The sequence below is a fragment of the Odontesthes bonariensis genome, chromosome 18, assembly GCF_027942865.1.
Source record: "Odontesthes bonariensis isolate fOdoBon6 chromosome 18, fOdoBon6.hap1, whole genome shotgun sequence".
Lineage (NCBI taxonomy): Eukaryota > Metazoa > Chordata > Actinopteri > Atheriniformes > Atherinopsidae > Odontesthes > Odontesthes bonariensis.
Genome location: NC_134523.1, coordinates 3,902,105 through 3,955,716, shown reverse-complemented (window position 1 = coordinate 3,955,716; position 53,612 = coordinate 3,902,105). Strand labels below are relative to the sequence as shown.

Sequence of the window (53,612 nt, the reverse complement as noted above, 5' to 3'; positions counted from 1 at the left end):
AATTATGCTGGCAAGAAAAACTAAAACTAAAGTATTTAGCAAAGCTTTAGTTAGGGCTGGGCAACGATTACATTTTTTTATCTAATTAATCACATGATTTCCCTGATAAATCACGATTAATCGCATTTGTACGCAAAATCCAAAAATGAATCCAAAAGTAGTGTATAGCTTTTAGCATTTAGTTTTATTTTAAATGTGCTGCCATATGAATGAAAGTGCCATAACATTTGTTGTGCAAACACACTTTTAACATCAGCATCTTTCTGTAGTTTTTATGTAGAAGCCTCGCTCCACTGTCTGTTTCCTTGAATGACTTGCTGCTATCAGTTGTGTGTTTTGCCTTTAAGTGATATTTTAGACTGGAACTACTACGCTGAGAAGACAATTCAACTTGGCAGTGTTTACAGATGACTTTGGTTCTGTCGACTCCGCCGTCTGGAAGAACTTTAAAATGAAAATGGCAGAGTAAAAGTTCCGTACCCTTCTCCATGTTTGGTGGATCCGCCAATTACTTTCGCAACAGACAGCAAGAGACTTTTACAAAATAAAAAGCCTGTGAGCAACAGACTTTTACCATAATAAAAAAAATAATAAAACAGGGGTGGTCCGTGGCATAGTGGGTTGAGCAGGCGCCCCGTGTACAAGCGGCTATAGTCCTCGCTGCAGTGGGCCCCGCTTCGAGTCCCGTATCGGACAGCTCTGTGCTGCGTGTCGTTCCCCCTCTCTCTGCCCCCTGCTTCCTGTCTCTCTGAACTTTCCTATCCATTAAAGGCACAAAAGCCCCCCAAAAAATTATTTATTGATGTTTTTTTTTAATTAATAAACAACAAAAAGAAAAAATCCTGCATTAATGTATAAATAAAATATTTATCGACGTTAAATAATTAATGCGTTAACGCGATAATAATGAGTTAACTCACCCAGCCCTACTTTTAGTATATCATCACTGCGCTTTTGTAGGATTCAAATCTGTCCTAAACAAGTGAAATCTCCCAGTTAGACCAAAGTAGTCTTTAATTCCATGTATGCTTGCAAACTAGAAAAGTTTCTAACAGCTAAACAGACTGATATGTCCATGTGAAGAAACAAAATCCACATAAAACAAGTGAAAGAACCAGCGGGGAGGGCCTGCCGGCTCTTTTTTCCCCCTCCTGCGGGGTTAGAGCTGCAGTGCAGCTAATGATGTGCGTACTGTACCCTGAGGGCCTCACACTCTCCTAATAGCATTACTGAGGCGATTGGGCTACTTGATGGCTGCTGGACACAATGTGTTTGGACCACTGTGTCAACATAATCAGCTTGCAGCTAACGAGATCAGAACAACCTGAAGGAGAACAGCTTCTACATATATGAGGCGTTAACAGAGAAAAATTCCTTCTTAGAAATCTTTTTTTATTTGACAGGATGGGATTGGGATTTGACAGGGTCTACCTCGCCTCTCGCCCATTGACTGCTGGGATAGGCTCCATCCGACCCGACCGACGGATTCAGCGGGTATAGAAAATGGATGGATGGATGGATTTAGTTATTATAATAATTTCAAGGAAAAAGCAGAGAATATTTTTTCCCCACATTATCTCATTATTTCAGAAATTGCCATAAACACAAAAGTACGTTTCCATGCATTTAAGTCTAACTATGGTCAACAGGCAACAAGGCCGTTTAATTGGGGCTCTGTCCTTTTATAACCAATTATAACCTAACCTGACTGTTTTTGGACAGTGGGGGGAAGCCAAAGGACCTGGAGAGAACCCACGCCTGTAAGCTCCACAAAGAAAGAACCCAGCTGGGTTTTGAACCAGGAAGCCTCTGGCTGTGAAGCAACAGTGCTAACGACCACACCACCGTGCTGCCCTAAAACAGTGTCAGTCTGGCTTAAGTGTGTGTATGTATTTCAAAAGTCCTCTATTGGCCAGAAAAAAAGAATTATTGGTTTCTTGTTCTTACATCACATAATGTACTGAATGAAACCAACAATAAACAAGTGTGCATATTTGAAGTTAGATGTTTTGTTTCCACTCCACATATACAATTGGACTCTTTGGGTTCCTTCATTAGCATTAACACACTCTGATACTGATATATGCTGTCCTGCTGCAGGAAATATTAGGGCACTTAATGTGGGGGCCATTTTTATTTATCCACAACGGTGTTGGCTGCTGCTTTTTCCTCGTGAACAATTGAAATTTCTTCAAATATAGGACAAACCTACACTTTTATTTGAGCTGATTTTGATTTACTTGTGAAGTTAAGTCAGCAGTTACATTTCTCTAACATCGTAATGATGTGCAGAAACACTTTTCTAGGCCTTTGTTTAACACCATCACTCTTTATTTACAGGTAAAATCAGTCATCTAATTTCAAATGTCATTTTTCTTATAATTTGATTCATGACGCCTTAGCCAAGGATAGTATGACATCATAAAGACAACGTTTGACTGACAAGAAATCTCTAATTTGTGGGACATACAGTGCAGACGTACCATAAAACAGATGCCACCCCAATTAAGTGCTTATAAATATGTCAGTTCATTTTTCTCACTTACTTTCTTGCTCCATAAAAGTGTTCTTTCCTTTATTCCTTACTTTTGAACTCACCTTGGAATTGTCTTCTTGTAAACACAGCTAAAGCTCCACAGTAATTAGAGCCGACTTTGGGAGGATTCGAGTCACTTCCTCCTTAGACACTTTGATTAAAGGCATGCCCATTAGAGCTAATTGGATTATTTCTACTCTGTTTACCTCTTAATTCCTCACATCTGTAGTTTGGGTAGCGGGTCTAGATGGGATGGAGGAGCTCATGATTCCACCAAGGGTTTATATGAGCATTCCCTTAGCGATATCTCATCCCTGCCCGTTTGGTCTCTGGGGGACCAGGACTGAATATGTGAAATTAAAACCAAGGCGACAAAAGAAAAAAGGCTCATCCATCCTCAGTTACACACAGCAAAGCGGGTTCAACAACATGCTTTATTGTGAACAATTTGATCCTTTTGACGAGACACAAATCTGGCATTATTATCGTCTGAAATAAAATTCTACATTTTCTTTTCTCAGATATTGTGCAGCAGATCAATAAAGTATATTGTGCAAAATGCAGACCAAAGCTATTGATCTTTCTCAGACTGACATTGATCTGACCGGCCCTAAATAGTTTTAGCACAACAGTTAAAATCCGTTCTTTCTTTTTCTCTCTGTTACACATTTATTTTTTCAGTGGCACCGTATGGGAAGAATATTTCTATTTTTCTTGACTGTGAGTTAGAGTTTTTCTGTACCTGCATTTTTAAGTCCTGAAGTGTATAGAATAATCCTCTTGAGCCCTGTAATCTCGTCACACGACTTGACCCTCTTTTTTGCTGCAGAGACAATTATGAAGTCAGACCTTGGCTGACAAACTGCAGCGACAAGACTTCCTCAAAAACGCACGCGCACTCTGCAGGTGTGATGTTCTCCTTTTTTTTCTCCTCCCCACTTCTTCACGATTTGGTTTAGTTGCGATTCGCTTTGTCTCATTAGTTGCAATATTCTGCTGTGCTCCAATGCAGCTGATTAATCATGCAAATAGACACAGCTGCACAGGCAGCCTTTTTCATCACACTAATGAATTAATTATCTGCATTCACAAGACTGTCACACGGGACCAACATCTTCTCGTGATTGCTGCATTCTGTTTGAAGCTCGTGAGAACAATTACTCTCCAAAATCTCTTCTTACAATAAAACTGATGCCTTGTGTGCGGAAGCCGTGGCGGCATTGCGCAGAGGAAACACTCAGCTTCAGGGCTTGTTCGCGAAATCCTTACAGACATTTACACACAAAAAAACCCTTTACACAACCTCAACATAAACAGTATTCTCTCCACCCCCAACCTGCTTTGCCTCTCCCTTCCATCCATTCCATTACTTAGCTCCATGTCATTGTCGCTTATAATAAAAATCTGTGCGCATCACAGACTGCTCCGGTGACCTTTTCCTCAAAGTGTGCGATGTGTGACAAATTCAATGCTGCGTGATTTTCTGCATGCAATGCTGAGCTGCCCATCTGTAATAGTGAAACAGGGGGGATTGCAAGGTTATACACATTGTCAGGAGTGACAAAGACAAGCGGGAGAGATCTCTTATATCTTCAACATCTTTTGCTTTCAACCTCGGGAGGCCTTGAAGTCCCATCCCTGCATGACTGGCAGCAAGAAAATAGTCTTTGGTTTGGAAAGACAGTCTCAAAGAGATGTGAAAGTGGGTGGGTGTTCTGTTCTCTGAGTTCTTGTCTGCACAGCGATATAAAGCCTTTTAAGTCAAAGAGAAAACACAGGACATGCCATGTTTATTCAAAGGGAAACTAAAGGAATTTTCCACAGAATTTCAAGCAAATCAGAAAAAGTTCAGACGATATGGAAAGTGCTTATTTAAAAAAACCTACTCTTAAACATGCTTTAATTTCTTTGCAGAGTATAAAACCAAGGCATATCGTGTTTTTTTTTTCTCTCATCAGCTTCTTTTCATACATCAGTTTTTGCATTTCAGGCCTGCAACAAATTCCCAAAAGGACGTTGGAATGGTAAAACTTTCACTGCTTGGTAATGTTGCCACTGACATTGACATTCTGGTATAGAGGATAACAAGTAATGAAGCATTTCATATTCTGTCTCATTCGTCCCATAAAAACATCTTAAGGTGAGCAAGGCTATGGGGTTGTCATTATGGCAAGTTTCCTTTTCAAATTCTCATCACATTCTCTTTAGAGGACAGATCAGGACAACCAACTTGCCAGTCAGCACCTGTACCCTCATCTTCCTCAGCCGAACCTTTGTTATATGTCCAGTGTGTTGAAAAAAACTGCAGAGATGTCCTTGGAAAGGATATTAATGTTGTTGTTCTGTCAAATGAGGTTTGCCAGGAGCACTGATGCAAACATATACCATCCCAGAGCCTGGCTCATGGACTAGTTGCTGCTAACAGTCTGGATGGTCCTTTTGGTCTCTGGTCAAGAGCAAGCAAGAGTCAATGTCTTTCAAACAAGATATGGAATACTGATAAGTCTGACCACAGACCAAATTTCCATTGTGCAATAGTCCATCCCAGGTGCCTCTGGGTCCGGAGAAGTTGACGCCTGCTCTGGCTAAGGTTAACATAAGGCTTCTTTTTGTACAATTAGGTTTTAAGCAGTATTTGTGAATGCCTTACTAGATGACTTGATACAGTTTTCGCCCAGTAATCCCTGGCAATAAGTCTCTATTTGCTTCCGATGAATCTCTTTGATGCAGAGCTGTCCAAGGGATCAGTAATAACGAGTGTCCAGCTAAGATCTGCTCCCTTGCCCTTCAAGCACTAAAATTCTTCGAGATTCCTTGAATCTGTCATGACAAGATTTAGGGTTCTGTTTTTCTGAGTTGTTCGATTTTTTGGGGGGAAGGTTATGGGATTTGGACCACCCTGATAGATGGTAGAGTTTGGGAAGGAATTGGTGGTATGCTATAAAACGCTGTCAGTTAATGCCAGTGGCTGCTGCTATGACCTCAAGCCTCCTGTTTAATCCAGCCGCTATGGGCCATCCTAGCAGTCATCAAAGACTTTACATGGATACTACTCTTGTACCAAATCATATGTAAACTTGCCCATTGGCATTACCCACATTTCATTTCATATTAAGTTTAAATAAAACTTTTTGACTTGACCTCATTATTAGCCCTAAATTGCCTCCATCCCAACTGTTTTGGAATGTGTGTCAGGCCTGAAATTAATTTTTCCATATGATCCCAACTTTTTCTGATTTGTGGTTATAAGTATATAACAGTATAAAGATAAAAAAAACCCAAAAACTATTTATTGCTTTACTTTTCTCCTCAGAGAAAACACAACTAGCGATTCAATCCAAAACTGTAACGGCATTCACACTTTTTATAAATAGCATCTTCATCGCTTCACCAGTCAACTGATTGCATGAATTACATTCCCAGGAGTAATAGTCATTTGCATTGCCCCGTTTTTAGACAGCCAAGAGAGACGTCCATTTCTTCCCTCCTGTCTTTATGCTGCCGCAGTAAAGACAGTAAACAGTTTTCCATCAGTCACAGCTCTGTCCTCCGGACCCAAAGTGGATGTTTGGCTGCTGTGATCAGTCTCCAAAGCCCCACCACATCTGATCTGATGTGTTGTTTTGGTTTTCCCATTTGCTCTTGAAATTGGTTTCACAAACAGAGAGTGTCAAGGTGCATCACCAAGCATCTTTGACTTTTAACTCCATAGTGATTCAGTGTCTGTGCTCGAGTAAATGTATGACTGCAGGCACAGGTGAGCCAGACACGAGAACTGTCAGCATATCCAGTTTGATGTATACTGCTTGTGGTTATGAATGAAATACATAATGCGGGGTACATATGATGATGGGCAGCCTCCTTTCATGCTTATAAATGAGATTCTTTTTCTTTAGTGCTGAAATATATTTACAGCTTCAAGCGTATCTGTGCATTTTAACATCCTAATGAAGGAATCCTTTCTCAACCTGCTTTCCTGATGTCGGAAAGCAGTCGCTCTGCTTCATGTTAATTATAGGGGATATATCCCTGAGCTGCGAGGGGAGAAAAATACAATTTGCTGCACCACAGGACAAGAAATTCATCCTTGGGTGCTGCGGTTTTCAGCCTTGTTTGTTCACGCAACGCGTGTCTTTCATTTTTTTTCCGAGAGAAAACTGGGAGGGAGGAGGACCTGAGATTCAATTTGCGGACAAGATGGAAAGCCAACACAGATGTCAGGAGTGAAAAATAGTTTCAATTGACAAGTGAGAGAAGTTTGCGGTGTTGGGCTCTGATGGTTCTGGCAGATGTGTTTCTGTCCTTGCCACCTCTCCACAGTGTACATGCAAGATTGGCTGCTGGTGAATTCCTGTATCTCCTTTCATTTAATTAATCCATGTTCTTCTTTTTTTTGTGGCAGAGGGGGGGGGGGGGTTGGCGTGGGAGGTAATTCATTTCAGGGACAAAAATAATTGTATATTGTATGAGCGTGATTTATTTTGCAGCAGTCATGATCAAAAGCTGCCAGTGCCATCTTACTGCTCTGTTAGGCAATGATTGTCATACCTGTAACAGCACATTCAGTGACTTAAGGAACAGCTCTTATCAATGCCTAGAAATCATCTGGAATTCACTGGTATTCAAGCATATTGCATAATCAGTGATCGTTCAGCAGAAATTAGCTTTTGTTTTTGAGAAGACCTTGAAAGATGTCAATAAATAAAACAAACATTCCCATGCATTCAGTCCTCTGCGCAGAATTTTATATTCTGCTCCATCAAGGTTTGTTTGTTTTTAATCTCCTCTGTTATCCATCTTTTTTTTTTTTTTAAATGTCCCCTCTTTGGGTGGAGGTGCTGCAGACCTAATAACTCATTCGCTCACCTGAGAATACAAAGAAGTGGCAGGAAGCATCGGACGCCAGCTGCAAGTAATACATAAAGATGAAGCAAAGGGGTGCGCCTTTTGAAGAGAAAACCAATTACTGCAGCAATTTTTGAGTCCGACAATGGACACGGGTCATTTCATATCATTTCACGCCAATTTTTCAGGAAATATACCATATAATATACTGTATATTTTAACTATATTTGAGTGTATGCACTCACCTAACATCTGAGTCTTGTGGATAAACAAGGGCAGAGAGAGCAGAAAGATCACGTGAATGCAACATAGGCCAAATACCTTTGCATCATTAATACAGCTCATGGTGCCAGGAACACCCTGGATAAAAAAAAAAAAATTGATAAAATGCAATAACCCAATATGAGGAAGTTAGTTCAAGCTGGTCAAGATGGAACTAAATAGAAGAAAATGTAAACTTAAAAAACTGGAATATTTTTACAACTGAGAATGATTTACACAACAAAAAAATAAGACAAAACGATTAAGCTCTGCAGAACTGAGAGAACCTACAGAGTCAGGTTATTATTATTCGTCAGATTTCTCACCTCAAGAAACAATTTTCACCTAAAACACGGTTATTTGACCTACAATATTGTCAACACAGGAAATACTGTTGTGGGACACGTTTCTTCCTGGTAAAAGAAAAATCTAATTACTGATGAGTATTTTTTAAAGTATAAATCTCGTAATGCCACATAGATCTTCATGCTCACACTTAGTAGGAGTCATTGCATTTGCATTGATATTGCAATCTACTTTATTGGGCTCTGCCCTTCACTGTCTTCAGTGATAGAGTCACTATGTAGATGGCCTCATTGTGGCAAAGCCAGGCAGCTGAACATTAATCATCTATCTGAGGGCCTTGGCTGTTAAATAAAAACCCAGCCAAAGCCAACGCAGGCCTGAATGGCCACAGGGTAAAATAAACCCTGTGTTTTAAATGCATAGTCGAGTAAAGAGCAGATAAGTGCTTCTAGGACTGACTACAGTAGTGTTTTTTTGCCATTATGTGAGAGGGATGCTGTATTTTGGTGTTATCCTGTGATATGCTGTGCTGCTCTAACTACCGCTGCTGTTATAATTCTATTCAAAATATACATATTTGCAGCTTATCGCTGCAGGAGCAAATATTCAATTAAACACACCATAGTCTGGAGGATTTCACAATTAATTGAGAATTTGTCACAGGAACTGTAATTTACTGCAGAGATGGCTGGATATGTTCTGTCACCGTTAAGCTTAGTTCAAATAATTAAAATAACCTGCTTCACTTAAACTAATATGTTAGTAGGATGTTAATGTATATCTGTCCTTGAAATATCATGCTTGCATTCATATTGTATTTTTTAACGATTTATGTATCTTTTTTCTCCACTCAGTCTGCTGCAGGATCAGACAGAAAGCTGCCTACAGGGAGAGAAATAGCCTCTTGGATAAAATAAATCCATGTAATGTCACAGTGAGCTCAATGAAATATGAAGATCCAGCACTAAGGTGAAAAGTCACCCTTACATATCACCTGATATGTAATGTTGGAAGATACGTGATTGTTAATTACAGTTATAAAAAAATGGGTTAGAGGGTTTTTTTGGAATTAAACTTGCTCTCTTAATAACCTGACGTTTAACACATCCATAAGGCCTGACTGCAGGCTCCTCTCAGCCCTGTGGCGCAGTCATTGATACTGATTTATGACTCGAGTCTGTCTCATCATTAATGAAATGATTATTTGTGACGGACCATAGAACAATGTGTCAAAACTGTTTGTGAAAGAGTAAAGGTCCTCCTGTTACTTCACCCCCCCCCAGAGAAGGCAAAGCCGAAAGATGAAATTTTGTTTTTTGTTGAGACATGCATTTCTTTTTCTATCACCTGCTTCTCTGACTGCATGTGTGTTCTTCAGTGAAAAGAGGATCATGTAGGTTTCACTTTGCCCTCCCTTATCGTGCGCCAACAGTGAATTAATTAACACTGTGATCAATTTGTATTGGTTTTCAATTTCTATCGCTCACTGAAAGCTGAGTTGACTAATAAAAGAAAACAGGCATTCCGCTCCAAGACTGCAGGTAGTAGCTACAAGCTACTGTCACATGTAGTCCAAAAGCAAATTACATACAGTACATTAGGCATGTAAATTTTTCATTTGAAGTTTAAACATCCATTTGAATTTCGGGAAAGTTCATATGCCTCTTAGAAAAAGATGCTAATCTCGCTGATGTAATGTTTTGTACGTAAATGACAAAAGGATGGCCAGCTTGCCACCCTCCAAGTGAGTCAACAATGGGCACAGTTAGCCACTGCAGGTCCATTGCCAGAGACTAAAAAATACCATCACTGACAACAGTTAAATATATATGCAAAGATATGTGACCCACTGGTGTTGTTTCAAGAGAGGGGTTCCAGGAAATTATAATAGAACTGGAGTCACGGTAAAGTTGACAGTTACATTATGTATAGTGAGGAGTTAAGTGGAAGCTCCTGCATTCTAAAACATTCAAATAATAGCATGTTCTTTTTTTTCTTTCAGTTTAGTTTCAACTTGATTTTTGGAGAAAGTGAACATCCTCCAGCATATAGTATTTTCTTTGTTTCCTACAAAAGATGTGACCTGCACTTCTCAACAAAGAGATTTTAAAGTAGCTCCTTGACATGGTGAAATACTGAAGAAGCTCTTTTTGTATAAAACCGTTGATATAACAGTCACTGTGTCCCTGGCTCTGACCTCGCATCTAGTGTCTCTCAGCTTCACAGTTATTTAAATCTTGGCTTTTTTCTGCCTTTTCAGCTCCAATAACCTTCATGTGCAAATAATGAGCAGCACACACAGCATTCAGTGGAATTAGTCAAAGCTGACTCATTATCCTTCCCTTAGTTACATTATCACAAAAACGTCTTTGCTATTATTATACCCACGTAGGTCTGTTTAGGAGCTTGGAGGTATTGGATATCAGAAAAATTTGAAAAATTTAACATGAGTACTTCAACAAAATATTGCAGAAATATTTGATTGTTATGACACTTGAACCATCTTTTAATTCCTGAGTCAGGGACACTTTTTTGGTGCTCATCAAATACTATGTTTGGCAGCCAACTGAGTAATTTATCCAGCAAAGAAACTGGTAACACCACAAATCACGCAATTTAGTGCTGTGCAAGATTTACCAATTAATTTCACATATGTTGTACAGCCCTGTGATACATGCCTAAAACTTGAAACAGGTTGTTTTTACATTATGTGTTCTCTATTTTCACGACATGATTGGGTAAAATGTTGGAAGCCTGAGTGGAGCCTCCTCCAACAGTATGGGAAAGAAGGAAAAATCACTTTTTTTTTTTCTCAGGCCGCTCCTACAATTTTTACTACGTGTGTAGTAAATGCTTCATAATGACCTATTACATCTTCTGTCAGCATTCAATATTGCCCCAGTTGGTGTGTCAGAGCACAGACAGAAACATCACTGCCATGGACAAAATTGCAGTATTAATTAGAAATGAGAAAGGTTTGGATTGGAACATTGGTGAGAGAAGGTTTGCTGATTCACCGTGTCACAAGTAGGCAATGATCTGAAAATCTGAAAAATGTAATATTCTTTGCCCAGACAAATTTAAAAGGTTCACATTCTGGCACCCTCTGGCAGCCAGACTCCAATGACTCCCACAGGGTGCCAGCGTCTTTTTAATGAATTTGTTTTTATTTTCTTTGAGTATTGACTGTCTGTGATGCTTCGTGTGTGTGTTTGGTTATGACGGGTATGTGATTGGATGAGAAAGTGAGCAGGGCAGGGTCGAGTGTGAGGGACAGAGGCCTGTGAGAGTGTGGAGTAGTGAGAGTGCAGAGGGTCAGGCACAGGCACAGTCTTAAAAAGTCTAAAATCCTATCATTTGAAATTTCATAAAATGTCATAGGCTACGTTCAGACAGCACACTGAAGTGACCCAAATCCGATTTTTTTTGGCCCTATGCGACCTGTATCTGATCTTTTTATGACAGTCTGAACAGCACAGATTGGATTTTTTCAAATCAGATCCAGGCCACTTGGATATGTGGTCCTAATTACGATACGTATCTGATCTTTTGCCATGCGACTGCAGTCTGAACGGCCAGGGCGCATTTATCCGACCTACACGTCTGAAAAGCCGCTCACATCACAGTCCCACCACTCCTGGCTACGGCGACGCACCCGAACGTGTCTTTGGATAGACGATGCCACTGCCCCACAAAAGGCCGGGGCCAAAAGCCTAGCTCTTTTTCTTTTTAACATCCTCTTTAATTATGCCGTGATTAATGTGCTGGCTCCGGCTGCACAACAACTTTAAAATGTAAATGTAAAATGCTTGTAGATGGCCAAGTCCTGCACCCAGCCACAGCAGAAAGTCTCGTAAGATTCAAAAGATTTGTGACTTTTAAACTCCTGCATAGTGTAGTAACTTACACCAAAGACAAGATAATTGACTATGTCCATATATGTGCACGCAGGTAACTGGTCCAGGTCTCTGTGCCATTCTGCTGCAGGGAGCTCGTAAGGATCAATATTTTGGATGCTCGAGAGCGTCTCCAAATACCGCTGCTTTGCGCTTGTAATAAGCTTGTCCCTGTAAGGTCCCTTTTCTTTCTGCATTGCTTTGCTTTCTTTCTTTTTTTTATTGTATTCGTCTCTGTCCTGCCGAAATGATAAATGCGGGAAATTTAAAGATATCTGGAATATATTGGCGCGCCTCCGTTAAGTTCTGATGGCGTTGCCCCTGGCAGCCAATAGCGTCTCCTGCCAACATGGCCGACCGGCTCACGTGACTCCTCATTCTCAATATGCATTCCTACTCTTGCCATCCATGTTTACTTCCGCAAACACTGGGCACGCTCGGTGCGTATGAGTCACCGTACGCTCTTCTGCGCATGCGGGATAGTATGGGGCGGTAAGCCGTTCACACAGCAGGCCACATACAGGTCGCATTTAATTGCAATGTGAACGACCTCACAAAAAAATCGGAATTGAGCATCAAGGCCTGCAGTCTGAACGTTTGAAAGGTCTTAAAAATGTATTGATGTGAGTTTTATTTAAAACAAATGTATACACTTCAGTCTCACTTTTAAATGTTTTGATTTTTGAGGACGCTATAACGGAACTAAAGTACCAGTGCAGCCCGGTCAAAATATATCGAGCACAACCTGCTATAGTATGCTGTTCGTGGTTGCTAGCAGCGCCATGACTGAGGAGCGATTAATCAGTTAACGCTTTGTTTAAGATGGGTAAATGCAAATTTGACAATTTGTGGCTTCAGAACAAACAATTTACCTCATAGTTGAAGCTGGTTGATGGAAATATTCATGAAAAGTTTGAAACTTGGCACATTGGGCATCAAGCCGTTGGAGTCCCATGCCAAATTGCAAAAGCATAAAGCGGTCTTAAAATGCCAGCAGCAAATGCTTTCCATCAGCCAGTATTATTCCACATCAGGATCTGGAGCGTCGAGGTCCAGCGCGACCCAGTCTGCTACAACTCCAGTTGACCTCCGGACAGCGTTTGGGTCTACGTCCACACTAAAAGAGGAGGTGCTCTGTCTGGATTCTTCACACAGTAGCTAAGCACCAGTCATATACTGGCAATGAGAACATTGATGAGCTGTTCCAGACAATGTTCCCGGATTCTGAGATAGCGAAAACGTTTATGTGTGGAAAAGACAAGACGGCGTACATCGCGCGATTTGGATTAGCTGATTTCATCAAGAGAGACCTTATCTCCAAAGTTAACGGCCCTTTTGTGCTGATGTTCAACGAATAAATTCATATATTTTACAACTAAATTCCAAGCCTCTTTTTTGCCAGTATGGATGTGAAATGGGTCTTAAAGTGTATCAATTATGGTCCAAAAAAAGTTTTAAAAAGTCTTAAATTTGACTTTATGAAACCTGCAGAGACCCTGCAGGCAAGTTAACGTTTTAGTGTGTTTTTGGCGTGGTCATCCTATCGCTGTGTTGTTTCACACATCAAACTGGCTTCAGAGAAACAGCTGAGTGGAGGCAGCAGCGTTGGTAGGAATGGAGCCTTACTTAATGTGTAAAAGCACGCATGACGCAGGATTGTTTCGCCTCTGTTACCTTCCTGGCCAGCACAGAGGCGCAACAGCAGCAGATCAACTTCAGCTCCCATTTCACATATGTACTTTTTGCACACGACACTGAGGGCAACGAAGGTGTATCAGTCCCGGTTTGAAAAGACAGATGTGAAAAGGACTTTTGTCTCTCGTTACCCCTCTAGCATCCTCAAATTGTGCAAAAAACTTGGCTTAATCATGGACTAAACAAGCCTTTTCCATGTAAATTAGACATTTTAACAATGTTGCTAACTTGGACAACAGCTGGAAGGTGACTCAGATATTTACCATCTGCAGCGTGCGTTTGTGATTTTGCATCTAAGCATCATCTGGTTGCATCAAAATGAATTTAAGTTCTGTCCTGTTCATTTGAGCAGATCTGATAATCGCTGACTTCATATAAAACAGTTGTAAACAAAAGGGCTTTTCAGAAAATAAGAAAATGACCAAATGCAAAACTGATACAACCACAGAATAAAATAGAATTTGTAAAAGCAGGTACGGATATACTGATAGAATAGAAAAAAGTGACATGATTATAAAAGGTGAAAGGTAAAGAAAACACAAAAGTGAGCATTTGAAAACGAGCAGCCCACAAAAGATCAGTGAGTAACATAAGAGCCCTTTCAAAACTGATGTTTTCAGCTTTGTCTTAAAAAAAGAGAAGCTATCAGCTTTTCATACCCAAACAGAGAGCTGGTTCCACAAGAAAGGAGCCTGAAAGTTAAAAGCTTTTCCTCCCCATCATAGACCTGGAAACTCTGAGAACAACAAGCAGCCGGCATTCTAGGTTGATAGGGAATAATTAGATCTTTCATAAAAGATGGAAGAAAGATTTTGAATAATGCAAAATTTTAAAGGGAGCTAATGTGGAGAGGCAGGGCAAATGTGATCCCTGACTGCAGCATTTTAGATCAACTTAATGGGATTTTTTTTTTTACACCCAGCTGAAATGGCTTTTCAGTAGCCAAGCCAAAATGTGATAAATGCAAGAACAAGTTTTACAGCATCACTTTGGGAAAGGAGGCTCCTGCTTTAGGGAATGTTCTGCAAAAAATGAAAAAGGCCACTGTTGTGATCTGTTCTTTATGAATAAAAAGACAAATCCTGGTCAAAAATGTTTTCAAGGTCCCTCACATCAGTACTTGCAGCTTAGCAACACCATCAAAAATAATGATAAAGATAGATAATAAATCTCTGAGATTTTTAGGGCCTAATGACCTTAGTTTGGCATGAATAAAGGAGGAAAACGACATGTCATCACTGCCCTAATGTGTCAAGATATGACCTAAACCAGTCCAACGCCCTATCCTTAATCCCAATGTTATGTTCAAGTCTTTGTACTAAGATTTTGTTGAAAGTGTCAAATGTAGCTGCTACATGTCAGGATACTGCTGTTATGTGCTGACGTTTTGCAGTAAGACGTTTTACATCACTACCTCCAGTCCAGAGTCCAGACTAAACATGGAGAAGCAGCATTTAGCTGTTATGCTGCAAACAAGTGGAACAAACTGCCAGTGGAGATTAAACTTTCACCAAATGTAGACATTTTTAAATCCAGGTTAAAAACATTTCTGTTCTCATGTGTCTATGCATGAAATCTGCACGATATCTTTGAACTTATCTGGACTGTTGCTTGTTTTTAAATTCATTTAAATTATTTTATTTGTTTCTCTTTATATTCTTTTATGTATTTTAATGCTTCTTCCACTCCCTGCTGCAATGCTTTTATTTTATGTAAAGCACTTTGAATTGTTTGTACATGAAATGTGCTATATGAATAATGCTATATAAATAATAAATAAATAAATTTGATTTTGATACCTGTAACCTCATTTGTGTTCTGCGTAACTTCTTGCTCCTCTTGAATTATCATTCTTCAATTATTAAATATCCCTCAATTTCTTTTTATAAAAGACACAAGTTTGCATCATAAACCCTTTCACATACTATTTGTTCAATTCCAGCAGTCTTTGTAAAGCTAGAATTGCTTACTATTCAGCATTGATGGAAAAGAATAAGAACAATCCAAGGTTACTTTTCAGCACTGTAGCCAGGCTGAGCCATGTGTTCCTTTAACTCTCAGTAGTGATGATTTCCCTTTTCTTCTTTAATTAATGGAATCCTTCCCACTATTATCACTGATGTATCATCAAGTACAACAGCTTTAGAAGCATCTTTAGCACCTGATTTGTATTTAGACTTTTTTTTTTTTTAATCTTGTCGAACTCTCCCACCTTACAACAATAGTCTCCTCTAAACTACAGCTTTTAATTTAGACCTAACCCCAATTAAGGAGGTTTTCTCAATCATCACTCCCATATTGGATCAGTCTGTCTTTGACAGGCTATGTACTACAGAATTTTGAAAGGAACTGCATTAGGCTGGTTTAAGTCATATTCATCCGATAGATTCCAGTTTGTTCTGTTAAATGAAGAATCTTCCTCGCACAGAGTAAATCATGGAGTTCCTCAGGGTTTTGTGCTTAAACCAATTCTCATACGTACCACTCAGGTTAACACTCTGGCAGAGAAGTGTTGGCAGCAGGAACTCTTTAAGCCTCTCCAGATGAGGTTTAACTGGAAACATCTGTCAACCTCAGCCACTCAGAGAGCAGACACCATCTATGGGAGGAAAGAAGAAGCAGCAGCCAAAACAAAGGGAGAGAACTCCCACACCCCGCACAATATCCCACAGTTAAACTGCTACAGGCCTAGAGTGCTGGGGGGCCTCTTATGTCACACCTTTCCTCACTTTGCTCTAATACTAATCTAAATCTAAATCTAATACTCCTTTCCTCCATACTCCACAGCTCTTTCCAACTAAGCTTTTTCTTCTCTACACCTTCCCTATTCAACCACTGTCCCTGCTTAGCCTGAGCCACTGCCTTTGTACCCCTTAACATTTCTTCCTGTCTGTGAACCTGCTCAACAACTAGCTTTCTCTTCTCTTTGGGACCTGCTCTACTCCACACTGGTTTGCCTGGACCAAGCCCCAAGCCTCCCCGGCCTATTTGCACATTACCCACAATCTCTGCATGTCTAAGAGTTGCTTCTGCCTCCTGAGCTGCCGTTCTTGGATTCCATTTCCTCCCCTTGGTTGGGTTTGGAACCACCTTACTAACTACCACATCTTTACTCCCAGCTAACAGGAGCTCTGTCCTAACTTTAGTACATTTAAACTCCTCTACGAGACTAGATACTGGGAGCTGGAGTATGCCTTTCCCATACAGTGCCACAGTACTTAAGCATCTAGGAACACCTAGCCACTTCCTAATGTAAAAACGAACTAATCTTTCCATTTTTTCTGCAACAGATAATGGAATCTCATACACAGACAGTGGCCACATCAACCTAGGAAACAATCCAAACTGCAGACACCACAGCTTCAACTTTCCTGGAAGCCCTTATTTATTTATTCTATCCAGTCCCTCAGCAACATCTTTCCGAAACTGCACTGCCTGCTCTCCATCATTCATGTCTGCCTGGTACCACCTGCCTAAACTCTTTACTGCCTTTTCCCTAATTATTGGAATGTTTTCTTCATCCATTACAAACCTTCTATCACTTAATTTCCCTCTACTTATTGAGATACTTCTAGACTTAGTAGGTTTGATTTTCATACCAGCCCACTTTAGATTTTTATTGAGTCTCTCAAGTATTCTCTTCATACATGGCACTGTTGTAGTCACCAACGTCATATCATCCATGTATGCTCTAATAGGTGTAAGGTGCATGCCATCCTGACGTCTCTCTCTACCTACAACCCACTTGGATGCTCCAATAATAATCCCATCACCATTGTAAATGCTAATGGAGAAATCGTACACCCTGCCATAATGCCTATTTCTAGCCTCTGTCAACCTGTTGTGAAACCTGCTGTATTCAGGCACAGTCTGGAAGTCTTGATAACTTTCAATTAGGCTTCTGACTTCATCACAGCACCGAAATAGCTCTGGTCAAAGTGTTAAACGACATTAGGGAGATCTTCTTATACCTCTTGATATCATTCTGTGTGTATGTGGCCCAATCCTAATTTCTATCTGGCGCCTGCTGTCTGAGAATGCTACATCCCTTGTCATGTTGTCAAATGTTGTGAAGGTCCAGGGTTGCAAGTTCAAATCCCGCCATTACCTCTCCCTACACCTCTATCCATGGCTGAAGTGCCCTTGAGCAAGGCACCTAACCCCACATTGCTCCAGGGGCTGTAACCAATACCCTGTATCTAAATAGCTGTAAGTAACTTTGGATAAAAAGCGTCAGCTAAGTGTAATGTAATGAATGTGGCGCTAAAGTAACACGTCACTGTCGCAGACGGTTGCGTTGCACCAGTCTCTATTAGGTTCCGACTCATGTGCGAATGCAAACTGAAACAGTTCCCCTTGTTAGCCCGATTCTTTATATTGGAAGCCCAAGAACCAGTATGCCTGCCTCTTTTAGCTGTGTTACTGCATGTTCTTTACTTCCGGTTGCTTGTTTTAAGAAGATACTGATCTCTCTCAGCTTTGGCGAAGCCCCTTCCCAGCATCCTCCAAACATTCCTCTTTTTTGCATCTCTCTAGTCCAATCTACAAACCTATCAGTCCCCTTTTTTCCTTCTTCTTTTGGGACCTTTTTTTTTCCATCTCGTCAAGGTGTCAAATAGTACCGACCCCAAAGAGCCGGGTTCACATGTTTTCCACTCATTGATCATTGTTTGTGACATTTAGATATTATTACACGTGTTAGTCAGAATGGGTGAAGGGCTCAGTGCACGAGTGGTAGGACCTGTATCAAGAAGCTTCTACACAAGTTCTAAAACTCCTGTGCGCTTGATTCGCTCGGGGTGATTTCCCAGTCCACACACTCGTTTTACTTCACCAATTTCTGAAACACCCTATCTTACTTCCCCCCTTTTTCTATTCCAACCCCAATATGCACAAACCACTTGAGAGCTGTATTCTGTCACAGCAAAAATCTCTTCAAATGGCGAACCACCCCCACAGTTTCATTAAAAATAACAAACTCTTGCCCTGTGTCCTTTATGATTTATCAGTCTGACCACCACCGTGGATTAGTTTACCGACCCTTCCCATGAGGATAACACTTTATTTTTCTAGTCTAACTACTGAGCTGCGGACGTTTTTACGGACTCTGCCCATGAGAATACCAATTTAGAAGAAAACGTCTCACACGGTTTCTTTTATTTGTTCGAATTAAACTTTTTGCAGGACACTTATTTTCTTTCCCTATGTGAGACTATGTGTTTTTATACTTTTACGTGTGACCACTCAATAAACCAAACAAACAGTAAATTTATGCTTTGATTTTTACTGATCAGGGGACATCTTAATTCAGACAACTTAATTTAGCTTGTCCAATGTGCAGAAATTTCACATATATTCATATATAAGAGGTTTTTCTGCTCACCTTATTTCTCTGGCGCCTCGAATTGTCTGAACAAAGTGACCCCCTCAATCAGCTCCGGCAGTCCTTCCTCGGAGTCAGTCCAATTCACGGGGTCGCGGTACCAGCTGTTAGACCCGATTCTTTATATTGGAAGCCCAAGAACCAGTTGGAGCAGTCTTAAGTTAAACAAAGTATTTATTGGAGGTCACAGGTCAAGTATCAGCGCTGGACTTGGAGAGACAGAGTTCTCGCATGAAATCCGTCCGACCAAGTCCCGAGATCCGGAAACATTTCATATTTATGTTCACCCTTATCTCAGAGGTTGTACCTACACTTGACAACGCATCATTGAATATTTACTCATGATGTGAGCAGGCCATCCACCGTCTTCGTCATGTTCTTTGGATGTGATAAGCGATGTGTGAGTGTTGTTTCAGGCGTGCATCTACTGCACCAGACCTATCTGTCCTAAGAGACGCTTTATCTGACCCAGTTATTTTATCCCGCTACGTCATCTTAAAGTGTTGGACATACATTTGCGTTGTATGAGCAGAGTGTAACGTACAAACTAGGAAAATAGATTATCTAGAGAACTACAGAATATGAATACATAAAGTCTAAGAATAAAGCCAATTTATAACACCCTGGAGAAGGGCAGTTATCAGAACGAAATTCGAGGAGGACCGTTCTTAGAACTGCTCTGTCCGAATGCGGCTTTTATGTGGTTCAAGTCAAGGAGTACCCGTCCCTTTCCTGTACACGCCCCTATTTTAATATGCAAATCATATTTAAATGAGCCCTGCGATTCTCCTCGCTGCACGATCAGAAAATAAAGAAAAAAGAATGAGTAACACGGGAAAAAAGAACTTCACGGAAAGCGAGATGGTGCTATACTTTCTGAAGTAGAGGCCCACAAAAATGTGCGCTTTAGCACGCTGTCCTCCGGCATAAGCAGCAAACGTAAGAGGAGTGGGTGGGAGAGCATGTGCGAGGCTGTCAATGCTGTGGGGTCTGAGAAGCGCACACATGGCAAAGGTGAAGAAGAAGGGCTCTGACATTAAGGTGGATGTGAAGCGGAGACCGGCTGCCCACCGCCAAAGTGTGGCCAAAACAGGCGGGGAGACAGGAGAGGAGGGGCCCATCCAGTTTGAACAGAGAGTTGACGCAACTGTGGGTGACACTGCTCTCTCAGTGGTAGTGGGAGCACATGTGGGTGACTCTGATTACTCCCAAGGTAAATACCTATGTTTTTGTGTAACTCACAACAATGTGTTCATACAGTAACGTGCAGAAGTGCAACGGGGAAAAGGTGAGACTGATTAAGACATTTCACACTATACGCACTGGGTTATCAACATTTACCCACAGAGACAATCAGGTGCTTGTTAGAAAGATCTTAAAGGTGACATATTTTACCTCTTTTTAAACAAGTTAGAATTGGTCTATGGGCTATACAAAACATGTTCATGAAGTTCTTTGCACAAAATCACTCTCACATAAAGAGATTTCACCAGCTCTATTCTTGCCAGTTTCAGTCTCTCCCAAATTGAGCCGTTTAAAGGGCTCTGTCACTTTAATGCAAATAAGCTGTTGCTGGCGACGCCCGCCCATGAGAAGCCTCCGGCTGCGTGTACTGTTTACCCTTCTGTTTTGAGGGTCCAAAAGGTACATATATGTACTCAAGTGGTAAAAGGTACATATATGTACCTTTTTTTCTACATGCTAGGGTACAATAGACAGTCTGTGTTAAGGCTGATTCTTACTCGGCGCGACCTCGCTCATACTAGCTGGTCGCAAATGGCGCAAACGGTCACGTGTCCCAAAATTCCGCCACGCCCCCCGTCGCAAGCTTGAAAATCCTCGCGCGGCGCAAGGGCGCGCACACAACTTTTTTTCTGACTACGCGCGTGCTCCACCGGAAACAGCTGACCAAGAAAAAGAAAACATGAACACTGCAGAGACCGCGGTGACCGAGAGGGTGCGCCTCTACAAACATCTGTACGACACGTCTATGAAGTTACACTGGGACAAAGTTTGACAAAGTTCGTCTTGTTGCAAAGGACGAACAATCCACCTTCTCTTCTGTTTTTGCCGCAGCCGCTTAGCTCTGAGATACATATACAGTTCTACACCCAGAGTAAATTCATTCCGCATCAGATGTGCCAGCCTCTGCTGACGTGACACCACAGGTGGCATTGTGTATGCTTTCTTCGTATGCTTTTCAGCTTGTTTCCTCAACAGTGACGCCCGCTGGTCTGGAGAGAACTGCAAATGTGACGCATTCTCGGCGCAAACTGCGCTTATGAGCTGAAGGAACTGTGAAGGGGCTGGCGCTTTCGATGACGTCATTAATGGTTCTCGAGCCAGAACAGTTGCGCGTTTGCGCCGAGTATGAATCAGCCTTTAGGCTACTTCAGTATAAGGGTACAAAACTATACCTTCAGAGGGTACTGCCCCAGTGACAAGCCATCGTATCCCTAAACGTACAATTCTGTACTTTATTTTCTGAGAGTGTATTTTTAAACTGTTTTTTTTAATTCTTAGATTGTTTTTAAAGTGTTTATAATTGTATAAACATTTTTATTGCTTTATTATGTCTTGCTACCGGATGCTTGAATTTCCTTCGGGATCAATAAAGTATCTATCTATATATCTATCTATTCCCTATGAATTAAGGGTTCATTTGTTTTCAGTGCAGAGCCTCTGCAGTCTCCAGCCTGACTCACCTGTGGTGCGTTTCTGGAGACCCAGGTGTCCAGCAGCAGCTCCAGTCTCTGCCGGTGATACCTGGCCCGGGAGAGGAGAGCGGTGAGCGGCGCGGCGCGGAGGAGCGCTCCCCCTCGGCCGGTGGAGCAGCTCACACAGGCTGACCTGTACCTGGCTGTGAAAACCACCGGGAGGTATCACCGGCAGAGACTGGAGCTGCTGCTGGACACCTGGGTCTCCAGAAACGCACCGCAGGTGCAGCCAACAACACAACACTTCATGTGTGATTTTCCTTTCGTAGCCATTGCGCTCGTATGCTCGTATGCTCGTATGCTCGTTGCTCGATACAAGATAGCGGATTTTCAACTAATGTAGAGGGTGGGGAGTGGGTGAGGAGTGGGGGGGGGACTCGACAGGTATATGCAAATTCCCTTATTGTGACGTCACAATAAGGGAGCCATCCAAATGGCTCAGAGCAGCATTTTTTTCTTGACACCAAAGTCTTTCTACTGACCTACAGAAAATGGATGGATGGGTTTTTTTCGCGCTTGGAGTGTTTAAAGGAACAGTAGAGGCCCAAATATGAACAGAAAGACCCGCAAAAAGTGAGTTTTGCATAATATGTCCCCTTTAAGCAAAAAAAATAAAAATGTATGCCTTTAATGGACAGGACAGTTGAAGAGAGACAGGAAGCAGAGAGAGGGGGAATGACATGCAGCAAAGGGCCGTCCGATACGGGACTCGAACTGGGGCCAGCTGTAACGAGGACTGTAGCTTCTGTACATGGGGCGCCTGCTGTACCCACTACACCGACTGCCCCAGAAACTAACTTTAACCACCAACTAATGATGCTGTGAAGACGCTATAGGAATTGGGGACGCACATACTCAATGCATGTCATGGGGAATAATATTAGGACGATTACACGAATAAAATTACTCACCAAGAAGCCAACAATCGCGCACAGTGCCACCCTGTAGTCTGTTCCCAACAATGCTGTTACTCAGAATGTATGAATCATGCGTTGAACCAGGCCACATCGCCACAATGTTGGTTAATTGCATTTACGCATCACATATGATCTGTAGATCGATCGAATGAAAATGTTTCCTGTTGACATTAGGAGAACCGTCTCTCACTTCAAATTGCACTTTAATGTTGGCCCGTTCAACTGCATTGTATGGGAATTTGTTGTTGCGCTCTCTGTCTCTGAACACTTGCTCTCTTCGAATTTTACCATTTGCAAAGTCTTCTAATACTGCTAAAGCAGCCATTGTTTTTAATGGTATGCATTGCACCACTTTGCGCATGGTTTTATATCCACTCGGGTTATTGCAGACATATGGGTGTCTTAATTGTTTAGCAGTATCAATTGTTCATGGGTCTCAAATGTGCACATCACAGTCTGAGAACTAATTGTTTTCACATTTATTTATTTTAACAGTTTCCCAACATCCCCTCTAAGTGTCGCCAAAGAATCAACAGCTGTAGAAACGTGCGTACGCCAGCCCTGAAGTTGGCGTGAGGCACCGCACATTTCCACGATCATTTCGCTCTTGATACATCTGATCGTTGACGTGAAAAAGTATGTACGCCACTTTTTTGTGGGTACGCACCCTTTGTACATGAGGACCAGGAGAAACTCATCCATGCATTCATCTCCAGTAGACTCGATTACTGCAATGGTCTTTTAACTGGACTTCCCACAAAGAGCATTAAACATCTGCAGCTCATCCAGAACGCTGCTGCTAGAGCTTTAACCAGGACTAAGAGATCTGAACACATCACGCCACATCACAACCTAGCAGAGCTCTTAGATCCAAGGACTCAGGTCAAGTCAGGTCAAGTCAAGACATCTTTATTTATATAGCTTATTTCACACGGATGCAGACTTCAAAATAGAAAACGAGGTTTATTCACAGAAACAAAGTACAAACAAAAGGCGCGGCAGAGCTGGATTCAAAAACTTGACTGTGGAAAAAGCAAACAAACACTCTTGGCATAGCAATAAATAAATACTTATCTTGGGAAGGGACGAGGACCATGGAACAAACAAGGTTTCTTGGCATGGATAGCAAATAAAGATCCGGCAAACAGAGAGGGGAGACTGGAGACTAAATAGGGAGTGAGAGTGATTGGGGAGTGAGTGCAGCTGAGGGAAAAAACACAGGTGAAGTGAGTGAACTAATAAACAGAGTGCAGGGAAACTGAGGCATGGCTAAAGAAAAACTAAACATCGACTGAAAATCAAAACCTGGATCTAAACTGAATACAAAAACGCAACTAAAACATGAAACTAAAAACGTGAGTCCCATGGCGTGACATTTTCTGTGGAACAGAGTTCTGAAACTATCTGTTTTGGGGGGGTTGTAAGCTTATCAACCATAGCAAACAGAGCACGAGTGTTGTTGCTGTCTAGCCCGGAGTAACCCGTGGTTAAAATTACAAAGACTTTGTTTGTAGAGGTCATGGTGAATTTGAAGTTTAGTTTTTCTCCATTTACGCTCTGCTTTTCTGCATTCTGTTTTCAAGGCCTTTACCATAATAGTGTTCCTCCATGGTGTTCGCTTTCTGCTCAAGATCATCTTATCTTTAACAGGTGCAACAGTATCCATGACATTTGAGATTTTCAAGTTATCTAACAGTTCATCAACTGTCTCTGCACTCGCAGTTGATGACATGCCTATAACTTCCATAAACTTAGCACTGGTATTCTCATTTATGTACCTTTTTCTAACAGACACATGGGTTAACTGACTGTTTGGAGTTAACTGTAAGTCAGAGAACACACAGAAATGATCAGAGAGCGCCAAGTCCTTGATATCAACAGAAGAAATGTCAACGCCTTTAGAGATAACCAGATCCATTGTGTGGCCTCGAGTATGTGTGGGTCCATTCACATGTTGAAGGAGGCCAAAAGTGTCAAGTAGAGAGCAGAGTTCTTTGGCATTAGTGTCCATGTTATTGTCCATGTGAATGTTAAAATCCCCAGTCATGATAAAAAAGTTATAGTCAGTGCAGATAACTGACAGCAGTTCAGCAAACTCATCAAAGAAAGTCCCTGGGTATCTTGGTGGTCTATAAATGATTAGGAAGATAACTTTTGGATCCCCTTTTACTAAAAAACAGAGATATTCAAAAGAGCTAAAATCACCAAGTAAAATTTCTTTGCACTGACAGACTGATTTAAAAATGGCGGCAACTCCCCCGCCCTTCTTACCACTTCGACACTTATTGATAAAACTGAAATTTGTTGGTGCAGCCTCATTGAGAATGGTATCACAGCTACATTCAGTCAGCCATGTTTCACTAAGAAATAAAAAGTCTAGATTATAGGTCATGATCATGTCATTTACTAAGAGGGATTTGTTGGCTAGTGATCTGATTTTGAGTAGGGCTAATCTCGTGGAGACAACAGGTGATACATTGTGTCGCTGCATCGGACAGATCAGTGTGTGGATGCAAAACAATTTCCTCCAGCTAAACTCAGACAAAACTGAAATCATTGTCTGTGGCCCACAGAAACAAAGAGAAAGTGTTATCAGTCAGCTTGAGACTCTCTCTCTAAAACCTAATAATCAAGTTAGAAATCTCAGGGTAATATTGGACTCAGACCTGAACTTTAACAGCCACATTAAATCTGTAACATCAGCAGCTTTTTACCACCTAAAAAACATTGCCAGAATCAAAGGAATAGTGTCTAAAGCAGACTTGGAGAGACTGATCCATGCGTTTGTCTCCAGCAGGTTAGACTGCTGTAACGGCCTGCTCACTGGGCTCTAAACGGGCTGTAAGACAGCTGCAGTACATCCAGAACGCTGCTGCTCGAGTCCCGACTAGAACCAGGAAATACGACCATATTAGTCCAGTGCTCAGGTCTCTGCACTGGCTTCCTGTCGCTCAGAGAATAGACTTTAAAACAGCTCTGCTCGTGTACAAGTCTCTTCATGGTCAAGCGCCAAAGTACATCTCTGACATGTTAGAGCCATATGAACCAACTCGGGCTCTGAGAACCTCAGGGAGGGGTCTCCTGCTGGTGCCCAGAGTCAGGACTAAACAAGGTGAGGCTGCGTTTCAGTTTTATGCCCCTAACATCTGGACAGACCCGGCGGCAGAGACAAGCTATTGGACGGGCATTTAAATGAGTAGGGGGGGGCCCTAGCGGGGGGTCTGGGGGTCCTCCCCCAGAAAATTTGGTATTTCTTAGATGCAATTTTCTGCATTTTAACCGAATTGTGGGCCCCGTTTCAGCCCAATAAGGAACTGTCCTTTTGTTACTAAATACGTGACGATTTCATTATTTCAAGGGACGGTTGGCAACTCGTTTAGGCAGCCCTGGCAAACACATCACGCTTCCTTTAAAGTAGGCATTCAGAGACATCTCGAATAGCCTGCACAGTTTAATCCACTCTGTATAATCATCGGTGCATAAATTGAACGCAAAGCCCAGATCACGTTTGCCCCTTTCTAGTCGCCATTAATACTAATATACACACAACGAGCAAACAGGAGCGCAACAACAACAGCAACGCCCACGCACGGCCACAGTGAATTCAGACTGGCGTTGAGCCGACATCAGAACGCAACATGTAGTTCAGGGTAGGACTGGGAAAAAAAATCGGCCCTGGCAATTTTCCCCGGGACAAGCCCCCCCCTCAGTATTAATTAGTATCTCCAATCTAATTAAATAAAAATAAAAAACGAGCACAGACCGCTCAGTCAATGGCATGTACCCATAGAAAAATACACACCCAACACACAACCTGACTATCGGCTAACAACCATGATTAGTAACCCACACAAACCCAGACACATAATGGCTCGGCGGCCAGCAATCGGATAAACCAATGAAGTGAATCAATCCTGTGAAAGAATGAAAACAAGTGACTGAAACCTGCACTCACCCATTATGAAGTTAACTCTGCCAGCCCCATAATCTTGCCCCTGCTCAGCCAACTCCTTGACGTCGGGTATGGTTGGTAACGTTACGGCGGCTAGCATTAGCAACGAGGCTGCTAGGCTTGCTAAATCGGTAAGCATTAGGCTACTGAAGAAAGCTAGTCTTTTTAGTTACATTATATTTTCATCTTTCTTCTCGGCTATAACCTTTGTTTGCGGCCACTGGCCCTAACCTGACGCGCTAGCTTAGCTGTCAAATCACCGGAAGTTTTCACAGGAAGTACTGGCGCACACACAAAAGCTCTCTCCAGACATATCTTTCTTTCATTCCGCCCAGATGAAATTTAATGCCACTCTTTGAAAATCAGAGAAATTTAAGACATTTTAAGACCTTAAAAAAACGTATTTTTTATTTAAGACTTTTAGATCGTGTCCCCTCATGCACTGCAGTGTTTGAGGCAATCTCCGGTCAAACGTCAAAGTGAACCCAGGGGGGGCACACCAGCGTGGATGGGGGGGCAATGCCCGCGAGTGCCCCCCCGTGGCGCCGGCGCTGCATCTGGAACAGCCTTCCAGAAGATGTGAGACAGGCCTCAGCTCTGACAATGTTTAAATCCAGGCTGAAAACAGTTCTGTTTAGCTGTGCATATGACACCTGAAAGTATTTTATCTGCACTCTCCACTTTTAATTGAATTAATTAATGATTTTTTTTACGATTTATGGAATGATTTTATTGCCTTCTGGTGATTGTATGTAGCTGTAAAGCAATTTGAATTGTCTTGTGTATGAATTGTGCTCTACAAATAAACTTGCCTTGCTTAATAGGGCATTTGTTGAAAATTTAAAATTGCCTTGCCTTGATACTGGTGCGTTTCGGGGTTGACACACTATATTCAATAGATTGGTATATTTTTTTTATTTCTCACCAGTTTGACCACTTTTCTGTTACCTGTCATCACAGGGATTGAAAAGGCTGTCTGAACTCCATAGGGCCCTGACTTTATCTGGGGAAGAGCATTCTTGATATCAGTATTACAGCCTGGACCCGGCACATATCAGTCAGACTCACAGATATGATGATTCAGAGGAGGTGGGGGGGCTTGGTGACTTTTGTTTGAGGGTTGTTTCCAACGTGATGGACGTGGTGGAATGGGAGGGGCTGGATGAGGTGGGATGTTAGGGGGGAAGAATATGGGAAATTGTCAAAAAAGTTCATTGAATGAGCAGCACACATGTCTTTGAGCCATCTGTTTAGCATCATCAGTCTGCTGAATCTCTCATCTCCTTGCCAAACCAAATGCAGACATTTTTAAATCCAGGTTAAAAACATTTATTTTCTCATGTCTCATGTCTATGCACGGTATCTTATAGCTTGTCTAGACTGTTGCTTGTTTTTAATCATTTTAATTCATTTTAATTATCTTATTTATTTCTCTTTATATTATTTTATGTGTTTCTAATGCTTCTTCCACTCCCCGTTGTAATGTATTTATTTTATGTAAAGCACTTTGAGTTGTTTTGTACATGAAATGTGCTATACAAGTAAACTTGACGTGACTTGACTATATTTTAATCTAATTCAAAATTACTTCAGTGATATGTTTCCTTGTTTAATGTTTTACTTATGATCTGTAAAGTGAATGAGGAAATGAGCAGTCCCTGTAGCAGTTGGATAACACATCTCACAAGCCACACCTGGACACATCTTTAGCATGCCACTCCCTTTCAATCTACTGGGGGAATAAAACATTGTTACTGTTCGTGAGACAGTCAGTTGGTCATCATCTTCATCCTGTTTGGAGACATTTTGACAATTTGTTTCATGTCATTGAACCAGAAGTGGATTTACTCTGATATCAGGTTAGGGATGAATTCAATCCTCAAAACTATATTTTAAGTGATACTATTGAGAATGATTAACCATTGTTATCATTATCATTGTAATTAGGATTATTGTTATCTGTAGTAGTAACAGAAGTAGTCATAGTTGTAGATACTGTAATGTTTTCTACAGACTTTTCTGAAGTTAATTTGATGACTTTATATGAGGATATGTGCGTAATGAGATGCTTTGTTTATTTTGTTGAATGTAGTTCCAAATAAGCAAAAATAATGACACCTCTTTCCTTACTTATGAATTTAGACTTACTTTTGTATTTTACAACACATTTTACAGACTGAGATTGTCACAAATGAGACACGTCCAGCATGAAGTCCCAACTGCTGTTCATTTTTCTGCTTTCTACCACTACTATCATGATGCTTCTAGGACCATATCCCCTCATAAGTGATTTCCTGCAGCTTCAAAAGCAAAGTTTGTGTGCTTGTGACAAGTGTTTACTGGAAGATCCGCTGTTGCCCAAAAGTCGTTTTAACAGTTCTATTCAACCATTTTTGTCTGCAAAGCACAAACTCTCTGAGGATGCTTTCAACTGGTGGAAGGTAGGCTGTCTCGTGGTGATAAAAGACTCACATAAAAATTCTAATTCACATTTGCAAGGGAAAATAATCAAAAGGGATTAAGGGATAAAGATCATTTGAAAACGGGTGGGATGATAATCTCTGTTTTGTGTATTTGTCAGCACTTACAGAATGAAAAGCGTACCTTCGGTACCTATGAAGCAACAGTGGGCAAGCTGTTTGAAATATTCCCACCCAGTCCAGATCTTACAGAACCCAGCCCTGATCGCTGCAGGACTTGTGCAGTGGTGGGGAACTCTGTTAATTTGAAGGGATCACATTATGGAGCTCTGATAGATGTCCAAGATTTCATACTAAGGTAAGAGATCAGTAAAAAGAAGTTCTCCTTAATTTTAGTTCCTGTTCTCTACAGAAATTACAAAAGACTAAACACTTGACATAAAACACGTCCTCTGTGTTACTTGAAGAATGAACGCTGCTCACATCAAAGGCTTTGAAGCAGACGTCGGGAACAGAACAACTCATCGCGTCATGTATCCAGAGAGTGCAGTAGATTTAGATAACACTACTCATCTTGTACTGTTTCCATTCAAGATACTTGATCTTGAGTGGCTGATCAAGGCATCCACAACAGGATTTTCTGGGGTGTGAGTAATATTTTTACATATTATATATTAGTTTATTCATTCTAAACTTATCTCTCTCTACTCATGGATGAAAACTCCTTGATGAACTACAGCCGCATTTCCAACCTGGAACTAACTTGTGTGTCGTCTCATTTGACTTTCAAATAGCTTTCAAGGAGCTTCCTTCCACCTTTTAAATAATTACCATGATAAAAGACATCCTGTGGCACAAGGACGCTGAAGTTTTTGTCAATGCCGTTGTGACATATGGACATATGGACTACTGTCATGTTCTACTTGTAAAACTGTCTCAGAAGAGCTTTAAATGTCTGCAGGTAGCTCAGAATGCCAGCAGGTCACCTTCTGACTTGTTAGTCTGAAACGGAAAAAATAGAGAGCTCACAGGAAAAATGGAGCATGTGCATGATAAACACCAAAGTGTAAACATAGTGTGAGTCAGTAAAATACAGCATATGAGAGAAGATGAACATCTTGAGTGCACAAAAAGGTATGCTTGGGCAGAGAAGAATGCTTGCGAGGGCACAAATCTTCACTGTGGGGGACAAATGTGATGAAGGGCACGTTCATTTTTACTTTCAAAGTGATATTACATCAAACTGAAAATTGAAGTCTTACACAACTTGGAAACATGATTTTATTAAACTTTTAAAATAGATTAAATGAAATCGACACCAGAGAAATTAAAGTCAGTTTGAACTGAACTGAACATGGGTCATTGAACGTCATTGTGATGAGGATTGCAGCACAATTTGAAAAAAAAAGAGAGAAAAAAAGTGTTATACTCATATACTCGTATAATTGTATGCATGAATGACAATGGAGGCTCTGTCATGATCTGTGTATTTTGTGTTTTTTCTGTCTTGTTGCACCTGCTCACTTTTTTCCTCAGTTCCCTCCTGCCTACTCTTCTGTCTCACCTGTGTCCACTTATCCTCAGCTGCACTTATTCCCCGATCACTTTCCCCGCAGTATTTGGTCTCCTTGAGGTTTCACAGCATTTGTCAGATCCTCTGTTCCCCTCAGGTTGTCCTCTCATGTTGTCGTTGTTGCTTGGCTTTTGTTTCCCAAGTTGTTCCTTGGATCTAGGTTTAGTCAGTTCCTTTTTTTTAAAGTTTTTTTTTCTTAGTGTTCTGCTGGAACTTGTTATCCGGCTTTGCCACACCTTGTGTTTAAAAAGTAGGGCTGGGCAACGATTAAAATTTTTAAGTTTCGCATCCAATCAATGGGCGGCATATTGGCAGTGTTTACAGATGACTTTGGATCTGTCGATTCCGCCGTCTGGAATAACTTTAAAATGAAAATGGCCGAGTAAAAATTCCGTACCCTTCCCCATGTTTGGTGGATCCGCCAATTCTTTTCCGGTTCTGCAGCAGACAGCAACAGACTTTTACAATAAAAAAAAAAAAATCGGCATATCAAATATTTATCTGTGTTAAATAATTAACAAGTTAGCGCGATGGTAACGAGTTAGCTTGCCCAGCCCTATTAAATAGATAAATAGTTTTCTTTTATTTGACCTCCTGGCTAGAAATTTGTGTCTGCACCTGGGTCCTCCTTCCGGGCCACCTCTGACATGTGACATGTTGAGCGTTTAACAAACTTACACTGCTTCACTTACAAAAACAGTGCTCAGAAGATGCCTGACTGCACAGAGAAAGTGGAGGCAGAGTTTTGAAGTGTGGACATTAGTCTACCTTTGCACTCAAAGAGTGCAAAGGTAGACTTTGAGGGAAAACAGCGTTATACCTGAGTATGAAAACAAGGAATTCTGCTCTTTAATTGAAAAATAATATGTTTGTGATAAAAGTATTGTGAGACTTGAGACTAGTAACTCTAAAGTTTAAGTTTGTTTCACCACCTTAAATTAACTAGATAACATAGTCATTTCATAAAGTTGTTTAAATTATATACATCAATTTTCCTTGTGTAAAAATGGGAGCTTTCAATAATTCTAGGCTACAAAATGTTTTCGATGAATAGATTGGACCTTTGGAACAGAGAAATCATCAGAAATTACTTAAAGTTTCATCAGAATTAGAATTAGTAGAATTAAAAGCTAGGACAATGCTACCAAAGGTGACTGTATGGTAACTCTCTAAGGTTTTTAGGGCCAACAAAACAATGACCTCAGTTTTGCCTGAATTCAAAAGTAGAAAATTATTGACCATCCAGGTTCCATCTTAATCAATCTAAGACAAGCCTATAACTTCAAGAACTGATCAATTTAAAATTTTTAAATGATAAATAGAGCTGGGTGTCACCGGCATATCAATAGAAATGTATGTCATGCTTTCTGATGATATTGCCCAAAGATATAGTGAAAATCGGAATGGTCAGAGTCCAGAACCCTATGGTATCAAAAGCCGCAATGAGATCTAACAGGACCAGGATGGAGACAAAACTTTGTCAGGGACCATAAGGAGGTTTTTTTGTAACTTGAAATAAGGCAGTTTCAGTACTAAGGTGAACTCTAAATCCAGCCTGAAACTTTTTATTCAAGCCATTTTTTATACAAATGGGTAATTGTTATTGTTTTGGTACTACTTTTTGAAGAATTTAAGAAGTCAAAGGAGGGTTGAATATAGTCATGCAATTTGATAATTGATAAGGAATAAGTAGGATTTTTTTTCAACAGTGGTTTACTTACAACTAACTTAAAGGCCTGTGGTACATAGCCTATTTGAATAGACCAGTTGATTTGACCAAGCACAGAAGGGTTGATCAGAGGTAGAACACCCTTAAACAGTTGAGTTGGTATGGTATGAACAGATTTTGATCATTTAGAAGTTCTTATTGTAGACCTCAGAGAGATCAATGGGGCACGCAGTTAGGAAAAAAAAAAACATTAATTAGGTCTTTCACAGTTTTCTTGAGTCGTAGTATCACACATTGGACTCGTGCCAATTTTTTAAGGTAAGCGTAAAGTCAGTGAAAAATGAGCTGGTGGAGCAGGATGTTAAAGGGTTAAAATGAGCACTGCTGAGGGAATACAATGTCTCTACAATGGCTCTGTGTCAACCTGTCCAAAGTAATAAAAACAGACCTGGGATTTTTTTTATTTCCTTTTTTAACTGAGAATAGTGAGTTATTATTGTCTTACACAAGATATTTTTATATGTTATAAAGGAATCTTTTAAGTTGGGTAGCAATCTTTAAATATAGTAAAAGACCATGTTATTTTGAGTTTTCTCAAAGTTTGTTTAAGAACATTTGTTATGAAATCAGTTGTTATCAGTACTTCCTGATAATTCGTTGGGTTGAGTTCACTTTCAACCAATCAACATTCAATCAATCCGTATTGCCATCTGCACAGACTATGTGTTGTTAACTTTTTGGAGAACTGCATGTCTGTGTGTTTTGAAAAAAATAGAATAGAATAGGATAACCATGAGTGTGAAAATTGCACGCCACAGAGCTCTGTGATGAAGGAATGAATATGAACATGGTAGGATGCAGGTGAAACAGTAAGTAGCAGCTATGATAAGTGATGAGTGAGTGCACTCATGTGGTCATATGGAGTCTGACAACTGCCAGTAAGAATGACCTGCTTTTACACTGCGGGTGTAAAAGTCTGTTACTGAGCGAGCTGCTCAGAGCCCGTACCGTCACATGCGGGGGGTGGGAGGTGGGAGGTGTTGTTCCTGATGGATGTTAGCTTAGATAGCTTAGATAACATTCTCTCCTCACCCACATGGTCAATGGGGTCTGGAGGGGCAGTCCAAGAAAGAGGTGGCTCCTCTTAAACAGCTTATTGAGTTTCCTCCTGTCCCTTTCTGTCATTCCACTGCTCCAGCAGACCACACCATAAAGATTGCAGACGCCTAAACAGTCCTACAATCAAAATGCCAGCCATAACAAAGCCATACAGGCCAACTCACCTAAAATGGCCGCCTGGTTTCAAAAGGCTCACATGGGCCACACCCTCCACTTAAATATCCTGAATTTCTTCTATCTTCCAAGAGTCTGTTTACCCCAAGTGCTCCCCCTGCTGGGCCCCTTCTTCTAATCCAAATCCACTGACTGGACTTTACTGTCTCTTCTGACACTTCCTTCACTATTTTCCTCACACTCTGTCCACTTACACCCAGCTCCCTCAACAGTGAGACAACAGACTTTGCAACAAATCCTCTACATCAGGGGTGGCCAACCCGCGGCTCCCGAGCCGCATGCGGCTCTTTGTCTGGTTTCATGTGGCTCTTGCGTTCATATAAAAATTTGTGTTTGTGTTTTTTTAATGTGCGTGTTCGCTTCGTTTGAGTTCAATACGGCAGCGGTCTCCAACCTTTTTTGCTCCATGGACCGGTTTAATGTCAGACAATGTTTTCACAGACCGGCCTTTCAGGTGTGGCGGATAAATACTACAAAATAAAATAATACAACTAACACAGACTCTGTGGTATTTAGTAAATATAATAATAAACTTGAATCCACTGTGTACTTGTATGTAACTTTATTAGCAGCGTCCTCCTGACGTAACATCCTCTCTGCCTCCTAACGCTCTCTGGTTGCTATGGTAACGCTTAAACATGCCTTCAAAATGCAGCTTTTCTTTTTCTTAGTGGTCACAGCCTCTTCTTCTGTCTCCTCACTGGGAAGAAGCTTTCCAAACACGCCTGTTTTTGACTCATTTTTGCTCGGTTCGTGGGTTTAATATCAGCGTTGATGCGTCACGTGACCGAGACGAGAGCGAGTCAAGAACAGACGGATGTAACGGAGAGAATTCGGTCATTTTAAAAAAATAATGTGGCTCTTTGTGGTAACACAGTAAAAAATGCGGCTCTTAGTCTCTGACCGGTTGGCCACCCCTGCTCTACATCCTACTTCCACTGGACATTTCCTAACTTTCCATTCCCGCTGCTCTGCTTCTGCCCCCAACTCCACATACCTAAGCCTTTTCGTTTCATATACTTCTGCTATTAATTCCTCTCAAGAAACAGTCAGCTCTATGAAATAGACTCTCATTCTACATTCTATTTTCTGCAACAGAAAATGGAATCTCATACACAGACAGTGGCCACATCAACCTAGGAAACAATCCAAACTGCAGACACCACAGCTTCATTTTTTCTGGAAGCCCTGATTTATCTATTCTATCCAGTCCCTCAGCAACATCTTTCTGAAACTGCACTGCCTGCTCTCCATCATTCATGTCTGCCTGGTACCACCTGCCTAAACTCTTTACTGCCTTTTCCCTAATTATTGGAATGTTTTCTTCATCCATTACAAAGTTTCTATCACTTAATTTCCCTCTAATTATTGAGATACTTCTAGACTTAGTAGGTTTGATTTTCATACCAGCCCACTTTATATTTTTATTAAGTCTCTCAAATATTCTCTTCATACATGCACTGTTGTAGTCGCCAACATCATATCATCCATGTATGCTCTAATTGGTGTAAGGCGCATGCCATCCTGACATCTCTCTCCACCTACAACCCACTTGGAAACTAATAATGATCTCCATCGCCATTGTAAATGCTAATGGAGAAATCGTACACCCTCCCATAATGCCTATTTCTAGCCTCTGCCAACCTGTTGTGAAACCTGCTGTACTTAGGCACAGTCTAATATCCTGAAAATATGCTCTTACTAAGTTAACAACTACTACAGGCACTCTAAAATACTCAAACGCTTTCCAAATAAGGCTATGTGGCACTATGCATTTGCTAGATCCAGAAATATAACATGCAAGTATTTTTTCTCAATCTTGTCTCTGTCAATTATAATCTGTCCCTGGTTTCATTATCCAGAATGAGGTTTAAAAAAAAGAGGTTTCATATCTACAAAAAATAGACAGGAAGCCTTCCCTCATAAATGATTAGTGATTTATGTTTAAGCTTAAAGTAATTATGCATTCAGGTCCAATGTTATCTACAAAATGGCAGCTCACCCAGATGGGGTGAACCAAACAGTTCTCTGCTGTTCAGGACCTGTCGGTAGGTGCTCAGGAATTGATAACAAGAATTTAAAGTTGTTTTTTTGCATCAGTACCTGATACCAGGTATTTTTTTGTTTGTTTTTTTTTTTGTTTCAGTTTGTTGTTCTTACATGCCATTTTCCAACAGGTCATATGCACCAATGAAATCCAAAATAAAAGTGAACAAGGATTTGGTAAGTGTCATAGTGAATGCAATGGGATTTTCCTTCGAATATCCTCTCTGATTTAGAGGTTAATCTTAAAACTTTCCCTTTTGATAAGCCTAATAGCCTGCATGATCCCTTTGTTATCTAGCTATTATGTAGCTTCCTCAGTGTTTGTTTCCTTTAAGACAACAGTTTTTTTTTTTACTAAAGTACAACCACTCTCCCTCCACCTTTCTGGGGGTGTATCTCTGGCAGAGTACCTGCCTTCTCTGAATCTAGCTTTGCTGTTTTCCTTCCGTTGTCACCAAGTGTTTAATCAGAGTTAATTGTTTGGGTTTATCTCTGTTTAAGTTCCACGATATGAGTAGTTGGGAATATTTGCAAAACACACGACATTTGAATTAAACTGAATTTTATTATTTTGACAAAATTGATGATTCAATATGTTTAAAGGTTGTTCTACCTCATAACAGGTGATGGTGGTCAATCCAGCTTTCATGAGGTACGTTCATGAGATATGGCTGAAGAAGAAGGGCAGTTATCCGTCCACTGGCTTTATGACTTTCATTCTTGCGCTGCACATTTGTGATGAAGTAAGTTTACTGTATTGGAATTTCTTCTGTGAAGTTTATAAGGATGAGGCATATATCAGAAAAAAATGTCAGACCTGATCAGGCATTCATATCCAGCACCGACAAAGTCTGCTTAAGAACTAGTGCATAGTAATATACACAGTGTATTATCAGTTTCTTGTTAATGCCATTCAGCTGTCCCACTGCACATAACTCTACGTGCACGTTGATAACACAAGAAACATGTTTAACAATGATAGAATATAGTTATTCAATATAATCTGTTTTTAATTCTATGGTTTCATATATTAGGTTTCATATATAATAAAAACAAATCTAAAAAGAAACATCTGGGAAGTAGAGGCTACAGTTCACCCACCTATTGAATGCATGGTTCCTATGGTAACGCAACACACAGCATTGTTGATCGGTGAAAATACAAAGTGTCTGTCATGCTCAACAGGTTTACATATTTTACATATTACGTCAGCTGAGAATGTACATCACGAGTTGTCAATTCAACATTGAGTTCTGGTCAAAACAGCTGATTTTGATATAAGATTAAAATCCATGGTGGGTCAACTATTTGATAGATTAAAAGCTGAAAATATTTCATACATACTAACATTTGATCGACATTGAGAATAAATGTGGTATGCTGACCAACCTTTCCGAGGATGTTTGCATAACTGATCTTATGCAACATTTGGAGACAGTGTCACACTTAGAGAACGGAGGACGCAGATGCAGGAGATGTAATTCCAAAGCTTTATTAGGAGGGGCAGCAGATTCAACAAGTTCCTCTTCAGAGAAGCTAAACAGGCTATGAAATATTATTCTAATAATATACTTTTCCAAAATGGAAAAAGTACATCTATATAAAATTATCAAACTCAAAATCACTCCTTTAACGGAGGAAAAAACAAAGATCTATGAAACTTTATGATTAACTAAAGATCACTCCTGCTGCGGAGGAAAAAACAAAATGCCTCTCCTATAAATCGGACGAAATACTCTATGATAAATTTACAAACAAAAACCACTCCAACTAGGAGGAAAAACAAGATGGCTATAAACAAAACTAACACTGTAACTCTTACAAGTTCTAATTTATCAAAATTCACTAGGAGAAACAAAAAACGCTCTTTCGAGGACAAATACCAATGGGTAAACTTGGAAACAGGGCTTGGATTTCAAGCTTGGAAACAAGGCGAGGATGATGCACTTCATTCGGACAGATACAACACACTGGCAGACAGGGGGAGACGCAGACTCTTAAGCACACCGGGGTAATGGGAAACAGGTGGAATCATTCATACGACAATCAGACTGGAGCACGAGAGGAAGAGCAAGTGACCTGAAACGAGAGGGAAGTTAATCTTTCAAAATTAAAACAGGAAATGACAAAACAATGCATGAAACGAGACAAAAACCCAACTTAACCTCACCGCGGTGTGACAGAGAGCTCTTATCCAACTGAAACTATCCAACATTTATTTATTGTATATTAAGTAACCACTCCGGAGAATCCTTTGTATTCGGCTCCAGTTAGCATTGTGATCAGCCAGGTTGAAAGAAAGCCACATTAGTGAGCCCAAATCCTCTGACTTTAGGCCCAACATAGCCATCAGTCCTGCGTTATAGTAAACGCCTCTGCTGGATGAACAGCAACACACAACATGACCAGGGTTCTCTTTTCAGTTTTATTTTTTCATCAACATTGCATGATTCTTCTGCTTTCTGTCAAACGTCTGTTTGTGTAGTGTTTTATAACCATGCTGTTTCTGCTGTTTTGGCCAGGACACTGTTACAAAAGAGATGTTTGTCATTTTTTATTGAACAAAAACTTAGCCAAAATGCAAAGTCCACCCATACGGCTTCTATTGAGATGAAGAGGGTAAGTAGCAGCCAGGTACTGCTAGTCAAATGAACTTGATTAACTGACCATCAGCAGGTGTGAGCACCTCTGTAGAAGCAGATGTTTTGTCAGTCTGCTGTTCTGGTGCATTCAGGTGTGTGTTAACACAATGCTAAGGAGGAAAGACACCAGAAAGGATCTTAGAGAAGCAATGGTTGCTGTCCATCAATCTGGGAAGGGTAATAAGATCATTTCCAAACTATTTTCAGTCCATCATTCTAAAATGAGAAAGATTATTCATAAGTGGAAAACATTCAAGACAGTTGTCAATCTTCCCAGAAGTGGACGTCCAAGCAAGTTCACCACAAGGTCACACTGTGCCATGCTCAGAGAAACTCCCAAAAAACCCAGAAGCTTCATCTCAGACGCTACAGGCCTCAGTTAGCATGTTCGATGTTAAAGTTTATTACTGCTCAATTAGAAAAAGACAATTATGGCTTTGCAGGAGAAAGCGTTTTCTCTCTAAAAGGAACATAGCAACACTGCTTATGTAAACTGCTTGTAAAGTTCAAGACTTCTGAAACAATGTCCTTTGGAAAGACGCGACTAAAATAGCGATCATTACACATTTGGAGAAAACTAAACACAGCATGGTGGCCCAAACACCTCACACCAACAGTCATGATAACATCATACAGAAAATGATCACTTTGAGTAATTGCAGCTGAAAATAGTTCTACAGACTGTTGAATGATGGGGTTCAATTACTTTTTCACACAGTACTTTTGCATTTTGGTTTAGCTTTTTTTTAAATAGATAATGACACAATATAATATGTTGTGTTTCTCTTCATTCTCTGCATTGATCTCATTTTAAGACCTTGCTAAGACCATTTTTTTTATTCATTATGTACTGATAAGTAAGTGGGTTAATAAACTGTAAAATGTTTCATATTTGGTGTTCTTCAGTTAATTAGTAAATGTGATGACTTCTAAACAATAAAAAAAAAGGTCTTAAAGCTGGCTGGAAGAATGGTGGGAGAATGGTGGGAGAGTCACACGCTGTTTCGCTCCTTGTTTAGTTCTATTCAGGCAACACAGTTTCCCGATGAAGGATTAGGAACCAAACCTCTTTGACTGTATTTATAAAAAGATCATGGTTGGGTTTAAAACATACCACATCCCAATGTTAATGCGGAACATTAGAAAAACACAGCTACTCGTTGTTCACCCTCTGCATCAAACACACCCATTAAATAATGGTGTTGGAGTGAGGATGAGCTATGGTGGAGCAGTTGGACTTTGATTAAACTCCATCCAGGATGAGGTGGAGATCGGTAGAGGAGAAGCTGTGCAAAAGTGCATGTCGAAGGCAGATTAAAAAGAGTAGGAATACTCTTGGAATACAAAGAAGTGGTTGACTTCATTTAACATAAATGTGAAAGCTTTGAAAAAGCAGAAGTAACTAGCAGCAGAACTAGTGAACTTACTGAATTTAAAGTAGGGAAGTGAATTTTAAAATTCTAAATCTTTGTGCTTTTTTGTTTTTTTCACAGGTCAGTGTGTTTGGTTTTGGAGCAGACAGAAATGGAAGCTGGAGCCATTACTGGGAGAAACTCAAAAACAAAGAGTTTAAAACTGGAATGCATCCTGGTCATCATGAATATACCATGATCAAGGAGCTAGCTGAGCAAAAGGTAGTCAGGTTTTACAAAGGGTGGTGATCTTATTCTCAGATATCCAAAATAAACACAACTGTGGCGTTAGCCTCATGAAACAACTCGGGCCTGAGTTAATTGATAAATATACAGTTTGTATACTTTGTATGTGGAAGAATGCGGAATGTTAGAGATCCATCATTTGGGAACAATCAACCAAAGCTGTCTGCAGGTGTTAAGTTTTTAAAAAACCTTTTGCTAAGATTGTATTAAATATGAAGAATGTGTTGTTTAAGCTAAAGACAGGGGGTAAAGGGGAATTAAATATGTCGTAACTTTTTACTCGAATGAACTAATCTAAGCTCCATGGTTTTCAGGGTAATATTCTTTTTGATATTCAATATTTATCTGTAATATGTGTCAAAACCACATGATTTCTTTAGTACACACATTTAAAATGTGCAAAATAGATCTTGATCCTCTCTAAATAGTTGATTGTCAGTACAGAGCCCTTTTAAGTTACCGTTTCTGTAATTCTTTATACACTGAATTTAATTTTATTTCTCAATATGCTTAATTTCTGTATACACATTTTTATGTAAAGCACAAATGACTTTCAACTCAATAAATCAAATCAAATAACTATCTAATCACTCACTCCTCTGATATCAAGTGTTAAAATAATGAATAATAAATACATTTGTTTGACTTCAATGTTTGTCTTATTATCATATTAGAAATTATGACTATCTGAAATGACGTGAATGTTTGGCACATGTTTTTCCATCTGACTGCAGTAGTAGACTGCAACATCTGATGCACGGTGCAGCTGGCTCTTAGGTGACTGAAAATAATTTGCTGTCTTGAAAGGATTTACAATCAAAAACCAAGTTTTAGCTGGAAAGCCTTTAATGAATGCATTGTGTATTTCAGTATCAAGCCAGATACAACCATGTAAATATTTTTCTTTGACCACAACAGCCATCTTTTCAGACAACTTCTTCACTAGCTTGGAGATAGTGCTGTACCACAAGGACAAGATCTACAGGTGCATAGGTAAAGGCATGCCTCCACTCAAGCCCATCAAGGAGATGGAAAACAGGGCTGTCTCCTTTGGTACATGTGACTACAACATCAGAAGCAAGTCATATCTCGAAACTTCGCCCTTTCAGGCAACCCCAGCACCTCTGCTGTTGTCTCCAAGCCTTCTCTGAGGACACAAGAACAGTGATACTCCCTGTTTTTTTCACAAGAGCCACATTGGCAGAACAAAATCAAGGGAAGAGCCACTTTTACCACAACATACTAAAGTCCCCTTTTGCAAATATGCATTTCTACATATAAAATATCCCACAAAAAAAGAAACAACACAGCCAATACATTTTCAATTATGACCATATTTACCTTAATACTGGGATGAGCGGAAGCTGGCATGCATGTCCTTGACTTTCTTCATGTTGTATTTGTAGTTTGTTGTTGTAATCATAGTGAGACATTCAAGATGAGCATGGTTTTTGTGCTGGTTTTTGCCCTTTTTTAATGAAAAACTGATCCACTGTGCCTGCATCTCGCGGTTTTAACAGAGCCCCCTTTAGGAAACACCATTAAGCCTTAATTAATACTTAATAAAACTACTTAATACTACAAAAAACGCAAACTTAATAAAAATACTTAATACTGTGCAGTATTCGCTGTATGTTATTTAAAAAAATGTATTGTTATTGTTACCATATTGTTATAGCTACTATGCGAGTGTAAGCCACCAATTAAAGCTTGAGGAGCCGCGAGCCGCACAATGAGTATCTCTGCGCTAGAAAAACTGCCTTAATTCTTCGTGACATACTTTCAACAAGGTGTTGGAAACATTCCTCAAAGATTTTGGTCCATATTGACATGAAAGCATCACGCAGTTGCCGCAGATTTGTCGGCTGCACATCTATGATGCGAATCGCCCGTTCCACCACATCCCAAAGGTGCTCTATTGGATTGCGATCTGGTGACTGTGGAGGCCGTTGGAGTCCAGGGAACTCATTGTAATGTTCAAGAAACCAGTTTGCGATGATATTAGCTTTGTGACAGGGTGACAGAAGATGGGGAAGGGAGATCGGGGCTTGTTGTTACACGAGTAAGTTGTCACACTGCAATTATCTTCTTCACCAAAGGGGGGAGCTAAAGAGTGGAATACTAGTTTTCTTCCTCTACATCAGTACTGCCCAACCATTCGATCGCGAGGGGTGTAGGAAAAAAATGAAAAGAATCATTCTCACACTGAAAAGAAATTACAATATAAATAGATAAAGGAAACAAGCACATCTCCCATGAGTCTGAGCAGAGCAGTTATTAATAACAACAACACTAATGACAATATTATTAATGAAAGACCTCCATTCCTGCGACCCGTCCAACCGGCCCGCTCAACTGGGTGGGGGTGTGTCTCACTCTTTCCTGCATTTAAAACTTGAGAGCCCTGAGCTAGCGATCAGAGCGGTTACCACTCCGAAAGGTAAACATGGCTGAGGTGAAATGCGCCAAGACCTACCATTTTAACTCAGAATGGGAAGTAGATTATTTTTTTGTTTATTCAAAGCCAGTGTGTTTCATTTGCAATGCAACGGTGGCGTTGGCAAAGAAAGGGAATCTGGAGCAGCATTTGAAAACGGTACACGGGAGTTACGAGAGAGATTTCCTCGCAAAAACGCTTTTACGCGCCACAAAAGTGCAGGATTTGAAAGCACAGCTTGCAGCACGGCAGTCAGTCTTCACCAAACCGAAGACCCAGGGTAAGGCTGCAACTATTGCTTCCTATCGTGTCAGTAGCGTTCTTGCTAAACACAAGAAGCCATTCAAAGACGGCGAAATTGTGAAGAAAGCCTTTCGCGAACCAAGGTTATAATAGTTTAGCATTTTTCATTTTAGTTAAGTTTTATTTCGTTTTGACTTTTTTCCCTCCAATTCAGTTAGTTTTTATTAGTTTTTATATTTTCAAAAATGCTTAGTTTTAGTTTAGTTTTTATTAGTTTTAGTTTTAGTTTAAGTTTTTTCATACTTTGGGTTATTTGTCAGGTGCAGGATTTAAAAAGGTCAGAGTGAGTATTGAATAATAAAATTCAACAAAAGATTTAAGAAGTTTAAAAAATGAGGGTACTGTAAGTTAACAATGACTGACTTTTTATTTTAAGGTGAACTACTCCCTTAATGAATACATATAAAGCGCATTACAGATGGACATTGTGTGTCGCTGTGAGACACATATTGTTACCAAACAGTCAAACCAACAAAGATGTTCAGTTAAAAACTGATAAAAACATGCTGCGACACCTATGAAAGATGCTGTTAATCCCCTCTTACTCCAACCATCCAAACAGAGGGTCAGCTTCCTCACGTCCGTTAAGATCTCTTTTAATTTGTGCTTTGCCTTTTCCATCTTAGCTCCAAAAAGGTTATTCACTCTTGCAGCACCGGGGGATTTGAATTTTGGTTCGAGTAACGTGCAGAACCCTTTGAAAGCACTGGAGTCACACAGTCGTGTCGATATCCCAGTCTCAATAAACATGTTAACCAATGCATCTTCTCGCTTGTGGTGTTCTTGTGTATTTACTAACCAGCAGCAATTTGGTCGTCGGTGAAAACAGTCCATTAAATGTTGCTTCTCTTTCGGGGGGTGGCAGTGGGCTACTCACATATGCTAGCTTGTCAAGGTACTCCAGATTAGCCGCTTTATGCGAGCTTCTTAAAGGGATAATCGCGTCACGTGAGTCCGTAGTTGATTGCCGAGTGTGGAGTAACTTGCTCTGGAAAGTCACAATTTCGTTGCCGTTTTTTTTTTTACAAACATAGTCCAGTATTTCTTTCGAAAGTGAAATGAAGTTTTATGCAACAGCAAAGCCTAGCTTACTAACAGGTTGGAATTTTGAAATGTCACGTGACGTGATGTCTCGCGTGAGATAGCCTCCTGTTGACGGAAGAGCTCTGATTGAGAGCAGGTACTGGCTTGATTAAATTCATTCTGGACTCTATATCCGACCACATGAAGACCTCGGGAAACTTCGGTTTGGCTTTAGGGACCCTCTACTCACTACCACGTAAGTGTTATGTTGTTTGGAGCTGTAGAAGAGGTATAAAAATAGCGTTTTGTAGCGGCGATACGATATGCCCCTCTGACTTCCAGGCTAACGACTTTTGGCTAAAAACGGTCAAATCGAAATTCTCAAAACACATCCGAATGACATGATTTTGATGTCAACTCAACGTATGTACTCCCAACATCCCGTAAATTGATCTAAAGTGCATTTTACTCCGGATTATCCCTTTAAATGGACTTTTAGATTTGTGGGATTTTTCCCCTTAAGAAGTAAGCCACATATTTTGTCTGTTTCCAGTACAAGGCACTTGCTTTTATCTCTCTCCTCGTCATATTAATTAAAATCCCATATGGGACTTTGACGTTTTCTCCCAACTTTTGCTGCAGCCATGATGAGTTGCGCTGTGTAATAGGGTGACGTCATGGACCGTGAGGCGCATTAAGGTGCTGCTGCTGCTGATCATACCAAGAAGCTTATATTTAATTGACAGAGACGAAAACGAAGGAAATGATATCTATAATTTAAGTTCGTTTTAGTTAGTTTTCGAAACACGCAATATAGTTTCAGTTAGTTATCGTTTTTGTCTTTTAATTTTCGTTTTTATTTATTTCAGTTAACGAAATTGTTTTTTTAATTTTAGTTTTCGTTATTTCGTTCGTTTTCGTTCACGATAATAACCTTGGTTGCATCGGGCATATGCTTATCTGGATGTGCCTGGTTCATATGTGAGAGTCATGTTCTTTGACTTCTCCAGTGCCTTCAACACCATACGGCCTCCCATACTGAATGACAAGCTGCTCGGTATGGGTGTGGCCCCCTCCCTGACATCATGGATTATAGACTATTTGTCTGCCAGACCACAGTATGTCAGGATGGGGAAATGTGTTTCTGGAACACTGGAATGCAGTACTGGGGCTCCACAGGGTACTGTTTTGGCTGCTTTTCTTTTCACCCTGTACACATCAGACTTCAGGTACAACTCAGAGTCCTGCCACATTCAGAAGTATTCTGATGATACGGCTGCTGTGGCATGTGTGGACAGGAGAAGGAGTACAGGGATCTTGTGGAGTCCTTCTATGGCTGGACCAAAAATAACTGTTTGCTCCTGACACTACCAAGACCAAAAAGCTGGTGGTGGACTTCAGGAGATCTAAAACTCCATACCAGTCAGTCTGCTTTGATGGAGGGGAGATAGAGACTGTTCAGACCTGCAAATACCTGGGGGTGGTGGTGGACAATAAACTGGAGTGGTCTGCTAACATAGTAGCAGTGTACAGGAGGGGCCAGAGCCGTCTCTTCTTCCTGAGACGCTCAGGTCCTTCACTAGCCCCTTTCACACTGAGGAATAACCCGCGTTTAATTCGCGAATTTAGCGTGTCCGCTGTTCCTTTCACACTGACAATCCGGGCTGGCGTGTCAACTCGACTCGCCATTCGACCCGCGTCGGACCCTAGTCTTTTTGCCGAGCCGAGTTTGATGTGAAAGCAATCGACGCGGGTCGGACGTGGGCGTGGCGTGACGTGAGGAGTTTAAAAGACAGAATGGACAGCTGATTCAGAACAACAGCGACAGGTGAGGACAAGTTTCACTCTGTTTCACATCAAGTTCGAGACATTTTTGAAGATGGCCAACTGGGGAGACAAGGAGGTCCGCGAGCTCCTCAGCCTCGGCAGAGGACGTTATTTACCGCCACATGTCGGGGACGGTGAAAGATGGACCTCTGCTGGGAGGGCTGGCGAGAAAGATGGGAGAGCGCGGTTTCCCACGCAGCAAGACGCAGGTGACCAACAAACTGAAAGCCATGAGGAAAAAGTTCCATGCGGTTAATGACAACAAAGGCAGGAGTGGCAGAGGGCGATTTCCTCAAATTGGACACTATAGTGCTCTTGTATTCTCCACATATGTTCTTTGGCGGCATCCCATGTTGTAACCATCCACACCCCGTAAAATAACATCTCCATGAACTGCATATACGAGTCCTCAAGGTGTATTTAACCCTACCTCCGACGCATGGCTTGTGCCTACGTCATTGTACACGCCCAGCATTTTATGTGTTTTGCGTGACGCTCTGCCACTAGGCAACGCCCCCTGAACTCGGCTTCAGGCGACACGGGTCACCTAATGCTGCATGTACACCAAAAGCGACCTACGCTACCTGAGCGCCGGAAATCATTATTTCTCTATGGAGGGTGAGCTAACTGGGCGACCAGAGCGGATTCTCCAGTGGCGAAGAGAACTGCGCTACCAGAGCGGATTCAAGCGATTAAACTCAAGCTAACTTTATGTTAATGAGCTATGACGCGGTTCGGCGAAAACCAATGACAATCCACAGATTGTAGGGGTCCGACAATCCGCGGGGTTCACAGAAACAGACGTGTAAACTTTGGTTCCTATCCAAACAATAGTCGTTTAATCCTGAGACTGTTGCAATTGCCGTGTCGAGTGCTTCAGTACAATAGTGTAGTAACCCCACGCATACCTTTCTCACTGCAATTAAGTTTTATTTCTGATTTATTTCTGATTTATTTCGAATTTAGTTTCTTTTTCACAGCTGCCTCTGCTATTCCTGCTCTTCTCAGGTGTACCTAATGTAATTTTACATCATTTACAGCTGCACAGCCGCGGGGCCTTTAAAAATTGAACATTCTAAATGTGACGTCACGAGCTACCAAAGCAAATTCTCAAGCGAAGCTTCTCCAGCGACCTCCGCTACCAGGCAGCGGAGGTCGCTCTTGGTGTACACGCAGCATAACACGCCAAGCGTTCACATTGCTCGACGCGGGACGAAGTGGCAATTTGGACCAGCTAAGGTAGCGGATCTCAGTGTGAAAGGGGCTAATGTCTGCAGTGATATGATGTGCATGTTTTATCACACTATCATTGAGAGTGCACTGTTCTATGCTGCTGTCTGCTGGGGGAGTTGCACTGCAGACAGAAACTGTAGGCGCCTGGACAAAAAAGGCTGGTTCTGTTGTAGGCAGAAGGCTGGACCCTCTCGGTGCTGTGGTGGAGCAACGGTTGAGGAGGAAATTGTATTCTGTTTTGGAGAATAATAAACATCCTCTCCACAGCATCCTGGCAGGACAGAGGAGCAGCTGCAATGAGAGGCTCATCTCTCTGCGCTGCAGGACTGAGAGGTTCAGAAGGTCCTTTGTTCCCACAGCCATAAGGCTTTTTAACAGTGACAGTTCTTCTCAAATTGATTGATCAATTTATTTAGTCATTTATTATTAGTAGTAGTATTAGTAGTAATAGTTTTTATTAGTGTTGTTATGGCTGTTGTTGTTAATATACAATCATTGTAAAAATGTATCATTTTTTGAGCTACTTGACTAATTTGAATTTCCCCCATTGGGGGATGAATATAGTATTTTTCTATCAGGAAAGGGATGAATTAAATCCTCAAAATCGCAATTTAACTGATAACAGTGCATCAATTTATTCTGTGATAAGTGATACTATTGAGAATGACTAACAATTACCATCATTATTATCATCATTATGATGATTGTTATCCATGGCAGTAATTGTAAAATAGTAGTAGTCAAAGCTGTATATACTGTAATGTTTTCCACAGACTTACCTGAAGTAAAGAGGAGTTAATCGAATTACTTTATATGAAGAAACTATATGTATGTAATGAAATGCTTAATTTATATTGATGAGTATAATTCCAAATAAGCAAAAACATGTCCTCCCGTAATTCTGACTTTTATTTTTATTTTTTTAAAGGTTTTGTTGGTACAGACTTGGGCCACATTTACACATAGCCGGGTATTTAGAGAAACGAATATTCCCCCCCCTCCGTTTTCAATAATAACATCGTGCACACAACATCGTTTTCAAAAAACTTGTCATTTACATCAACCCGCATAAATACGCCGTCAAGCGCCAAAATAACTCTGCCAAACCTATTGGCGGCAGAAAGGAATAAAGCCATGCAAGCCAATCAAAATCCTCAGAATCGAGGACTTTCCTCATGTGAAAGGAGGCGATAACGCGAGCAAATATCACAACAAAATTGAAGGCAATAAGAGGGAAATATAGACAGTCAGTGCATACTGGACACAGGAGCGGCCACGGAAGAGTGGTGCTCCTCTATTTTGAACTGTGCGAGCAGGTTTGGGCTGACAAATGCAATAAAGCCAGAATCGTTTGCACAAATATAAAAATTAGTAGAACTTTAACATCATCCATGATAATCCTGATCAGTAGCCAAACAAACTGTAAACATAAGGCGCTCGCTTGACGTTAAGCATTTTCTGGCGCATAATGTGACGTTTAAGAACCTAAAACGCCGTTTCTCCCAGTTGACACGGCAACACATAACCGGCGTTATCAGAAATCTCCACTTTGGCCGGAGGTTTTAGAAATAATCGTTTTCTGTGATAAAAACGGGGTTTTGGTGTAAATGAGAGGCCAAACCGCAGGAAAATATCTGCGTCTTCCTATTGTGTAAAAAGGGCCTTAGCATTCATTGTTGGATTCCTGTTTCCCCTACCTGCCTGCTCGCCCTGCCACAGTCTCAGAACCACAGAACCACAGCCAGTATCCTCCCCTTCCATTCTGGATTCCCACCTGGGCCTCGTAAGAACTGATCATTACCTTTGTCTGCACAAATGACCCCATCGGCTCCTCACTAATAGTCTCCCTCCTCTCTCAGAGTTCCATGTTCACCCGAATCCTCCCTCCGGCTTCCAACACCACGCCCTATAGCTCTGCACAATGACTGTCTGACACTGATCACTGTCAAATAACTTTTTAGATATTTTTATGCTGTAAAATAATTTCCCATTTTGTTATTAAGAAAGTCTTATTCAATACAATTCAATCACCACTGCCTAAAGTGCCCACGATCAACAGAGAAGCCAGGACACGTCAAAATCGCAACCAGGGGTAACAGGGAATTATAGAAGGAGCAGATTTATGCCTCTTATTGATATGGGATCAATAGACTATCATTGCCTAAGCATGGGTGAGTAATGAGTATGTTACTTTGAAACCAATTACAGTAAATTTGTAGAGCCCTTCTTACGACAATTACAGCTGCGAGTCTCTTGGATGTGTCTACACGTCCTGCACATCTGCCATGACCCTTGACCTTTTGCTCATTCCTCAGCACAAGTGTGCTCCAGCTCCTTCAGGCCACGTGTGTCATGGTCTGGAGTTTTGTGTTCCGCTTTTCTTTTTCTTTTTTCAGTTTTTCCAGTGTTTTCTTGGTTTGTTCATTTTTATTCTTCTGTTTGCTTTTGTTCCAGGTTTTTCTCTTCTTTGTTTGTTCTGGTCATATTTCTTAGTTTCCTCAGTTCCCTCCTGTTCTGGTTCGCGGCTCCATTTCCACACCTGTTTCCTTGTTAATTACTCACAGCTGCAGTTACTTACTCATTGTCTCCCTCATACATTCCCTTTGGTTTTTCTCAGCCTTGCCAGACCACCTCTCACTCTTAATCATTTGTGGTCTGGTTAGTATTCTCAGTTCTTGCTTTTCTTGTAGTCCTTTGGTTTTGTTTCCACGTTTTTTGGTGTTCTGGCCTACCTGTGCTTTTTTTAAAATTAAATTTTTTCTATTTTTTTTTTTTTTTTTTTTTTTTAAGTAGACCAAGTTTAGTTTTTCTTCAGCCTCCTGCGTCAAGTCTGCTCTTTGGGTCCAGTCATCCCCCACCACTTGGGACAATGTGCTTTCAGCTGGTGTACACCAATCTTTTATTCCACTTTCTTTTTACAACCACTTTCAAAATCACATTGATGTCAGGCCTTTGACGAGGCAAAGAGACAAAGTGTTATTTCTGCAGTATGCTGAGCGGCCATTATGGTGAAATTTCACCTCTCTACGGAAGACTAAAACTGAATTTAACTGTATTTATTAGCATTTATTACTACTACAATTTTAATCAATTTCCTAGGCCTTGCTGATAAACACTGCTACATCAAGATGCCGTGATGATGGCCAAAAACCGCGCACACATAAAATACAAAAGGTTATGTACTCCAGGTCTCATGGAATCTTTGAGGAATATGAATGTGCAGGTGGAGCCGCGAGATCTAGAACAGTACGGACCATCTCGCTCTCTCTTGCCTGGATTTTGTCAGCTTGTCAGACAGTTTAATGAATGTTGTCTTGCTGCTCTTCTATGTCTGGTAAAAATAGTTAAAATGTAAGTGGATACAAATCTAGTTTTATCATTGATGAAGATCGACCTTTATGTAGGACAGGCCAAAATCCTATATAGGTCTTTTGTTCCCAGTATGGTTAACTCGTCTTGTTAAGCGCACTGAAAACAGTCCACATATCTTATCCCTTTGTTAAAACAATGGCCAGCAAAAGCTTCTTCTGATGACGTGATGTGAACATATGTCTTACAGGACAGTTGCTTAGGCTCGGAGTCATTAATGATGCATTGGAGCCGAGGCAGACAGATACATCTCTCCGGAGAGTAAAAGCCCCCCACAGATGAGTGAACGCACACCAAGAGACCATTATCATGCTGAAATGATCCAACTAATCATAAGCAATGAAGTCAATAAGGTGTAAGAAATTAGCTGTGACCGATGAAATGTGCGAACATGATGGTGCCTACTCCATAAACAATGCCTTTTCCTGTGCTGCTGGAGGACATCCGAAGATGATGAATGGTTTGAGCCAGATCAGAGTATCAAGAGCTAATCTCTTTAACTTCTGTGCTGAATGATTACCGGCAGGCTCTGGCATTCCTCAACCTGTAGCAACCACACTTTTTTTCTGCAGTTTTCTCTGATCCACCTGCATCTACCAGGGTCACTCTGTGACACCCCATTCTCAGTTTACTGATCCACGGAACAAACCACCAACAAATATTGGCTTTCCCTCCTAGACTTGTTGCCTCTGTGACCCCACCTCAGATAAGTGGAAGGTAATTGATTGTTGAATAGAGATCTGAGGGGGATCCCTTGCCGCAAAATCCCTGCTTTGCCTGAAACCAAAGTTGGAAGCCACTTGTATGATGTTTAACATAAAGTTTTGTAAGCTCCTGCTACACCATCCATTGTGCTAAAAAATCTTCATGTCAAAAATGATGTATTGGTTAAAGGAGAACTGCGGTATTTTCAACATTAAGCCTCTTTTATGAGTCGTCTGCAATGTTTTAGAACCCCCATCACCGCTTTTTTGATGTTTACTGCTGTCTCCGGTATTTGCCTAATTTTGATTCATCTCAACCTGCTTCAGAACGGCAAGTCATGAGCATGTCCAAAAAGGTCCGTAAAAGCACCATAAACGTCCGTTTTCAAAATCCTCAACTCACCGGAGTGGTTACTGGTGTGCACTGGTAATCCATATCAAATTTAGTTGCGAAAAGTTGCTTCTGTCGTGTTTTATTTGGCAGCTCGTTCATGCCCGCACTATTTTCTTAGCGGTGGCGGAGTAATATCAACGAGCATCCAGGACAAAATGTCAAATAAAACACGACAGAAGCAACTTTTCGCTACGAAATTTGATATGGATTACCAGTGCACACCAGTAACCACTCCGGTGAGTTGATGATTTTGAAAACGGACGTTTATGGTGCTTTTACGGACCTTTTTGGACATGCACATGACTTGCCATTCTGAAGCAGGTTGAGAAAAATCAAAATTAGGCAAATACCGGAGACAGCAGTAAACATCAAAAAAGCGGTGAGGGGGGTTCTAAAACATTGCAGACGACTCAGAAAAGAGGCTTAATGTTAAAAATACCGCAGTTCTCTTTTAAATCTATTTATTACCTTCTTGAAATCCACAAGTGTGCCAAAAGTGTACTTAATTCTATTTTCAGAGTACTGGACTTGCATGATACACCAGTTACAAACCTTTGCAGTAGAGTGGCAGTCTTCTGGCAGCTGTAAAAAAGCAAGTCTGACATCTAGTGGTCAGAATACAGTACCTGCCGGGGAGAGATGTGTCGAACATCCCGCCGCCAACCAAACTACAACTGGTGTATCATTCATCTAATCCCAAAGACATGTGGGAAAATGTGTATTGCTCATTGGTGCTTCACATGTTTGAAAAGGTCAAGAAAATACACTTGTTCCGGTTTTCCACTTTTATTTATTCAAAGTTTTCATCTTAGTTTACATGATCTCAGAACATATGCACCTTTTATTAAAATAAACCCAAACCCCTGCTCACCAGACACCACAGAATGAAATATAGTATACAAAGCTTTTGGTGCTTCACGTTATGCCGTAACGCTGCCTAAAACTACCGTCACAAAATTGGTGGTGCAACTATAGAAACTGAGATAAAAATAAACTCCTTTGCTCACCAAGCTACCTACTTTTGCTGATTAATGGATGAAACCAGAAAATAGGCTGCTCTGCGAGACGCCACACCAGGGCCTCTATTTATAGAGGTCTATTTAAAAGGTCGACATAAAAACAGGAAAAGAAAACGATGGAGCCGAAAAGCAGCTCATTCTGCCTCTGCTCTTTTCAGGATAATCTGAGCCACGGACAGGAATGTTCTCTCAAAGCTGCTCTTTCAGACAAAGAAGGAAAAAAGGCCACATTTGCTTATGGTTTTGACCATAAAATGTTTTTTTAAAAAAAAGCAAAAAAAAACTTAGAACCTAATCTAAAAGTTCAAAAGACAGACATAGACAAATAGACGTGCATCAGACGTAATAAGCAGACACCAACAGCACACCTCTCACTTTGGGTTAGGCTCACTCAAGGTAAAACTTCCTCCGTCGTGCCTGAGGGGGGAAAAAAAAGCACAACAGCACTAACAACGGCATAACAACCCAAACACAAAGGAAACAAGGCAGTGAGAAGAGTCTGTGAGTTACATTTGTATGCATTAGCAGAGGCGAAAGCGTAGCAGGTGTTGTGCTCACTCTCCGTCTTTCTGTGCGACATCGTGGTAAACGCTGGCCCCAGAGACGATCTGCCAAAACGCATGCTGACATGCTGACATGCTATACAGTAGGAGATAATATTACAGTAGGGTAATAATGCAGCAATCACTTCTGTGTATTCAGCTGGTGGTTCAGCCCCCAACCCCTCATATTGCCAGTGTGTGACAGATTGCACTTCATCTCTGGAGAGCAAATATAAAGACAAGCCCTGTATCAAAGGATGGATGAAAAACATATTGTGGAGACTAAAACAAGATTTATTTTTTCCATAAGCGGGTACCTTTTACCATAACCACCATAAGAGTGCCGGGTCAAAAGTGTATGGAGGTGAACGTGTCCCGACACCCCCAAAGACAACTGCAAACCCAAACTGTTTTTCTTTTTCGGGTAAACCAGTGCAGGGGTCCGGTCATGTTTGCCCTCCATGAAAATGCCAGCCCCCTGCCCCCCCGCTGTCTTCATGTCCTAGCGTTACTCTCAGCCAGTGCAAGTAAACAACCTTCTCTCAGCCCGGCTGCAACCGATTCCAGCTGAGTGTAGGATGTTTACATGAACTGAGCCTGAACAGGTGTTACGGAAGGCGTACGCCACCAGAAAGTAAAGCTGTGGCTTCAAAAGGAGGGGGGGGGTTCCAGGGTCTAATTTAGAATCAATTCTAAAGAATAAGGTCATGAGAAGGAAAAAAAACAAAAAACAAAACTGAAAATCTATATTTGGCTCTTCGATTTCTTTGGAGCACGAGGCAGTCGGCAGCCGCAAACATCAGACTGAAAGCTCTGTGGATAGACAGCTTCCAGTCGGGGATGTTTACAGCCTCAAACTACTGATTTGTAACCTCAGTCACATGCACAAATGCCGGAGAATGTCACACTGTTGCCAACAGAAAACACAATATTCAATAGGAATAAGAGGGCT

General features: G+C 40.9%; 1 protein-coding gene across 1 annotated transcript; it reads left to right on the top strand.

Moving 5' to 3' along the window:
* The first annotated feature begins 19,927 nt into the window (after window positions 1–19,927).
* Window positions 19,928–39,812, top strand: LOC142368205 (CMP-N-acetylneuraminate-beta-galactosamide-alpha-2,3-sialyltransferase 1-like). Its single transcript, XM_075450342.1, has 7 exons — window positions 19,928–20,071; window positions 28,809–28,949; window positions 29,090–29,286; window positions 29,396–29,575; window positions 35,641–35,686; window positions 36,133–36,252; window positions 39,645–39,812. Exons 1-7 carry the CDS (start codon window positions 19,928–19,930, stop codon window positions 39,810–39,812), a joined length of 996 nt encoding a protein of 331 aa, XP_075306457.1.
* Window positions 39,813–53,612: the final 13,800 nt, after the last annotated feature.

Bases quoted from the DNA above. Each gene is read 5' to 3' on its own strand.
- LOC142368205 (XM_075450342.1), top strand. From the start codon at position 19,928: ATGGCAAAGGTGAAGAAGAAGGGCTCTGACATTAAGGTGGATGTGAAG. The intron at 29,287-29,395 runs GTAAGAGATCAG...TGTTACTTGAAG, and splicing joins GTCCAAGATTTCATACTAAG to AATGAACGCTGCTCACATCA. The intron at 36,253-39,644 runs GTAAGTTTACTG...TTTTTTTCACAG, and splicing joins CGCTGCACATTTGTGATGAA to GTCAGTGTGTTTGGTTTTGG.